Source organism: Monodelphis domestica, chromosome 3 (assembly GCF_027887165.1).
Source record: "Monodelphis domestica isolate mMonDom1 chromosome 3, mMonDom1.pri, whole genome shotgun sequence".
Taxonomy (NCBI): Eukaryota; Metazoa; Chordata; class Mammalia; order Didelphimorphia; family Didelphidae; genus Monodelphis; species Monodelphis domestica.
The window spans coordinates 300,094,029-300,166,117 of NC_077229.1; positions in this window are offsets into that span (position 1 = coordinate 300,094,029).

Below are 72,089 nucleotides of genomic sequence, written 5' to 3' on the forward strand. Positions count from 1 at the left end.
AATTTTTAATTTGCTTCTCCATGTATTCTTACTAATTATTATTTTCATTGCATTGTGATCTGAGAAGGTTGAATTTATTATTTCTGCTCTTTTGCACTTGTTTACAATATTTTTATGCCCTAATACATGGTCAATTTTGGTGAATGTACCATGTGCTGCTGAAAAGAAGGTGTATTCCTTTTTGCCCCTATTTATTTTTCTCCACATATCTACTAACTCTAATTTTTCTAAGATTTCATTCACTTCTCTTATCTCTTTCTTATTTATTTTTTTAGTTTGATTTATCTAGTTCAGATACAGGAAGGTTCAGGTGTCCAACTAGTATAGTTTTTCTATATATTTCATCCTTGAGCTCCACTAGTTTCTCTTTTAGAAATTTGGATGCTATGCCATTTGGTGCATACATGTTGAGTACTGATATTTCCTCATTGTTTATACTGCCTTTTATCAGGATGCAATTACCTTCCCTATCTCTTTTAATTCAATTTATTTTTACTTTGGCTTTGTCAGATATCATGATTGTGACTCCTGCCTTCTTTTTATCAGTTGATGCCCAATAGATTTGGCTCCATCCTCTTACTTTCACTTTATGAGTATCTACCTTCCTCCTGTGTGTTTCTTGTAGACAGCATATGATAGGGTTTTGGATTCTAATCCACTTTTTTATTCAATTGCGTTTTATGGATGAGTTCATCCCATTCACATTCAGAGTTATGATTACTAGCTGTGTATTTCCCAGCATTTTGATTTCTATTCCTGGTCCTGCCTTTTCTTCTTTCACTATTTCCTTCTACACTAATGTTTGTTTTTAATCATTCCCCCTAGTTCCCACCCTTATTTTACTTCCCTTTCTTCTCCCTCCCTTCTTATTCACCCCACCCTTATTTTCCCTGTAGTCTTTCTAAAACTACCCCCCCACCTTCTCCCTCCCTTGTACTGCTTCCCTCCCCACCAGTATGTTTGTTACCCTTTTACTTCCCTTTGGGGTGCAAATCTATTCTCTACACCAATGGATTGGATTGTTCTTCCCTCTTTGGTTCAATTTCAATGCACGTAAGAGTTGAGTATTTCCTGTCTCCAAACTCTTTACCCTTCCAGTGTATTGATTTTCTCAATCTCCCACCATGAGCTTCTTTGTGACATATAAATTTACCCCCATTTGTTTCTTTTCCCATTTCTTTTAGTATTAACCTCTTTTTTATCTCTAATTTTATATATATATGTATATATACACATGTATATGTATTTATGCATGCATATATCTATATACCTATTTATGTTTTGTCCTTGCATCCTATACAGTTTGGCATGATTCCCTCTGAGTGTAATTATTCTAGCTGCCCAGGTGATAACAAAAGTTTTTAAGAGTTACCAATGACCCCTTTTCTTATAGGGATACATAACATTTTAACTAATTGAGTCTCTTTTAAAAAGGGTTTTTTTGTTTGTTTTGTTTTTCTTTTTTCCCTCTTTTTAAATTACCTTTTGATGATTCTCTTGAGTTCTGTGCTTAGGCATCAACTTTTCTGTTCAGGTCTGGTCTTTTCTTTACAAATGCTTGGAATTCTTCTATTTTGTTGAATGACCATACTTTCCCCTGTAAGAATATAGGCAGTTTTGCTGGGTAGTTGCTTCTTGGTTGTAGACCTAGTTTCCTTGCTTTCCGGAATATCATATTCTATGCCTTTTGGTCCTTCAGTGTGTATGCAGCCAGATCCTGCATTATCCTCACTGTAGTTCCATGGTATCTGAATGACTTCTTGGCAGCTAGTGATATCTTTTCTTTAGTCTGATAGTTCTTTAATTTGGCTATAACATTCCTGGGTGTTGTCAGTTGGGGATTAAGTACAGGAGGCAATCTGTGGATTCCCTCAATATCCACTCTTCCATCTTGTTCTAGAATATCAGGGAAGTTTTCTTGAATGATTTTCTGTAGTATTATGTCCAAGATTTTTCTTTTGTCATGGTCTTTTGGTAGACCAATGATTCTTAAATTGTCTCTCTTTAAATGATTTTCTAAATCCTCTGTTTTGTAAATGAGATGCTTCATGTTTTCCTCAATTTTTTCATTCTTTGCTTTTGTTTTATAGTGTCCTGCAGCCTTGTGAAATCACTTAATTCTAATTGTTTTATTCTGGTTCTTAAAGACTGGATTTAATACCTGGCATTTTGGTCATTCTTCTCCTTCTGTTCTAATTTTCTTTGGAGGTCATCTTTCATCCTCTTTACCTCATCTTTCATCTCCTTTGTTTCATCTTTCATCTTCTTTGTCTCATCTTTCATCCCCTTTGCCTCATTTTCCAGCTGGTTGTTTTTAACTTTCAAGATACTATTTTCTCGTTTTAGTTCAAGTGCCTCTGTTTCCAGATGACTTATCTTAGTTTTTAAGTTCTTTTCCCAATTGTCTTCAGCCTCTCTTAATTGTGTTTTGTATTGCATTTTGAATTCTTCCAAAACCTGTATCCAATTTGCTGTGATTTCTGATTTACCCTTTGCTGATCCCTCCTCCTCTGTTTCGTTTGCTGAATAGAAGCTATATGTTGTAATTTCTTTCTTCTTTTTCTGTTGTTGGCTCATATTTACCCCTTCTTTGCTCCCTGTATTTGTCTGTGCTCTTGATCCTCTAATTTCTTTGGTTTTGGGGGCTTCTGTCAGTCTCCCCTCTTGTAGCTTTGACAGAGGATCTTTCCGTGCAGTCTGTGGGGAAGGGTTGTTGGAGTTTGAGCTTCCCTACCCTCTGGAGGCCTTTGATTGGATTTAAGCCCAGCAGTCTCTGAGGGAGGGGTGTTGGAGCCTGGGCTTCCCTGAGTTCTGAAGACTTTTGATGGGATTAAGTTCAGCTGGGTTGGGCTGGGTGTGCTCTGAGGCCAAAACCTCTGGGAAGGCTGGAGTAATATGGAGGATCTCCACAGCTCTGACTAGGCTGCCAGCTCTATTCTCCCTCTCCAGCTCCTTCCCCACCATCTGTGTTTGATGCTCTGAGCTTGGTACAGCCCTGCCCACAAAGTACACCCTCCAGACCATTGCCTTTGCCTGGCCTGAGGTTCCCGCTGCCACTGGGGCTTAGTGCTCTAGGTGGGGTGTGGGGTGGGTCCTGGGACCTTCCTTCTGCCTTCCCCTTATACCCAAGTGTTCTTGGATTCTGGCTTTTGGGGGGTATACCTTTTGAATTCAGGCCAGCCAGAGCATTCCTTGGCTCTGTCTTGTTGTTAGGTTTGATTTTCAGTCCCCTAGGAACATTCATTTTTTGATCAATAAGGAAGGGTATTCAGAGTTCTGAACTTCTGCTCCTTCTAGGCCACCATCTTAACTCCACCTGGAGTCTTGCATTTTTGCCAATGTTACCCATCCCAATCCCCAGGAATTCACCTCAAACCCCTCAAAATAAAGTAACCAATGAAGTGAAGCAGAGCTATGTGTTTGCTCCCATGGCTTATTAGCATGATGCTTTCATCAATGTTGTCAGATGCCTTCAATAAGGATGAAAACTGCATTAAGGTCAGCTACTCCATTGATGGTTAATTATTTAACTTGAAGGGGCTATAAGTCAAGACCAAACTGGAGGGACAGTTGGTACATGGCTTTCTGTTCAGATGATTGTATTGTAGGGGGGCTTGAGGTAAACCACTGGAATTTGGGATACGTACCCTTTGCAAGAATGAAAGATTCCATAACTTAGCTTAGAAATAAAAAGAGAAAGTTATTAATTTAAAAATCATGTTGAATTGGCTGGGAGGACAATGTGCAGGTGGTGATACTGCCTTCCCCAGGACATGTACTCTGGGTCTTTTATATCTTTTGACAACAGGGGCTTGGTGGCCAGAAATGAGGGAATTGAATGAGGTTAGGCAGGAGAGGAGGATGTTTGTTTTCTGACTTGGGTTTGTGTCTTCAAGACATAAGGAGTTCTTGGCATAGTTTAGGGGAGAAGTAGATGTCCTAGATTACAACCTGATTGTATCAGAATATAACCAGAAGATGTATATCTGTGCCCATCTCAAAATCTAGGGGAGAATCCAAGGAGAAGATTCCTCTCAGGGGGTCTTGCCTTATCATGAGTCTCTGATTCCCAAAGTCACCTTTTCCTCAGTATTACAAGAATGCAAGGAAGAAAAGGGTTTTCCATTTGTGGAGTTTGAGAAACCCAGAGTCCCATGCCAATTGTACACTTAATACAGCCTCTGAGACTGAACTGTAACAGAGTATGAATCAGTTTTCTGCCACTTGTGCTAATTTTGACCTTTTGGGAAGAGATATAGTTGAGTTTTTTGAGGTTCCCCAAACAAGAAAACAGAGGTTTCTGACCAGCCAAACTTCCATGTAATCAATCTGTGGGTTTCCTTTCTTAATTCTTAATTCCCCAGAGTGTATATTAAGGCCCCAGGTTCTTCAGTTCATTGGAAAATCTCCTTCTGAGGTGCATTTTACCAGAGACAATGTTTCCAGGGTCCCTGAGCTTTTCTTGATTCATGACTCTGTTGGTTGTTAATAGGGCTTTGTCTCCCTTGTCCTGATGAAGGAATTATTCTTCCTAACTGCCTTGGTGGATTTGTGTTTTTCAAAGTTGATAACATGTATTAAAATTATAACTGTAAAATTATAACACTCTATAAAATAATTCCAAATATTCTATGTGGGGCCTTTTGTGAGAATTAAAAGAAGTAAAAAAGCAAGAAGTTGGTTAAGATCATCTTAAATATCCTTATTTTTAGACATGTTGAATATACATAACATCTTAATCTAAAAAACATAAAATTTAAAAATAATTCATTATCATTTGTAATTGCAATATTATAATTAATGTAAAATAAAACAATTACATTTACATTTAATGGAAAAATAATTTAAACAACATCAAAGATGTTTAATATAATATAAAATCATATATAAATTTAATTTCCATGACAGACTTTTTATTTTTGAATAAGGATTTATATTTCACTCCAAACCAAACAGTCTTAAGTTGGATTATGTATTAAGTTTATTTCTGAATTTTTATTTCATACAATAATTAAAGTGAAAATGCTTGATTGAACAAACATATGTTTCAAAATGGTAACTTCAAACTCTTATCAAAAAGATAATAAAATGACAATGACCTACAAGTTAGCCTCTTTTTCCCTGGAGCAGCTAGGGAAGTACAATGATTCTAATGTGTGCTAATTTGTAAAAAGTACAAAATCTAAAAGCCCTATTATGGAATCTGATTTCAAAGCACTTCTAGAACTCCAAAGCACCATTTCTCATTCTCCCCCATTGCACAACCCTCATCACCATGATAAGTTTTAAATAGCTTATAATGTGCTTGCCTAGTGATTTTGGTTTTCATATTGCCTTACTTTTGACTGCAAAATGCAAACATCCATCTTGATCACATCATTATACAGCTGATTAGGTATGATCATGGAGTAATACAAATGAATTTAGCAACTACTTGTACAGGGGACAAATGGCTGTATGCACGTGTGCCTGACTATGCTAGAAACTGGTTCATGCTAGAATGTCAGACTATTGTGGGGTTTTGAAAACAATTTGATATTATCTTAAGAAAATGCAATAAGTGTTCAGAGTTGGTGAAATCATTACATGTGGACTAACATCACCTTGCTCATGATATGGTTTCTTGTAATGTGAATCTCAAAAATTCTCAGACCCTACTTCATAAGATTTGGTTAAGACCATTCCCCATTTTAAACAATGAAGGGACTTAGTCAGGAATGTGAGAACTCTACTCCACCCCTACTTAAGTATACTTTAGGGGAAGATAAAGTTGCAAACTCCTTGCTGAACAATGAAAAGTACTTAAACCCATACTTATAGTAAGGCAAAAGCACTTAAACTGTGCTTATTTTTAGATCTAATACAAAAGGGTGCTAAGTTCCTATAAAGGTCAGGCAACTTGTGAACTCTGAAAGGGCAAAGAGGTGTGAACTTAATAAAAAGTTTAGTCTACTCAGGTGTGAATTAAGAATGGCCAGTCCATTCAAAATTACCTTAGACAAAATAAAATACTTAGGAATCTATCTCCCGAGACAAACACAGGATCTATATGAACACAACTACAAAACACTTTACACACAACTAAAAATAGACTTGAACAATTGGAAGAACATTAATTGCTCATGGGTAGGACGAGCCAATATAATAAAAATGATCATCCTACCCAAACTCATCTATCTATTTAGTGCCATACCCATGGAACTTCCAAAAATTTTTTTTACTGATTTAGAAAAAACCATAACAAAGTTCATTTGGAAGAACAAAAGATCAAGGATATCCAGGGAAATAATGAAAAAAAATACAAAGGAAGGGGGTCTTGCAGTCCCAGATCTCAGACTATATTACAAAGCAGCAGTCATCAAAACAATTTGGTACTGGCTAAGAGACAGAAAGGAGGATCAGTGGAATAGACTGGGGGCAAGCAACCTCAGCAAGACAGTATATGACAAACCCAAAGATCCCAGCTTTTGGGACAAAAATCCACTATTTCATAAAAACTGCTGGGAAAATTGGAGGACAGTGTGGGAAAGATTAGGTTTAGATCAACACCTCACACCCTACACCAAGATGAATTCAAAATGGGTGAATGACTTGAACATGAAGAAGGAAACTATAAGAAAATTAGGCGAACACAGAATAGTATACATGTCAGACCTTTGGGAAGGGAAATACTTCAAAGACAAGCAAGAATTAGAAAGAGTTACAAAATGCAAAATAAATAATCTGGATTACATCAAATTAAAAAGTTTTTGTACAAACAAAACCAATGTAACCAAAGTCAGAAGGGTAGCAACAAATTGGGAAACAATCTTCATAAAAACCTCTGACAAAGGTTTAATTACTCAAATTTATAAAGAACTAAATCAATTGTACAAAAAATCAAGCCATTCTCCAATTGACAAATGGGCAAGGGACATGAACAGGCAGTTCTCAGCCAAAGAAATCAAAACTATTAATAAGCACATGAAAAAGTGCTCTACATCTCTTATAATCAGAGAGACGCAAATCAAAACAACTCTGAGGTATCACCTCACACCTAGCAGATTGGCTAACATGACAGCTATGGAAAGTAATGAATGCTGGAGGGGATGTGGCAAAGTGGGGACATTAATTCATTGCTGGTGGAGTTGTGAATTGATCCAACCATTCTGGAGGGCAATTTGGAACTATGCCCAAAGGGCAATAAAAGAATGTCTGCCCTTTGATCCAGCCATAGCACTGCTGGGTCTGTACCCCAAAGAGATAATGGACAAAAAGACTTGAACAAAATTATTCATAGCTGCGCTCTTTGTGGTGGCCAAAAATTGGAAAATGATGCCCTTCAATTGGAGAATGGCTGAACAAATTGTGGTATATGTTGGTGATGGAATACTATTGTGCCAAAAGGAATAATAAAGTGGAGGAATTCCATGGAGACTGGAACAACCTCCAGGAAGTGATGCAGAGCGAAAGGAGCAGAACCAGGAGAACATTGTACACAGAGACTGATACATTGTGGTACAATCGAAGGTGATGGATGTCTCCATTAGTGTCAATGCAATGTCCCTGAACAATCTGCAGGGATCTAAAGAATACTACCCACAAGCAGAGGATAAACTGTGGGAGTAAAAACACCGATGAAAAGCAACTGCTTGACTACAGGGTTGGAGGAGATAAGACTGAGGAGAGACTCTAAATGAACACTATAATGCAAATTCCAACAACAGGGAAATGGGTTCGGGTCAAGAACACATGTGATAACCAGTGGAATCATGCGTCGGCTATGGGAGAGGGAAAGTCGGGGGGGGCGGGGGAGGGGAGGAAAAGAAAATGATCTTTGTTTCCAGTGAATAATGTATGAAAACGACCAAATAAAATAATGTTTAAAAATTAAAAAAAAAAAAGAATGGCCAGTCCTTTGGAAAACATCTACTGTGATTGGTAGATGTGAGAACTTACAGGAGTTGACATAGGAGAAAATTACCTTTAAAAGGAGGTCAAAAAGAGGTCTCTGGAGATTCAGCTGGGAAAAGCTGAATTGGAGGAGGCAGCTGGCCAAAGCTGCCTTGAAGGGCTTGATGGCTGAACTTGATTGAGCTAGCTGAAGTGGAACTGGTGTCTCTCTGAACACTAAAATCTTGCTTGGGACAAATCTTGTGGTGAGTGGATAAAAGACTGACTGATCTCTCTCTTAAGGCTTAAAAGCCTAGGCTGGCCCAGGCTGGCCTATCTCTTTTCTCATTGTTTCCTCTTACTCTCTCTCTTTCATTAATTCCTTAATTGTATTAATTAAAATCTCCATAAAAATCCAGATGACTTGGGTATATTTCATATTTGGAAATTTTTCCCTGGTGACCATTTTATTTTTAATATAAAAAATATCTTTGCAGTCATAGTTTAAGGCAACCACTCTTTTATCTGTAACAGTTTATGCCAAACACTCTTTTTAATTGCCACAGTTTATGGCTTCCACTATTTTAACTGTTACAGTAACCAATGAAACAGACATATAATTCTTTAAACATACAAATGCTTATTTTCTCAGTGGACATATATTTGTTACATATCTGGGCAATTATTTCCTAGTTAAAACACCCATTAAATAATTTTTAGCATAAACACCTTGGATCATTGTCTTGAGTTCCCAAAGACTTACAAAGAATTCAATGGAAACTATTGTTTTACAATATCCCCATTAGGTTATTCAATCTGTGAACTTGAAATATGGAGACCCCACGTTTAGTCCCTTTTACAACAGGGGTTACTGAATAAGAAAGGGGGATTATGAATGAGGTAATTTCATTGAGGTTGGGGGTTTAGGGGATGGTCAATAGAATTTAAAGGAAGATTTTATTAGGTACCATCCAATGTTTTATCAGAGTAGAGCCCAGAGGTACATATCAATATTAGTTGAAATCTAGGGGATAGTACAAAGAGGGTTGGATGCTTTTTTTAGAAGTAGGAAGGAATTTCATAAGTCTTCTTTGACAGAGAATATTTCTGGAGTTTTGGGGTGTCTAGAGGAAAACCCTGGGTTCCATGCCAAATTCACTTCTTTGTATATGTTTCCTGATAGTTGGGGAATATTTGTACCATTTACTTAATATAATTTTGGTGAAGCTCCTTTGTAAAAACTTAAATTATTATAGAAATATGAGCAATTGTTATTTTTGCAATTTAGAGAAAGATATATCAATTCTCAGGTTTATTCACTTTGGGAATTGTCAACCTTAAAAAACACAGAACAACCAAAATTGTTGGAAAGATTGCAAGTCTTTAATTAGGACAAGGGAGACAATGTTCTAATGGCCTCCACACAGTGTCTTGCACAAAATACCACACAGAGACAAGCCCTGGACTCTGGGAACACTGTCTCCTGGGAAAATGAACCTCCAGAGAGGATTTGTCAATGAACTGAAGAACTTGGGGTATTATAAATCTTTTAGAGAATAAAGGACAGGAAGAATAATTGATTGGCTTCCAATGAAGACAAGGGAAGGAAGATTCCTGCCAGAGGCTGGACTACCTGAAAGAGGCCTAGATATACAATGGGACAGTTTTTCCTCATCCTGAAGCAACCTACAATACTGAAGAGGAATTTTAAAGGATTAGTTTTGAGATAGCATCATTTCTATTATTTTTCATTGAAAGTGATCCTTCAGGTATATTTGGGGTAAATTATTTTTTAAGATTTTTTTCTGGGGACATAGTAGTCATAATTTTTTATCTCTCAGGAAATTGCTTTCTGAGTTTTAAATTAGTGACTCATAAGGAAATGGGCTTTTTATTTAAAGTTGGGGACTTCCTGAATTATATCAAGGAAAAAAAATCCTGAGCTTTCTTATTTAAGAAACCCAACCTAATTCAAGGTGTTTGAATATTTTTTTTCTCAGATTCAATAGTGAGTGTTCTAAAACTTCCTAGAACATCTTGTTTCTTAAGTTGCCTATTATTATCTCAGTTAAGTATCTATATATAGGACCACAGGATTTCATGAGACTGATAAAATGTCAGTTCCTTCATAATGAATTTTGGATAATCTATATGGTGATGGATTTTTTTAAATTTATTTTTTCAATTACATGTACAATTTTTAACAATTGTTATCTGACATTTTATGATTCAAATTGCCTCCATCCTTCCTTCCCCTCTCTCTATGCCAAGGGAGTAAATAGCCTGACATCAGTTATGTAAGTACTGTCATGCAATACATATTTCAATATTCCTCATACTGTGAAAGAAAACAACACACATATAAGGAAAAAAATATCATGAGTAAAATAAAATGAAAAATGTCATGCTTTGGTCTGCAATCAGATTCCAATAGTTCCTTCTTTGACTATGGATAGCATTTTTTACCATGAGTTCTTTAGGGTTATCTTGGAACCTTGTACTGCTGATAACAGTTTAGTTCTTCACAGTTGATCATTGTACAATATTTCTATTACTGTACATAGTGTTCTTCTGGTTCTGCTCATTTGTTTTTACATCACTTCATATAAGTGTTTCCAGCTTTTTCTGTACTCATCCTATCAGTCATTTCTTATGGCACAATAATATTCAGTTACAATTACACAGAACTTGTTCAGCCATTCTACAGGTGAATGTACATCTCCTAAGTTTCAAATTGTTTGTCACAAAAAAAAGAGCTGCTAAAAACATTTTTGTACAAATAGGAACTTTCCCTCTATCTCTGATCTCTTTGAGATGCATATCCAGTAGTGATATCATTGGATTAAAATGTATGCATAGTTTTTTGACTCTTTGGTCATGGTTCCATATTACTCTCCAGAATAGTTATATCAGTTCACAATGCCACCAACAATGTATTAGTGTATTGGAGAAAAAGTTTGGGGATGGTAAAGGAAACAGGATATAGGAGAGAACAGATGATGTTTGGGGTTGACTCAGAGAGAGGAGAGGGGGTTTTTCCCCTTCACCCTTCATTCCTTAGCTATGTCTGCTCTCCCATATTTGCTCTTGTCCATCTTGTCCTCCCTCCACTACTAGAGACCAAAGGGTTTCTTCTTAGGAAGATGTCTCTCCTCTTGATCTGTTTACTCACACTTGATTCACAGCTTGGGGAAAAGATAACTACTTTAATGTCAATTAACTCAATCAGGGTAATACAAAGGGAAAGAATGGGAAAGGAAAGTAGGGAAAGGGAGTCCCTTTCTCTAGCTAAAACCTTTTTCCCTCCCTCCTCAGAGTTTGGGGGGAACTCAGGCCTTGACATCCTAAGCCCCCTGAGAGAAAGTCGGGAATTGGCCCCTTGGCCACAGTTCCGACCCAAGGCAACAGGAGCTGAGGTAAAGTCTGACAGATTCAAATGACTTTTCTCAGGTTTCTCTTCACTAAGTCTCTTCAATTGGGAAATGTTGGGGGCAAAGGATTTCCATTCACAGGAAAAGGTGGGTAACATTCAGGAGAAAGTCTTATTCAGCCTTCTCTCTCCAGCTTCTCCAAACTGAGAGACCAACTGCTCTTCCCAAGGGAATCTTCTGCTCCTTGAGATACCAATCTCCTTGGGCCCCTCCCCTGATGAGGAGAAAACTCTTCTGGTAGTGCCAGCCTCTGTCACATTAGTGCCCTAATTTTATGACAACCCCTCCAAAATTTATAATTTCCTTTTTATACTAGCCAATCTGACTTGTGAGGTTGTATCTGAATTGTTTTCATTTGCATTCCTCTAATCAATAATGACTATAGATAGTTTTAATTTCTTCATCTGGGAACTGCCTGTTCATATCTTTGACCATTTGTCAATTGGGAAATGCTTTTCATTCTTATAAATTTGAGTCAGTTCTCTATATATTTGAGATATGAGACCTTTGAGATAATTGCTATATATTTTTTTCTAATTTTTGTTGCCCATCTTGGTTGCATTGATTTTGTTTGTACAATTTAAAGAAATTAATGTAATCAAAATTATTCTTTTTGTTTTTCATGGTGTTCTATACCTTGTTAAGTCATAAATTCTTTCCTTATCCATAGGTCTTACTAATTATTCCATCTTCCCTTAGTTTGTTTACGGTATCACTTTATTTCTAGATCAAATTCCATTTTGATTTCATCTTGGTATATGTTGTGAGCTATTATTCTGTGAATAGTTGCTGCCACACTGATTTCCAATAGTGATAATTTGAGAAGAAAAAAAAATTATGAGATTGTGAAGTGGAAGATGAGAGAATAAACAATGGCCTATTTTAACTATATTGTTTTGATGATTGGCAGATTCTCAGTAGAAGACATTAGAAGCACTTTTAATTTTGAAGGTTATTTCTTATCTCTGCAGTTGTAATTAGTATTGATAGATTTCTAAACATTTGATTTAAATTTAGTTAATGTCTCTTAAAATAGATGGTCTTCCAATAAGTGTTGTTTGAATTTAGAAATTTCCTCATTTTCTTAGTAATTCCTTCCCATTACATTGAAGTGCTTTAATGTGTTTTTTCTTTAACATATTGCTTAAACATTATCAAGGAAAAATTAAAATAGCACTAAGATCACTGAATTGGGAATAAGAAGGCCTATCTGTATAAACTTTGTCAAATCATTAATTTTTCTGTGCCTCAGTTTCCTCATTTATATAATAGGAAGATTGGACAAAATGACCTCTTATGTTTCTTAAAATTTTAATATTTTGAGAGCTAAAGTCTTTAGTTATAATTTGTGGGAAATTGCCCTCTTATGAAACAACTTCTTGGCAATCATTTTTCTCCCCAAAACTACTCTTAGAGGAAAGACCACCAATGACTTGTGTTAAGTTCTGAAATGTGTTTACTATTTCTCTCTTAAACATTATATGCTTCTTTATATGTGTTTACTTTCCAGGGTATACATTTCTTGGTACATTCGTTTCACAGAACATATACACATACATATACATATACATATATGTGTGTATACACATGTGAATACATATGTAAATAGAGAAAGAGAAATTGCTGTTTTCCCAAAAGGCACATTTAGAGAAATTAATGTGGATACACATAACCAACACAAGCAAAACAAAGTCCCCCAACCTCTCTCACTGTCTTTCTCTCTCTCTGTCTCCATCTCTCTGTTTTCTCTCTTTCCTCTCTCTCTTTCTCCATGCATACATGTATGTGTATATGTGTACATAATATGTGTATGTATACATATATTATATATGTATTGTGTATATATATGATACATGTGGGAATATAAACCAAACAATGCAGAGTAAATGAGCTAGATGGAAGCCAAAGATGATTCTGTAAGCAGGAAACAAGGTCAGCTACACAGGATATCAAAATCAGATTACAAACTGAGGTTAGGAACACAGGAAATAAGATTCAGCAATTGAAGTAGCATTCAGATTCAGGGATTGTGAAGGAAACACTTCAAATGATTTCATAATTCAATTCAATGAGTACCTACTAGGTGCAAAAATTGCATCAACTGTTGGAGACTTAAAAAACAAAACCCATAGTTCCTACCTTCATGGAGTATGCAATCTAATAGGGAGTAAATACCTAAATAAATGTCATTTGTATAATGTGACTGAAGCAGAAGAGGACTCCAAAGAATTTCCATTAGAAATTTAGAGAGAAAGATGACTTTGGTGAAAAATGAATGGGGACCAGAACATTGCATGGACAAGGCGATATGAGTTAGGTCTGGAAGGTATAGAAGGATGTTACTGTGGAGTAATGTAAAGGAAGTATATTCTAAATAGAAGGTTAGACTGGAAATATATAGACATATAGAGGAGAGGACAGAAAAAGACTAGTAATAACTAATAGTCCTATTTCACTGGAACATTGAGTTCATAGTAGGGACAGAGAGAAATAACGCTAGAAAGGTTAAATTGATACCAGACCACAGAAAGCCCATTTCTGCCAAGGATACCAACCTTATCTCCATATACCCAGGCTCCAGATTTAGGTGTCATTCTCAACTCTATACTCTCCCATGCACCTCCCTATATTCTGTCAAGTCCTATTGATTTTACCTTCATAATATTGCTAGCATATGCCTCATTCTTTTTTCTGACAAGACCATTACTATAATGTAGGCCACCATCATCTTATGACTGGAAAATGCTTTCTTTGCATCAAATTTCTCCTTACTCCACTCCATCCTCCCATGTCAAATTGATTGACAATGTTATCCATTGATATTCAGTAAACACTAATGGCTCCCTATAATTTCCAGGATCAAATATACAATCATCTGCTTGACATTTAAATCCTTTTATATCTTGGCCTCTTCCTACTGTAAAAATTAAATTATATCTCTAATAATAAAAATATTATATTTTATGAGGTTTATTAGGGATCATTAGAAATCAAGGAATAAAGAGGATACAAAATAAAAACCAGGTCGGTTCCGGTTAAGATGGCGGCTTAGAGAAAGCTGAAGTTCAGATCTCCGGAAAACCCTTCCCGACCGATCTCAAACTAGAAGCTCCTAAGGCGCCGAAATTCAAAACGATCAACAGCACAGACCCTGGGAACCCTCCTCCTGGACCTGGACCCGGTTCAAAAGGTACGGCTCCCCTTAAAAGCCAGAACCCGAGATCCCTCGGACCTCAGGGGTAGGAGCGCAGAGTCCAAGGCTCCCGGAAGCGGCAGCCGCGCCGGGCTCAGAGAGCAGGGTCTGAGGAACAACAACCCTCAGGGTCTTCTACCCAAGTCCCAGTCCGGGTGAAAGTTACTGCCTGGGGCTTCCGCTGCAAAGAGCCAGTCGGTCAAAGAGCCGGTCAGTCTGGGTGAAAGTTACTGCCTGGGGCCTCCGCTGCAGAGAGCTGGTCAAAACAACAGCAACCCTCAGGGCGGGCAAGACAGCCTCACGGGCTGGATCCTGCTATCCAAGTCTCAGTGAAAGTCTGTGCTCTCGGAGCTTGGGGAAGCGGCAGCCCATCCCCCCGCAGGCCGACGAAACAGCCTCACGGCCAGGGATTCTGAAGGCAACTTCCGGAAATCGAGCCAGGGGGAGAGTGTGGCCTCGTGGTCCGACCCTTCCATTCCAGTTCCAGTGAGGCATATTCAGTTTAACCCAGGGAACGCTCATAGAACCAACATCTGCCCAGGACTAAAGCCTCTGATCACCAGACAAAGACAAGAAAAGCCAATCCTCCACGTTCAGAGATGACAAACTCCACAGAAGCACAGAAGCCCCAAAATACCAAGAAAAATAAGAAGAAAGGGGCGACTCTGGACACATTCTATGGAGCCAAAATACAAAATACAGAGCAGATAGAAGAAGATATACAAGAAAATTCTCCAAAATCTTCCAAAGGAAATAGAAACTCTCCACAAACACATGAAGAATTTGAATCAGAAAGGACCAAAAAGATGGAAGCCCTCTGGGAGGAAAAGTGGGAAATGATGCAAAAGAAATTCACGCATCTACAAAACCAGTTTGACCAAACTGTAAAAGAAAACCAGGCTTTAAAGCAAGAACTAGTAAAGCAAAGCCAAAACACCAAGAAATTAGAAGAGAACATAAAATATCTCACCGACAAGGTGATAGATCTGGAAAACAGGGGGAGAAGAGAAAATTTAAGAATAATTGGACTCCCAGAAAAGCCAGAAATAAACACCAAACTGGACATGGTGATACAAGATATAATCAAAGAAAATTGCCCAGAGATTCTAGAACAAGGGGGCAATACATCCACTGACAGAGCTCACAGAACACCTTCTACACTAAACCCCCAAAAGACAACTCCCAGGAATGTAATTGCCAAATTCCAAAGCTATCAAACAAAAGAAAAAATCCTACAGGAAGCCAGAAAAAGACAATTTAGATATAAAGGAATGCCAATCAGGGTCACACAAGACCTTGCAAGTTCTACGCTGAATGATCGTAAGGCATGGAACCTGATCTTCAGAAAGGCAAGAGAGCTGGGTCTCCAACCAAGAATCAGCTACCCAGCAAAACTGACTATATACTTCCAAGGGAAAGTATGGGCATTCAACAAAATAGAAGACTTCCAACTTTTTGCAAAGAAAAGACCAGAGCTCTGTGGAAAGTTTGATACCGAAAATCAAAGAGCAAGGAATACCTGAAAAGGTAAATATTAAGGAAAGGGGTAAAATGTTATCTTCTTTTACTCAAACTCTCTTCTATAAGGACTACATTTATATCAACCTATGTATACTAATATGTGGGGAAAATGTAATGTATAAATAGGGGGTAAAGAAAGACCAAATAGAATAATGGTTCTCACACAAAGATTCACAGGGGAAGGGGAGGGGAAGAAAACTCCTATAAGAAGGAGAGGAAGAGAGGGGGGGGGTTTACTTAAACCTCAATCTCAGGGAAATCAACTCTGAGAGGGAAAAACATCCAGATCCATTGGGATCTTGAATTCTATCTTACCCAACAAGGGTAAGGAGAAGGGAAAACCAAGGGGGGGAGGGGGAGAGGGAGAACAAAAAGGGAGGGAAAGAGAGGGGGGAGGGGGAGGGAACAAAAGGGAGGGACTAAAAAGGGAAACATCAAGGGAGGGGACAAGGGGGACTGATTCAAAGTAAATCACTGGACTAAAAGGTAGAGCCGAAGAAGAAAAGGTTAGAATTAGGGAAGGCAATCAAAATGCCAGGGAGTCCACAAATGACAATCATAACTTTGAACGTGAATGGGATGAACTCACCCATAAAACGTAGACGAATAGCTGAATGGATTAGAATCCAAAACCCTACCATATGTTGTCTTCAAGAAACACACATGAGGCGGGTTGACACCCACAAGGTCAGAATTAAAGGATGGAGTAAGACCTTCTGGGCCTCAACTGATAGAAAGAAGGCAGGAGTGGTAATCATGATATCTGATAAAGCCAATGCAAAAATAGACCTGATCAAAAGGGATAGGGAAGGTAATTATATTTTGTTAAAAGGGACTCTAGACAATGAGGAAATATCATTAATCAACATGTATGCACCAAATAATATAGCACCCAAATTTCTAATGGAGAAACTAGGAGAATTGAAGGAAGAAATAGACAATAAAACCATACTAGTGGGAGACTTAAACCAACCATTATCAAATTTAGATAAATCAAATCAAAAAATAAATAAGAAAGAGGTAAAAGAAGTGAATGAAATCTTAGAAAAATTAGAATTAATAGACATATGGAGAAAAATAAATAGGGATAAAAAGGAATACACCTTCTTCTCAGCACCACATGGCACATTCACAAAAATTGACCATACATTAGGTCACAGAAACATAGCACACAAATGCAAAAAAGCAGAAATAATGAATGCAGCCTTCTCAGATCACAAGGCAATAAAAATAATGATTAGTAATGGTACATGGAAAACCAAATCTAAAACCAATTGGAAATTAAACAATATGATACTCCAAAACCGTTTAGCTAAAGAAGAAATCATAGAAACAATTAATAATTTCATCAAGGAAAATGACAATGGCGAAACATCCTTTCAAACCTTTTGGGATGCAGCCAAAGCGGTAATCAGAGGCAAATTCATATCCCTGAAAGCTCATATTAACAAACAAGGGAGAGCAGAGATCAATCAATTGGAAATGCAATTGAAAAAACTCGAAAGCGATCAAATTAAAAACCCCCAGCAGAAAACCAAATTAGAAATCCTAAAAATTAAGGGAGAAATTAATAAAATCGAAAGTGATAGAACTATTGATTTAATAAATAAGACAAGAAGCTGGTACTTTGAAAAAACAAACAAAATAGACAAAGTACTGGTCAATCTAATTAAAAAAAGGAAGGAAGAAAAGCAAATTCACAGCATTAAAGATGAAAAGGGGGACAGCACCTCCAATGAGGAGGAAATTAAGGCAATCATTAGAAATTACTTTGCCCAATTATATGGCAACAAATACACCAATTTAGGAGAAATGGATGAATATATACAAAAATACAAACTGCCTAGACTAACAGAAGAGGAAATAGAATTCTTAAATAATCCCATATCAGAAATTGAAATCCATCAAGCCATCAAAGAACTTCCTAAGAAAAAATCCCCAGGGCCTGATGGATTCACCTGTGAATTCTATCAAACATTCAGAGAACAGTTAACCCCAATACTATACAAACTATTTGACATAATAAGCAAAGAGGGAGTTCTACCAAACTCCTTTTACGACACAAACATGGTACTGATTCCAAAACCAGGCAGGTCAAAAACAGAGAAAGAAAACTATAGACCAATCTCCCTAATGAATATAGATGCAAAAATTTTAAATAGGATACTAGCAAAAAGACTCCAGCAAGTGATCAGAAGGATCATTCACCATGATCAAGTAGGATTCATACCAGGGATGCAGGGCTGGTTCAACATTAGGAAAACCATCCACATAATTAACCACATCAACAAGCAAACTAGCAAGAACCACATGATTATCTCAATAGATGCAGAAAAAGCCTTTGATAAAATACAACATCCATTCCTATTAAAAACACTAGAAAGCATAGGAATAGAAGGGTCATTCCTAAAAATAATAAACAGTATATATCTAAAACCAACAGCTAATATCATCTGCAATGGGGATAAACTAGATGCATTCCCAATAAGATCAGGAGTGAAACAAGGATGCCCATTATCACCTCTACTATTTGACATTGTACTAGAAACACTAGCAGTAGCAATTAGAGAAGATAAAGAAATTGAAGGCATCAGAATAGGCAAGGAGGAGACCAAGTTATCACTCTTTGCGGATGACATGATGGTCTACTTAAAGAATCCTAGAGATTCAACCAAAAAGCTAATTGAAATAATCAACAACTTTAGCAAAGTTGCAGGATACAAAATAAACCCACATAAATCATCAGCTTTTCTATATATCTCCAACACAGCTCAGCAGCAAGAACTAGAAAGAGAAATCCCATTCAAAATCACCTTAGACAAAATAAAATACCTAGGAATCTATCTCCCAAGACAAACACAGGAACTATATGAACACAACTACAAAACACTCGCCACACAACTAAAACTAGACTTGAACAATTGGAAAAACATTAACTGCTCATGGATAGGACGAGCCAATATAATAAAAATGACCATCCTACCCAAACTTATTTATCTATTTAGTGCCATACCCATTGAACTACCAAAATACTTCTTCACTGATTTAGAAAAAACCATAACAAAGTTCATTTGGAAGAACAAAAGATCAAGGATATCCAGGGAAATAATGAAAAAAAACACATATGATGGGGGCCTTGCAGTCCCAGACCTCAAACTATATTACAAAGCAGCAGTCATCAAAACAATTTGGTACTGGCTAAGAAACAGAAAGGAAGATCAGTGGAATAGACTGGGGGAAAACGACCTCAGCAAGACAGTATACGATAAACCCAAAGATCCCAGCTTTTGGGACAAAAATCCACTATTCGATAAAAACTGCTGGGAAAATTGGAAGACAGTGTGGGAGAGACTAGGAATAGATCAACACCTCACACCCTACACCAAGATAAATTCAAAATGGGTGAGTGACTTAAACATAAAGAAGGAAACCATAAGTAAATTGGGTAAACACAGAATAGTATACATGTCAGACCTTTGGGAGGGGAAAGGCTTTAAAACCAAGCAAGATATAGAAAGAATCACAAAATGTAAAATAAATAATTTTGACTACATCAAACTAAAAAGCTTTTGTACAAACAAAACCAATATAACTAAAATCAGAAGGGAAACAACAAATTGGGAAAAAATCTTCATAGAAACCTCTGACAAAGGTTTAATTACTCATATTTATAATGAGCTAAATCAATTGTACAAAAAATCAAGCCATTCTCCAATTGATAAATGGGCAAGGGAAATGGATAGGCAGTTCTCAGATAAAGAAATCAAAACTATTAACAAGCACATGAAGAAGTGTTCTACATCTCTTATAATCAGAGAGATGCAAATCAAAACAACTCTGAGGTATCACCTCACACCTAGCAGATTGGCTAACATAACAGCAAAGGAAAGTAATGAATGCTGGAGGGGATGTGGCAAAGTAGGGACATTAATTCATTGCTGGTGGAGTTGTGAACTGATCCAACCATTCTGGAGGGCAATTTGGAACTATGCCCAAAGGGCGACAAAAGAATATCTACCCTTTGACCCAGCCATAGCACTGCTGGGTCTGTACCCCAAAGAGATAATGGACACAAAGACTTGTACAAAAATATTCATAGCTGCGCTCTTTGTGGTGGCCCAAAACTGGAAAACGAGGGGATGCCCATCAATTGGGGAATGGCTGAACAAACTGTGGTATATGTTGGTGATGGAATACTATTGTGCTCAAAGGAATAATAAAGTGGAGAAGTTCCATGGAGACTGGAACAACCTCCAGGAAGTGATGCAGAGCGAGAGGAGCAGAACCAGGAGAACATTGTACACAGAGACTAATACACTGTGGTATAATCGAACGTAATGGACTTCTCCATTAGGGGCGGTGTAATGTCCCTGAACAACTTTCAGGGATCCAGGAGAAAAAAAAACACCATTCATAAGCAAAGGATAAACTATGGGAGTGGAAACACCGAGAAAAAGCAACTGCCTGAATACAGAGGTTGAGGGGACATGACAGAGGACAGACTTTAAATGAACACTCTAATGCAAATACTATCAACAAAGCAATGGGTTCAAATCAAGAAAACATCTAATGCCCAGTGGACTTACGCGTCGGCTATGGGGGGTGGGGGGGAGGAAAAGAAAATGATCTATGTCTTTAACGAATAATGCTTGGAAATGATCAAATAAAATATATATTTAAAAAAAAAAAAGAAACAAGAAAAAAAAAATAAAAACCATGTGCCCGTGGCTGATTAGCCCCTTTTAAATTCCCACACTTAGCTTACAATTATACTTGCTGCATTATTGCAAAGAAAGAGAAAGTGGGAGGCATTACTGCCAGTTAAATACCAATAATGTGATCTTGTCAATGTGGATACTCAGGAGAGATTAAAGAGAATTCTGGGAAATACCAAGGACTTCTGGGGATTGAAGTCTAGGTTTCAAAATCTCCATTTATACACTACCCTTCTAGTCCTCTTATATCTTATTATCTGTATACCATATATTTTGCCATTCAGTGATTCTGACTTCTTTACTCTTTTTCATACATCTCCCAACTCTGTGTTTTCACTGGCTGACCCCCATTTTTCCTCTTTCTCAATAGAACTATTCTTTAGTTATGCCCTTCACTGCACTGGCCATACTTAAAGAGAAAAATATAGAGGAAGACCATATGGTTCATAAATGTCTAATCCTCTCACTTGACTACTATGAATACCTTATTTGTGACTTTTATCTTGAAGGACAGAAGACAAATTCCAGTTCCCATTTTCATTCTGATTTTGGAAAGGTTATCAAAGGTTATATTAATTATATAATTCATAAGTTTCAATAGGATTCCCTATTAGAACTCAGAATCTTTAAGCTAGGATAAAGGGAAAAAATCTTAGCTCTTTTAGAAAGGGAAGACCAGATCTGTTTTCCCTTTTTTTCTTTTTTATGAATCTTAATTCTGTTCACTAACCTGCTCAATTGCAACATCCACCCACTTCCCATTAGCAAGAGCAAACACAGATAATATAATGGTTATGACTAGTCATAATTTTATGTTTAAAAATCAAGAATTAGAACAATTTAAGCAAATAGATAAATTTGGGAGCAAATTTCTGCCACCTTCTGGAAAAGGTAGCAAGGAGGGAATATTGTAACTAGTTTGACTTTTATATATGTTCAGAATTGGCTATGAATTCAGCAAGCCTCTCTTTGGCCACTTGAGCCAAACCTGCAATGCCCAAGGTCTATTATTTGGATATGAATTGTAAAAAAGGATCCTCTAAGGACAGATAGGTGATACATTGAATAGAGTACCCAGCCTAGAGTCAGGAAGATTTGAATTCAATCCTGGACTCACATATTTATTAGTTGTGTGACAGGCAAGAAACTTAATCTGTTTGCCTCAATTTCATCATCTGTAAAATGGGGGTATTAATATCACTTACAGTTGCTGTGAGGATCAAATGAGACAGTAATTTTTAAGTGTTTGCCACAGCACCTGGCTATATAAGTATCAGCTTATTATTATCAAAGTTATGATCTTTTTCTTTCTCCATCTCTCTCTTTATCTCTACATGCTTCTCTCTGTCTCTGTGCATCTCTCTTTTACTTCTCAACCTCTTTTATTAGGCTCAACCTCAAATCTCTCATTTCATATCCAGTCATATTTTCATCTTCTACTACCAAGATCCCGCTATTCATTTTCAATATCATTGTCCAAAATGTTCTCTTCGAACCCCAAGACCTTTAATTATCACTATTCATTTGAGTGTGTGTGTCTCAGAGGCCCACAATTTACATCAGCATGCCTTATGCAGGTTTGTGACATCTGTTTTGCTCTAACAAGCCCCTTTTCTGATTAAAAAAAATCTGAGCTGAATTTATTTCTCTTTTTTGGGAGGTGTGAAAGAGGAACTGGGAAAGCATGCAGCAAGACAAGAAGCAGTGGTGAGTGGTGACCTGTCAATAAAAACAAGGTTCCATTTGGAATGTTACCAGGAAAGGCAATTTGGAGCAAAAGCCAACTGTGGCTGAACTCTGGACCTGACTTCTGCTGGTTCCTCATATACCAGGGAAGGAGGACCTCATTCATCTCTTGGACTTGAAATAATCTCTCTGACTTGCACTGTTGGTGATAGTGACTGAAAGTCAGACCTATCAATCATTCCTCTCAATTTGAACTATATCCCAATATCCTCCAACTTAAGACCAATCTGTAGTCTAGGGAAATCCTTAACCCTCTTACCTCCATTCTCCATCTTTTCCTGTCTTCCCCAAATAAACCCTTACTTAAGATAAAAGAAGATAAAGTATTTTCATTTGAGACAACACAAACTTACCTTGAGTGATTTAGTAGGCAGAAGAAGAAGATAAAAGGGGAAGCTGAACAGGCTGAAGAGGGAGGAGAGGAGAGAGGGAGGAAATGGGAGGAAGGGAAGTATAGTATAGAGGGAGGAGGGGAAGACAGAAGAAATAGGATAACTGCCTGATCTGTTAGCTCTCAATTACTCATCAGATACACCCCCAACATTATCATCTTGCTTATCTTACCCCTAACCACCATTTGTAAAATAAAAGTTGTCAGTTATCTTAAATTGACTTCCTTGGCATATTGGAAGAGGGAGATAGATGATTCTTCTCTTTCCCCAAGTGAAGAGGTTCACCCATTAAAATCAGTTATTAGAGGAGAGTAAAGGCAGGGTTAGTGAGGAGACATATTTTGGGGAAGACTGAAGGTGGGAATCCATCTCTCTCTCCTTCTATCTTCTGGACATTTATCATCTACTTTTCCTCCATTATACCCAAACCAACCCTCTAATACACCTGTACTGCTCTAAGTGCTGTTTTCTGTGTGCTTTGTGCTCTCTGTGTATGTGTGTTCTGTGTGGGGTGTATGTGTGTATGTGTGTGTGTGTGTGTGTGTGTGTGTGTGTGTAAACTTTAGTATTAGGGTGATAGGTGATCAATGACTGGATCTGAGGACCATTTCAGTGTAAGGGGGAAATAAGGGATTATTAAAAGGTTGGACTGGATTATATTTAAAATAGGATTGCCAGGCCCTCAGATGCACAACACAACAGCCAGCAAGAATCAGTTTACTAAGGAGACCAGATTTTTTTTTAATTTTATACATTATTTTATTTGGTCATTTTCTAAGATTATTCCTTGGAAACAAAGATCATTTTCCTTTCCTCCCCCCTCCACCACCCCTCCCAATGCCGACATGCTATTCCACTGGGTATCACATGTGTCCTTGATTCAAACCCATTTCCATGTTGTTGATATTTGCCTTAGGATGTTCATTTAGAGTCTCTCCTCATTCATGTCCCTTCCACACCTATAGTAAAGCAATTGCTTTTCTCCAGTGTTTTTACTCCCACAATTTGTCCTCTGCTTGTGGATAGTGTTTTTTCTCCTAGATCCTGTAGAATGTTCAGGGACATTGTATTGACACTAATGGAGAAGTCCATTATGTTCGATTGTACCACAGTGTATCAGTCTCTGTGTACAGTGTTTTCCTGATTCTGCTCCTCTCACTCTGCATCACTTCCTGGAGGTTGTTCCAGTACCCATGGAATTTCTCCACTTTAGTATTCCTTTTTGCACAATAGTATTCCATCACCAACATATACCACAATTTGTTCAGCAATGGCTGAACAAAGCAATGGCCCCAATTGAAGGGCATCCCCTCATTTTCCAATTTTTTGTCACCACAAAGAGCGCAGCTCTGAATATTCTTGTACAAGTCTTTTTCCTTATTATCTCTTTGGGGTACAAACCCAGCAGTGCTATGGCTGAATCAAAGGGCAGGCACTCTTTTGTCACTCTTTGGGCATAGTTCCAAATTGCCCTCCAGAATGGTTGGATCAATTCACAACTCCACCAGCAATGAATTAATGTCCCTACTTTGCCACATCCCCTCCAGCATTCATTACTTTCCTTTGCTGTCATGTTAGCCAATCTGCTAGGTGTGAGGTGATACCCCAGAGTTGTTTTGATTTGCATCTCTCTGATTATAAGAGATTTAGTGCACTTTTTCATGTACTTATTAATAGTTTTGATTTCTTTGGCTGAAAACTGCCTGTTCATGTTCCTTGCCCATATATCAATTGGAAAATGGCTTGATTTTTGGTACAATTGATTTAGCTCTTTATAAATTTAAGTAATTACACCTTTGTCAGAGGTTTTTGTTATGAAAATTTTTCCCACTTTGTTGCTTCCCTTCTCATTTTGGTTTCATTGGTTTTGTTTGTACAAAAATTTTTTAATTTGATGTAATCAAAATTTTTTATTTTACATTTTGTGACTTTCTATGTTTTGCTTGGTTTTAAAGTCTTTCCCTTCCCAAAGGTCTGACATGTATACTATTCTGTGTTCATCTAATTTACTTATAGTTTCCTTCATTATATTCAAGTCATTCACCCATTCTGAATTTATCTTGGTGTAGGGTGTGAGGTGTTGATCCAAACCTAATCTCTCCCATACTGTCTTCCAGTTTTCCCAGCAATTTTTGTCAAATAGTGGGTTTTTATCCCAGAAGCTGGGGTCTTTGGGTTTGTCATATACTGTCTTGCTGAGGTCACTTACCCCGAGTCTATTCCACTGATCCTCCCTTCTGTCTCTTAGCCAGTACCAAATTGTTTTGATGAGTGCTGCTTTATAATATAGTTTGATATCTGGGATGGCAAGGCCACCTTCCTTTGTATTTTTTTTTCATTATTTCCCTGGATATCCTTGATCCTTTGTTATTTCAAATGAACTTTGTTATGGTTTTTTCTAGATCAGTAAAAAAAATTTTTTTAGAAATTCAATGGGTATGGCACAAAATAGATAAATAAGTTTGGGTTGGATAGTCATTTTTATTATATTGGCTCGTCCTACCCATGAGCAGTTAATGTTTTTCTAATTGCTCAAGTCTAGCTTTAGTTGTGTGGAGAGTGTTTTGTAGTTGTGTTCATATAGTTCCTGTGTTTGTCTTGGGAGATAGATTCCTAAGTATTTTATTTTGTCTATGGTGATTTTGAATGGAATTTCTCTTTCTAATTCTTGCTGCTAAAATGGGTTGGAGATATATAGAAATGCTGATGACTTATGTGGGTTTATTTTGTATCCTGCAACTTTGCTATAATTGTTGATTATTTCAACTAGCTTTTTGGTTGATTCTCTAGGATTCTTTAAGTAGACCATCATATCATCCGCAAAGAGCAATAACTTGTTCTCCTCCTTGCCAATTTTAATGCCTTCAATTTTTTTCTTCTCTAATTGCTATTGATAGGGTTTCTAGTACAATGTTAAATAATAGAGGTGATAATGGGCATCCTTGTTTCACTCCTGATCTTATTGGGAATGCATCTAGTTTGTCCCCATTGCAGATGATGTTTGCTGATGATTTTAGATATATACTGATTATTATTTTTAGGAAAGACCCTTCTATTCCTATACTTTCTAGTGTTTTTCATAGGAACGGGTGTTGTATTTTATCAAAGACTTTTTCTGCATCTATTGAAAGAATCATATAATTTTTATTGGTTTACTTGTTGATATGGTCAATTATGTGGATGGTTTTCCTAATATTGAACCCTCCCTGCATTCCTGGTATGAATCCTACTTGAACATAGTGAATGACCCTCCTGATCACTTGCTGGAGTCTTTTTGCCAGTATCCTATTTAGGATTTTTGCATCTATATTCATTAGGGAGATTGATCTATAGTTTTCTTTCTCAGTTTTTAACCTGCCTGGCTTTGGAATTAATACCATGTTTGTGTCATAAAAGGAATTTGGTAGAACTCCCTCTTTTCTTATTATGTCAAATAGTTTGTATAGTATTGGAATTAGCTTTTCTTTGAATGTTTGATAGAATTCATTTGTGAATCCATCAGGCCCTGGGGATTTTTTCTTAGGGAGTTCTTTGATGACTTATTGGATTTCTTTTTCTAATATGGGATTATTCAAGAATTCTATTTCTTCTTCTGTTAGTCTAGGTAGTTTATATTTTTGTAAATATTCATCCACATAGCCTAGATTGGTATATTTATTGCTGTATAATTGGGCAAAGTAGTTTTTAATGATTGCCTTAATTTCTTCTTCATTGGAGGTGAGTTCCCCTTTTCATCTTTGATGCTGTTAATTTGCCTTTCTTCTTTCCTTTTTTATATTAGATTGACCAGTAATTTGTCTATTTTGTTTGTTTTCTCAAAGTACCAGCTTCTAGTCTTATTTATTAGTTCAATAGTTCTATCACTTTCGATTTTATTAATTTCTCCCTTAGTTTTTAGGATCTCTAGTTTGATTTTCTTTTGGGGGGTTTAATTTCTTCACTTTCAATTTTTTTAAATTTGCATTTCCAATTCATTGATCTCTGCCCTCCCTAGTTTGTTAATATATGCACTCAGGGATATGAATTTTCCTCTGAGTACTGCTTTGGCTGCATCCCATAAGGTTTGAAAGGATGTCTCACCATTGTCATTTTCCTCGATGAAATTATTTATTGTTTCTATGATTTGTTCTCTAACTAACCGATTTTGGAGTATCATATTATTTAATTTCCAATTAATTTTTGATTTGACTCCCCATGTACCCTTACTGATCATTACTTTTATTGCCTTATGATTTGAAAAGGCTGCATTTATTATTTCTGCTTTTCTGCATTTGTATGCCATGTTTCTGTGACCTCGTGTATGGTCAATCTTTGTGAATGTGCCATGTGGAGCTGAAAAGAAGATGTATTCCTTTTTGTCCCTATTTATTTTTCTCCATATGTCTATTAACTCTAATTTTTCTAAGATTTCATTCACTTCTTTTACCTCTTTCTTATTTATTTTTTTTATTTGATTTATCTAAATTTGGTAGTGGTTGATTCAGATCTCCCACTAATATGGTTTTACTGTCTATTTCTTCCTTCAATTCTCCTAGTTTCTCCATTATAGATTTGGGTGCTATACCATTTGGTGCATACATGTTGATTAGTGATATTTCCTCATTGTCTATAGTCCCTTTTAACAAAATATATTTTCTTTCCCTATTCCTTTTAATTAGGTCTTTTTTTGCTTTGGCTTTGTCAGATATCATGATTGCAATTCCTGCCTTCTTTCTATCAGTTGATGCCCAAAAGGTCTTACTCCATCCTTTGATTCTGACCTTGTGAGTGTCTACCCACTTCATTTGTGTTTCTTGAAGACAACATATAGTAGGGTTTTGGATTCTAATCCATTCTGCTATTTGTCTACATTTTATGGGTGAGTTCATCCCATTCACATTCAAAGTTATAATTGTCACTTGTGGATTCCCTGGAATTTTAATATATTCCTCTAATTCTGACCTTTATTCGTTAGCTATAACCTTTTAAGCCAGTGATTTACTTTAAATAAGTCCCCCTAGTCCCCTCCCTTGACATGTTTCCCTTTCGAGCCCCTCCCTTTTTGTTCCCTTCCCCTCCCCACTCTCCTTCCCTCCTTTTTTGTGTTCCCTCCCCCCCCCTTGGTTTTCCCTTCTCCCTTACCCTGTTGGATAAGATAGAATTCAAGATCCCAATGGTTCTAGATGCTCTTCCCTCTCAGAGTTGATTTCACGGAGAGTAAGGTTTAAGTAAAAACTCTCTTCGTCTCCTTCTTATAGGAGAATTCTTCCCCTCCCCTTCACATGTGTATCTTTGTGTGAGAAAGATTATTCTATTTAGTTTCCCTCCCCCTCTATTCCTTGAAGTAAATCTTAGTACCATCAAAGATTCCCCTCCTCCATTTTTCTTTCTTTCCCCCTTTCTCCATATCATCATTATGCCCCAAACTTTCCCTATGCCTGATTCTTCTGATTCTTCTTACTACTCTGATGATGCATACAATTTTTGAGAGTTACACATTACATTTTCCCCACATATTAATATATATAATTTGATTTAAATGTAGTCCTTATAGAAGAGAGTTTGAATAAAAGAAAAAGAAAACATTTTTCTCCTTTTCCCTTTCCTTCATATTTACCTTTTCAAGTTTCTCTTGCTCTTTGTGTTTGGATGTCAAACTTTTCACAGAGTTCTGGTCTTTTCTTTAAAAATACTTGGAAATCTTGTATTTTGTTGAATTCCCATAATTTCCCCCGGAAGTATATTCAGTTTTGATGGATAGCTGATTCTTGGGAAGATCCACCTCTCTTGCTTTTCTGAATATCATATTCCATACCTTATGGTTGTTCAGGGTGGAAATTGCTAGGTCCTGTGTGACCCTGATTGGTGTTCTTTTATATCTAAATTGTCTTTTTCTAGTTTCTTGTAAGATTTTTTCTTTTGCTTGGAAGCTTTGGAACTTGGCAATTACATTCCTGGGAGTTGTCTTTTGGGGATTTAGTGTAGAAGATGTTCTGTGAACTCTTTCAATGCATATTTTGTCCCCTTGTTCTAGAATCTCTGGGCAGTTTTCTTTGATGATATCATGTATTATGATACCAAGATTACTGTTTATTTCTGGCTTTTCTGGTAGACCAATGATTCTCAGATTGTCTCTCCTTCCTCTATTTTCCAGGTCTGTCAGCTTGTCAGTGAGATATTTTGTTATCTTCTTTTTTTTTTTTGCTTTATTAATTTTTGCTCTTTTGCAAGATCATTATCTTCCAGTTGCCTAATTCTGACCTTTAAAGACTGGTTTTCCTTTTCAGTTTGGTCTGACCTATTTTTTGAGGCTTTGAGCTGTTTCTGCCTTTGCATATTTTGGTCCCTCAGATTGCTGAGTTCCTTTTGCATTGTTTACCATTTTTCCTGCCAGAAGGTTTCCATCTTTTTGATAATTTCCAATTTAAATTCTTCAAGAGCTTGTGGAGAATTTCCATTTCTTTTGGAAGGTTTTAGAGCATTTGTTTGTGTTTCTTCTTCTATCTCCTCTGTATTTTGTATTTTTGGTCCATAAAATGTGTCCAAAGTCTCCCCCTCCTTCTTGCTTTTCTTGGCATTTGGAGGTGGTTGCACCTCTGCACTCTTTGCCATCTCTATGGTTTTTCCTCCCTTTTCAGTCAGAAATTTGAGTGGGGAGGGCTGGCTCTCAGTGTATGGGTTTGATGATCTGAGGCTTTAGCCCCAGGCAAATTATCCATTATCCGCAGCTGCGTTTTCCTCCCCTGACTGCCGGTGTTTCGGGTGTTACTGCTCTCAGTTCTCCCCAGCTGCTTCTCCACTGCCCTACTTCCACTCTCTGAGCCTGACACAGCAATGTCCACAAGGTACCCCAGTGCCTTTGCCCACCCCTTGGTTCTTCTCCTTCCTGGAGGCCCTGCACTGTAGTGGGGAGGGGTCCTGGCCTCCCTGAGCTCTGAGGACTCCTGATGGGATTACATTCAACTGGGTTGGTCTGGATGTGCCCAGAGGAAAAAGCTTTTGGTGAGACTCCGATGGATGGACCCAGCCACTGGGCTGCAGGCTCCCTCTGACTCTCTCCCTGGTGTCTGTGTTGGATGCCCTGAGCCTGGCCCATGTTGCTTTCTAGGTGCACCCTTCAGAACAGCACCTTTGCCGGCCCAGAGGTTCCTGTCCTTTCGGGAGGCCCTGCACTCTAGGGGGTGAGGAGTCCTGGCCTCCCTGAGCTCTGAGGACTCCTGATGGGATTTTGTTTAACTAGGTTGGTCTGGATGTGCCCCGAGGCAAAAGCCTCCAGTGAGACTTTGATGGAAGCACTCAACCATGTATCCCCCCATGTCTCTGGCTTTTTCCCTGCCATCTGTGTTGGATGCCCTGAGCCTGGCCTAGGTTGCTTTCAAGGTGAACCCTTCAGAACAGCACCTTTGCTGGCCCAGAGGTTCCCACTGCTGCTGGGGGCTCAGCACTCTGGGTTGGGGGGGAGGGGTCCTGGGACCTTCCTTCTGCCTTCCCCTTAGACCAGAGTGTTCTTGGATTCTGGCTTTTGGGGGGTGTATCTTTTGATTTGAGTCCAGGAGGAGGGTTCCCTGCCTCTGTCCTGTTGTTAAGTTTGAATTGCAGTCCCCTAGGAGCATTCAGTTTGTGATTGGTAAGGAAGAGTTTTCAGAGGTCTGAACTTTTGTTGCTTTTAAGCTGCCATCTTGACTGGAAGTCCAGGAGACCAGATCTTAAAGAGAAAAGTGAAATAAAAAGGAAGGTAGGAAGTACAGATTGGGGCCAGCATGCATGAGAAGGACCAAGTGGAACAAGGGATATACCACAAGTTCAAATTTTAATGGGAATCAATTCATATATATGTGTATATATGTTTTCTTTAACAACTAAATGGAGCATTATTACATAATTGACCAATCTTAAACTCTTTTTTATTTTTTGGAAAATGTCAGTTAATTAGTTAATTTAGAATATTTTTTTCATGGTTACAAGATTCATGTTCTTTCCCTCCCCCCCTCAACTCCCTCCCATAGCTGATGCACAATTCTACTGGGTTTTACGTGTGTCTTTGAACAAGACCCATTTCCATATTATTGATATTTGCTTTAGGGTGATCATTTAGGGTTTATAATCCCAATCATATCCCCATCAACCCATGTGATCAAGTACTTGGTTTTTTTTTTCTGTGTTTCTATTCCCATAGTTCTTTCTCAGTATGTGGATAGTGTTCCTTCTCATAAATCCCTCCAAATTGTTCTGGACCATTGTATTGCTGCTAATAAAGAAGTTCATTACATTCCAATCATAAGCTCTTAAGCATTACATCATTCTTATTAGTGTAACTTTCTCACAGAAAATTGATTATGAAAAGACTACTAATAATATTTTTAAAGCATTTCTAGAAAACCAAACAACTGAGGAATATTGACAATAATTTGAGTGTTTATAGGGATTAGGTGATAAGAAAGTCTGGGTCATTTGGTCATGACTTTACAGAAGCTTCTTTGGTCAGGAAAATAATGAACAACTAGAATATTATTATGAAGGTAGCCTTTCAGGAGATGTCTTATTTTGGTTATAGCTAGACAATACTTTTTGAGCTGCTATTTTGAGATCTTGGCCCTGCCGTGAAATCATAGGCAAACAAATAAGCATATCTTTTATGGCTATTTTTCCTCAATGGATCCAATTTGTCTTTAGGTTTATCCACATATCCTCTCACTCTAGACCCTTGATATTAGAAGTGTTTCTGGATTGAGCTTTGAGTCATCCTCTTATGTACCAAAAAGTTGCTGTCTACTCAATAACTGGTTTAATCAGACTCTTTTGGCAAGGTATTCTAGTCATAATCAAGTTAGCAAACTTCATCTAATGCAGGTATACACAGTTAGCAAGCTTTCCTATTCACAGTGCCATTTTTAATCAATAAAAGAGATTGGAGTCTAAGACACCAGCTGATTCATTGAAGAAAAGTTCCATCTCTGATTTGGTGCCTATGAATCTGTCTACCAAGAGTAAACCAATTCAAGGTCAGGAACCCAGAGGTCTGTGATCTCTCCTTGAAGTACAAATCTTACCAGATGCCCATAGCACAATCTATGCTTGCTCATGTGAGTGAAGGGCTGAGGAGACACACACTTAAATTCTGGGAGTTATAAACTTCGTAAGTTGTTTTTAAAAAATGGAATGAATTGAAAAATGTTCTTTGTGGTCAATTCTAATGCCAAGATGATACAATTACATGTGAAACACATTTTTCTTGAATGCTGATTTTATTGTCAACTGTTTAGAATATTCATTATGCAAAATTCAATATTATATTCTTCTTCCTGAGTAATGGTTGAGAGATAAGGATTGCATTGTGTTCTTCCATTTGTAATAAAGGGGTTCTTGATCCACATTCAATGTGAAAAGAATGAGTGGCAATAGTTCTCAATAGCTCAAAAGACTGTTCTCAGAGAGTGATTGTCTTATAAGAAAGAACTTAAAAATGAATGTTGTAAAATAAACTTTCCTAACCAATAATTGCACCTAGATAAGGATTTTATACTGCATGTCAGTTAAAATGGAAAATACATATTTATAAATGTTATAATTTTCTCAACCTGCTTGTTTTATGCTTGGTTAGACTTACTGCCTAAATACCAATACTACTGATAGAATTCTATAAAAGTTATTTGTCTGTAAAATTATATTATTTAAACCTACCAGTTATATCTTACATTTCTAATAATACATGATGTGGCTCAACCATGTAAAGTGAGGTCTTTTTTTTTATTCACTAGATCTACTGTTAGTTTCCAATACTGAGTCTGGAATTCCTCCCTTTAATTTCTCTTCTGAAATGATATGGTACAGATGAGGTGGAAGCAATGGAAAAAAACAAACCAAACAGATGGGCTGTAGGAAGCATCAAGCCTTACACAAGGGTAAATAGAAGCAAGTGGAATAAGGATCAGTGATAAGACTGCCCCATCCCAAAATACCTCTCTTTTGAGCCTTCCACTGAGCTTGAAATTCAACCCTAGACATCAGACACTTATCAAAGATATAAAGTAAAGATTTTTTTATAAACCTGGCTTCTCTTTTTAAACTACCTACATTGATTTTATTCATGCCAAAGCCTTTTCATTAATATTATTTTAAGTCTATATTATCTATTTTGATTTCCACTGCAGCATAGATGGTTTTTTATTTATAGAAATTCTTACTGTGTATTTATTGATACAATCAGGTGATTTTTATATAATTTTGTTCATTGTTTACCTATTATTGGATTATAACAGTTTCTCTGAATCTAGCTAAGCCATACTGCATCATTTTTGAGTAATATTGGTGTGATCTTCCTAATAGGATTTTACCAAAATTTTTTATTCAGGACTGATATTGGTTTACTTGTATCATATTTGTCCCATAAAAAGAAATTGATATTTTTATCAATTCTTGAGAATTATTTCTATTTATATTAATGGGTGATAGTATACATGAAAGGTAATGAGAATGAATTAAATTGATGACTGTCTGACTAGAGATTGGGATAAATGTTCTGGAAGAAGGAATGACATCGAATATACAATAAATGAGTCAGAGTGAGAAGTAGAGATGGCTCCAAGGGTTTCAAAACTGAGACATAGTCTTATAGAGACAAGGTTTTGATTTAGAACAATAATGATAACCTTGATAGAAATAAGAAAGTTTAGACCTTCTTATGAGATATTTAGCCTTAAATGGCTAATAAACAATTTTTGATTCTGAACAAGAACTCAGGAGAGTTTGAAGCTGAACATAAAGATCTGGGAGTTATAGAAATAGAGATAATTATTCAACTCATGAGACAAAGAGCTATTAGGAAAGAGAATGTAGGGTAAGAAGGGAAGAAGACCTAAGACAGCTTTTAAACAGAGATGAGATTATATGTCTGTGTATGTATGTTTGTGTTTATGTATATACACTTGCCTTATAGATACATGCACACATATGGGAGTATGTTTTTGTGTATATGTCTATGAGTCTGTCTATATATGTGAATGTATGTATGTTTCAAAGATATTTTGAGAAGAAAAGACACATACAAACATGGATAGATGTCTGCATATGTTTGTATATATGTACACACACATAAATGCATGCACACATATGTCAACACACATATACATACATACAAATATGTATGCACAACTAAAATGTAATACTAGATGATGGAAACTATTAAGGAACACCAGCAAAAGCCCTCCAAAACTCTCCAAGCAAAGTCTTTGTGGCTATAGTTATTAGAGAAGAGTGTCAGTGTCTTGAAACAAGGAAAAACAACAAAAGTAAAGTTCATAATATATATACACATATATACAGGCAAACACATATGCTCTATGCATATGTGTATATATTGCATATTTTCTTTCCTAGAGATTTTATTTTAGTATTATGTCCTATATTCAGGGTTAGTTTTATATTCAGAATAGTATAGCCATGTATAATGTTAAATTTATTTATATATATGCTATATGCTCACTATATAAGAACATATTAGACTCACAACTTTCCCAATATAAAGGAAGCAAACTTCAATCATGTTTATGAAATTATATTGAATATACATTTAAATTTGTCTTCATAATCAACTTCCTTTTATAGTATTCTTTTATCCCTTCTCTAAAAGCTCTCAAATCAATGCAATATCTGCTCTCCCATTTTGACTTTAATATTCTGAAAAGTGGATGAAGTTTTGAATTCCTATGGTTTATTTCCTCAAAGCTAACCCTATGATTTTTTCCTATTGAAGGAGCTTCCCTTGTAGCTCAAATCACAAATAATATATTTTTAAAGTTGGAAGTGCAGTCCTTTACCCAATATAGGAATATTGAGAACCCTGAAAGGTGGTTATAGTTTTTCTAGTTGAACACTTCCAATAACAAGTAAATCAATACAAGGCATTTTAATCTACTTTCAAATAGCTCAAAAGATCAAGCAATACTTTTTCTAAAAGAGATGGAATCTATTTCCCTATAGCTTTCAGGCGTTAGCTTTAGTTCTGTTCTTCAAGGCACAGACAATAGGACTAAATTATTTTTTCCAAATGATTTAGAAAATTGCATCCAAAGACTATGGGTTTTAGCTTAAATAACTACTTGACTCTAGTGGATTCATGTCTGGAGAAAACTTACAAACTAAACATTATTTTTTCAAAGTGAAGGGCATTTAACAATAATTGATGCATTGGACTCATCTGGAGAAAGCCTACAAATTAAACACAGCCATTTTGAAATGAAGGGCCTTTAAGAATGACTCACTGAGGGGGGCAGCTGGGTAGCTCAGTGGATTGAGAACCAGGCCTATAAATGGGAGGTCCTAGGTTCAAATCTGGCCTCAGCCACTTCCTAGCTCTGTGACCCTGGGCAAGTCACTTGACCCCCATTGCCTAGCCCTTACCACTCCCAAAGGAAATGACCCTCAATCTTTTAATTAATTCTCACTCAAACTATTATTAAGTCCCCTCACAGTTCCCCTCACTTTACTCTTGAAGTTTATCAGTCAAGAAACAGTGTTAGCAGAAGCATGAGCTTGACTTTCACTTTTGATGGTCTTTTATTTTTCTGATTTTTTTCCAAGGGAGTGGGCATGGAAGCTCTTGTTCAAGAATGTCTGAGCAGTTGTTATGTGAACTCCTTTCCCATATGGATAGTAAGAATCCTTGGGGGTTAGAGCTGGTAGGGAGGAAATCTGAGTCTACCATTATTATCTTACTTCAAGAAATCTGCTTTATTCCCCAGTAGTATAGACATTAGGATTTTCATTGGCATTAGTTGATAGATGCCTTCACTCAGTATTAGGTTTATCTCCTCATTAAGGCAAAAGTACTTGTGATCCTATACAGGCACAATTAAAAAAGAATTCTGAGCAGTAATTATCCATGAATCTCAATGCTAGACTTTTAGTGCCATACAGAGACAAGTTAATGCCATCTCAGGGTACATAGAAAAAATTTAGAGTTCTCCATTACATCATAAGTCACATTGCCTCTCTGGTTTCTAAATTATGGTCTATGAGCTAATGTGAGTGCTACAAATGAGTTATTTATAAATTTTGGACAGAGGAAATATCAAATGATGAAGCAAAAAGCTTGAGGCTCCCACATACATGCTCCAGGTTCTGAAGGCCTTATTTTTCCAACATATCTATTCATGAAAGCCCTCATATGCCATTTGTTCCTGTGGAAACTCATCTTTGCTATACATTATGTCCCAATAACTACTGCCAATGATATAACATTCAATAGTCCCATATAACTATGTCATTCTTATTGAAGCTTATCACACTGATAGAATTTAGCCTAGATTTTGACTTTTTTGAGATGACTAACATAAGAAAAACACATCTATTTTGAAGACTTAATTTCTTCCATGATTTTTGATCCTTTTTCCATTTGGTCCATTCTAATGTTTATGGTACTCATTTCTTCATTCAATTTTTTTGCCTCTTTTTTCAAGTAAGACAATGGGGGCTATACCAGCAAAAGAGTACCTCATATCCACCCCTTGAAAACCCAGACCTTGGCTCCAACCTGAAGTGAGGACCAGAAGTCAATCTGGCTTGGCATGCTCAAGTCTCAGTGTTTGGTTGCATTGAAGACTTAACCCTAGGGAAAATTAACTCATTCTGCCTAATCCTACAAACCAGAAGAAGAAAGGGAATCACCAGGCAGATTTCAGAATCCCTACTCCCTAGGGGAAAAATATCCAAAAAGCTGGGAAAATGAGCAAACAACAGAAAAAAATGTAACTCTCAAAATCTTCTATGGGGAGAAAGAGAAAAGAGTAATACCAACAGAGGATGAGGAGATCTAAGAAATTACAAGAAAAACTTTTTTAAATATGTCCCAAATAGAAATTGGTCTCATGGCTCTGGAAGAACTAAAAAAGGTAATTAAAAATCCAATAAGACACATGGAAAAGAAAAGGGAAAAAATGACAACTTAAAAAGTAAAATTAGTCAACTAGAAAAGGAGATACAGTAGTCCAATGAAGAAAAATGTTTCTAAAAAAACACAGTTGACATACTGGTAAAAAGGCAAAAAATCCAATGAAGAAAAAAGCATCATGAAAAGCATAATGGATCAAATGGAAAAGGAGGATCAAAAGGTCATGGGAGAGATTCAGCCTTTAGAAATTAGGTTTCGACAAATAGAAGTTAATGACTTCATGAGGTGTCAAGAAACAATAAAACAAAATCAAAAGAATGATAAAAGAGAAGAAAATATGAAATATCTCATTTTTAAAAAACAACTGACCTTGAAAACAGGTCCAGGAGAGACAATTTAAGAATTATTGGACTACCTGAAAGTCATGACCAAAAAAAGAAAAAAAGCCTAGACATCATATTACAAGTAATTTCAACGAAAACTGCCCTAATATTCTTGAACCAAAGGGTAAGATAGACATGGAAAGAATACACAAATCACCTACTACAATAAATCCCCAAATTACTACTCCAAGGAATGTTATAGCCAAGTTTAAGAGCTACCAGGCCAACTGAAAACAGCCAAAAAGAAACAATATCATGGGGCCCCAGTTAGGATTAAAAAGGATCTAAAAGCTTTCAATTTGAAGGACTGGAAGGTTTGGAATATGATATTACAGGAGGCAACAGAACTGCATTTATAATGAAAAATCACCTATATATCAACACTGGCTATGTTCTTTCAGGGGAAAGTATGGTAATTTAATAAAATGGAAGATTTCTAAGTATTTCTGAAGGAAAAAAAAGAATTAAATAGAACATTTGATATCCAAGTACAAAATTCAAGAGAAACATAAAAAGATAAGAAAGAGAAAAAAATTAAGTACTTGAATAAGATCAAATTGTTTATATTCTTATATGGAAAGATGATATCTGTAATTCTTTAAAATCATTATCATAGTACTTAGAAGTATATATAAAGGGTATAGTAGCAAGCTATTTAAGTTGATATGACAAAAAAAGTAAGAGTGAAAAAGAGAATTGTACTAAGAAAAGTGGGAAGAGAGAAGTAAAATGGGGTAAATTATATCACATAAAGAGGTGGGGGGGATTCTATTACAACTGTGAAGATTAAATTTAACTCTCCTCTGATTGTAAAAATGAAATTAATTAACTCTCCCCTGATTGTGAAGATTAAATTTTAACCCCTGCCTATTTTTAGACTTAATCACCAAAGGTGTAAGCACCCCATTCACACTTAAGTGGGGGAGGTCTGTGACCCACATGTGTAATAGTGGGTGATGAATCAGAATTAAACTGATTGTGCCTGGGCAGACCTAAAGCAAAGCTTCAATTGTGATTGGTAGATGTAAAATTAGGAGAAGGCACAGGAAGTGACACAAAATAAAATGTCTTTAAAAGGGAGTTACAACTTTCTGAGTGAGTTTTTACTTGGAGTTATGAGTTTGAGCTGAGAATGAAGAAGAATCTGCTGACTGGACATGAGAACCTGTTTCTGGTGATGCTGTTCTTAAATCTCTTCCTTTTGGACAGACATGTGGTGAGTGAAAAGGCTGACTCCTTTTGTGGATATTTTCTGAAGAAACTAGCCTCAGGAGAGACCTACCTCTTGAGAGAGACTTCTCCAGGTCCTCAGCTAAATTAAGTCTCCCTACCTGGGTGGAGCTAAGGACTAGGAGTAAATTACTTAGTACTTAGGCGAGGTATCTTACCCTATCTTCTCTCTGGTTTTCTTACTTTATTCTTTCTATATTTTGTAAACGCGTTGTAAATAAATCTCTTTGGAATTAATATAAATTCTTAGTGATCCTATTTTAAATGTAATCCAGTCCAACCTTTTTATATAATTAACCTCCTTTTCCCCTTACACAATGAAGGGAAAGATGAGGGTGGTGTTGGATAACACTTAAATGTTAATTTCATTGGAACTGGGTCAGCAAGGGAAGAATAGCCAGATTCATTGGGGTATAGATATAAAATATCCTATTTTACCCTATAGAAAAGTAGGGGAGGAATAAGAAGAGTAGTGGTCAAAAGGGGAATAATACAAGGGAAGGGGAAAGGGGAAGTGATTAAAGCAAAACACTGGAATGGAGGGGAAGAGTGAAAGGAGAACGGTTAGGATTAAAAGAGGAAACTATAGGGGTTTAAGGAGGAAATAAATAGTAAAATTAAACTAGTAGGAGGTCCTCAACGTTTCCCTATCAGAACTAGATAGATCAGACCGAAAATTAGAAAGGAATAAAGGAAGCAAATGAAATTTTAGAAAAGTTAGAGTTACTAAATATTTGGGTGAAATTGAATAGAGATAGAAAAGAATGTGCCTTCTTTTCATTGGCAAATGGTAAATATCCAAAGATTAACCATGTACTTGGATGTAAAAATATCAGTCAAATATAGAAAAGGAGAAATAATAAATGTTACCATTTCAGATCATAATACAAATTATAATCAATAAGAATTCATTGAGTTGAATTAAAATCTAATTGGAAACTAAATAATTGAATTCTCCAAAACCAGTGGTTCAAAGAACAAATCATAGAAACAATCACTGATTTCATTGAAGAAAAGGAAAATGAGGAGATAACATATCATAACTTATGGGACACAGCCAAAGCAGTACTCAGGGGAAAATTTCTCTCCCTGAGTTCTTATATCAACAAAATAGAGAAAAAGCAGATCAATGAATTGGTCACAGAACAAAAAAACTAGAAAAAGACCAAATTAAAAATCTCCATTAAAGATTAATTTGGAAATCCTAAAAAACAAAGGAGAAATGAATAAAATTGAAACTAAAAGAACTATTGAACTAATAATTAAGACTAGGAGCTGGTTCTATTGAAAAAAAACAAATAAATTAATGTATTGGTTAATTTGATTTAAAAAAAGAAGAGACTAAATTACTAACATCAAAAGAAAGTACTAAATTCTTTGATCTTTCCTTTTCCTAGAGAATCCTTGGCCTGAGTTCCTTGGGCTTGAAGTTTCCTAGACCGTGTCAGCTCAGAATGTATACCTTTTACCTTGAGATAGGATTTGCTTTTTCATAGTACTTGTGGTAAATGAAGAAATTTATTATTTTATTCATTATATGGCTATACAGCATTTATCTTCATATTTTTCATAAATATTTGATCTCATGCCCTTTTAAGTCTTTGCTGAGCATATATGGGAGTCACTATTTTAATCAGAAGTTCTGTAATAGTTTATATAGAAGTTTAACCTAAGTAAATCAACAGGCATAATATAAAAACTAGTAATACCTCAACCAGAAAATAATGGATCTTCTTTCCAATTAAAGAAATATGGTAGCCAAGGACAACTGCCATGTAAAACATAAAATACATTTTAAAGTCTTACAAAAAAAAGTGAAAAATTGTAAGTATGATCACAACATAAAGCAGACACATTTGAAGAAAACTTGGCCAAAGACCTAACTAAATAAAGACATTTCAAGGCTATTTAATGTCATAACATGATGTAATTAGAGGAAGGATAAAAGACATAAAAGTATTTGTTAAGGGTATTTAAACAAACTTTTTTTTTACTATCAAAGAGAATGGAACCACCATATTTGTATTCTAACAACACATTCCTGAAGTGGATGCCTGTCAAAGTAGAAACTGCACTGAAGAAAGCACATAGGAAATGCAGCTGGCTTTGACCAATTATAACCAGAGCTTTCTAATGGAACAGCATAACTGGGAGAATATTGAATAATCACTTTTTAAGGTATCTTATCTGAAAGACCTAAGGATACCAGAAGATTGCAGACTTTCAGACATTATTATTTCCACAAGAAAACATTTATAAATTCTGATCTCTATGACTATTTCTACATCTCAACAAAGATTTTATGGCAATGATCTAGATAAACATCAAAGGCATCCTTGATAAAGAAAAGGGACGAACAAGAAGAAAAAAAGCTTTTGAAAGTGATGTTCTAATATAGATCACATACTTTCAATTACATAATTGACCAAAAGATAAAATTCCATGGTGGTTGTTATTTATTGATAAAAGTATATTTGATTGGCCAGAAGTGGCTAGGTACTTCAGAAAATCTGTATTCAGGAAGATCTGTGTCCAAATCTGACTTCAGACATTTATTAGCTATGTGAGCATAGTAAAGTCACTTAACCTTTGATTGCTTCAGTTCCTTCATCTGTAAAATGAAGATAATAATAGCACTTATCCTAGGGTTGTTGTGAGGATTGAAGGAATTAATATTTACAAAGTAGTCTGCAAATATGAAAATGTAATACAAATACTTTGAAGCAAAATGTTACTGATAGCAGGCTGCTTAACCTGGGTTCTATGAACTAGTTAAAAAACATTCTTATAAATATACTTAAAGATAATTTATTTCCTTTGTACTATTATGTATTTTACTTAATTGATTTTAAACATTACCCTGAGAAGAGAGGAATACATATATGTCAACAAATGAAAAAAGGGATCCATGATAGAAAAAGCTACTTGTAATAGATCAAATCTGAAATAACTGGAAAAAAAGATTCAAGTTTTAGAGGTTATTGATTTATTAAGGAACATGCCAACTGTATAACAAATTGGGAACAAGTTGCCCCAACTTTCCACCGGATCCCTAATACAATATGAGACAGATTTTTATTTATTAAAAGAAAATTACAGAATACAAACTAAGATACAAGACAAGATAATCTGATCTGAGAGTCCTAAGGAAGTAGCAAAGAAAGCAGGTAGACTTTTCCAGATGTGAAACAAGATGTCACTCAATTCCCATGATTAGCAAGCAAGAGGAATTTATAGGAAAATGCAACTTAGAGTCTCAAAATATAGGCAGTGTTACAAGATAGTTTCATTCACACATTTACCAAAATTATCTCACTCTCTTCCAATAAAGTGTTCACTGTGTGTATGTTAAAATTATAAGATTTCAGGAAAGTTGTACCAAGAAAGATAACTTTGTTATACAGCCCTCCAATCTCAGTAGCCAAGTGTAAATCTTGAAATCTCTCAGACTTGTGAATGTTAAAAATTTCCCCATCGGGGAATTCTTAATTGGAACAAATTCCCTACTGAGAAACATTCCCCATTTTGATGTGAGAACTTGCCAGGATCAGAAATGGGAGGACCTCTACTCCACCCGTACTTAAGACTGCTTTGGGGGAGAAAACTCCTTGCTAAACAAAGAAAGTACTTCGATCCATACTTATGGTGGGGCAAGGAGTTCTTTGAGCCAGGCCTGTTTTTAGAATTAATACAATGAGATGCTAGGTACCTAAAAGGGTCCTGCAAGTTTTCTCTTGATGAGATTAGTTGACTCAGCTGTGTTTTCTCTTCTTCAGACTTACTTGAGGAGATTTGGTCGACACAGCAGCATTTTTTCTGATTCAGACTTACTGAGGAGATTGGTCAACTTAGCAGGAATTTAGATGGGCAGTCCTTTGGAAAGCATCTACAGTGATTGGTAGATGTAGGGACTTAGGGGAGGTGACATGGGAGAAAAACCCCTATATAAGAAAAAGCAGAATCTCTTGATAGAGATATCCTTTTGGAGAAATCCTTTTGGAGGATCTCTGATGAGGATCGCTTGGGAAGAATCTCTTGAGAGAGGCTCTGGAGAAGGGAAGCTCTTGGAGGACAATCTCTAAGGAGGTCTCGCTGGAGCTCTCTCTGGTGAAGTCTTCCACCATTTTAACTCACTACTGTTTAAGACATCAACCATTTTAAATCTCACACAAGTGAGGCATAAAACAGAGGCATGTTAGGTCATAAAATATGGGCACCATTGTTATGAAAGAAGCCCATAAGATAGTCCAAATTAAAAAGGGTCTTCCAATATAGGGTAAAATCCTTCTCAGGAATTTTCTTATAAATAAAAATGTTTTGATTATTTGAAGTTCTTTAACATTAAAGACAAAGAGTCAGATAAGACTGATACTGCTGAACAACAACAATGGAAGGCTCCTAAATGATATGCCTTGTTATTCATTGTTGTTCAGTCATTTCCAACTCTTCACAATCCCATTTGGGGTTTTCTTGGCAGAGATTCTGGAGTTGTTTGCCATTGTCTTCTCCATTTTGTTTTACAGAGGAAGAAAATGAGGCTAACAGGGTTAAGTGATTTGTTGAGGGTTACATAGCTGGTAAATGCTGAGGTCAGATTTGATCTTAGACCTTCTGGATTCCAAGTCTGGCAATCTATCCATTGTGCCAGCTTGCTGCTCTAAATGAGATTCATAATCACTCACAAAAGTTGTTATATTTATTGTTACAGAGGAAAAATTCCAGACATTGCTCCTTGTTCAATATATGCAGTTAGTTAGACAGCACATAGAACTCATTCATCAGTACTTTTTCTTGACAGACACAAGTAGAAAAACCATTCAGACCAGAATTAAATAGTATGAGAAAGCAGGCTGGATTTGAGAAATAGTAGTGACTTAAAACTTTTTCTCTGAATAAAGGCCCCTCTTTTTAACATCAATATTTTTTTCTGGAAAAGTAAAAAAGAAGACAATTTTCTCTGGATATAATTTTGACTACTATTGATATCCTTTGATATCCAACAATAGAATACAATGCCAGAACAATAGTTAGGTCATTCAGTGAGAATATGAAGTACCTAAGATTAGTGTTTCCTGTTTATAAAATGTAATAGGAAAGGAGGGATTGAAGGCTTCAAAGGAAAAGCAGTCAGTCCCACTCTTCCTAATTTGTTTGAAAAAAAAAAACAAAACAAAACAATGAAACCCCAAGGTTAAGAATTTAGTTGCATTAGTCAATTGCTACAGAATTCAATGACTAGATGGGACCTTGAGAGCTTTTTCTCTTCTATTTTTGCACTTAAGTATCAGAAGATAAAAGGCAATTCAGCCAAAATAGATTCACTGTCTAGGTACCAAATTCAAACTGTTCCTAAGTCTTATTTTTTTTTGCTTCTCATACACAAAAAATAGATTACAATAATTCTGTGCAGTTAATGAATTATATTCAAAGGGAACAGAGAAAGAGGAAAGAAAGGAAAGTAAGTAGTTGCAGCTGGAGTTCCACTATTTCTCCTTGATTTGTTTCCTTTGATTTTAGCCTTTGTCAATCTTCTCTATCTTTTGCTTGATGTGAACTCTTGCTTTTTGCTATTGTTATTGTTGTTGTTGTTCCTACAGCTATTGAGCATAATGTTCATAGATGAATCACCAAAGCAGGAGCCTAAGTCTTTATATTTCTACATTTAATAAACCGTATCCTCTCTTCCTTTTTTAGATTCACCTTTATATAAAAGGAATTTTAAAACAAAAATCTGGAAGAAATGGTCACCTAGAATGCCTCTCTCTCTCTCTCTCTCTCTCTCTCTCTCTCTCTCTCTCTCTCTCTCTCTCTGCCTCCTTCCCTCTGTTTGTCCTTCCCTCCTTCCCTCCCTCTGTCCCTCTCCCTCCCCCCTCTCACTCTCCTCCCTTCCCTCTCTTAGGTCCTTTTTTCTTCTCCTTCCCCCAATGGCCCCACTACCTCTCTTCTGCTCTCCTCTCTGTTATGGGCAGGAAGGGATACCTTTTGGGGTTTGGGAAGGATGCCTTTTGCAAGCATGCAATGACTCCATAACTTAGCTTAAAAGCAAAAAGAGATTTATTAATTTAGAAAGTAATGTTGAGAGTGGCCAGGAGAATAGCAAGGTAGAACAGCAAGATGGGGAGCAGTTCCCTGGGAGGACAGCATGAAAGGAAAGGCTGTTCCCCCATGGGGACAGCGTAGATGGAGAGGCTGTCCCCCAGACCACATCAGTTCTGGGGATTTTATACATTTTTTCAAGAGAGTTAGTCACTCAGGCATGAGGTGGGGTGATCATACTGGGGTCTGCCTGGGGACATAAAGATCCCTTAGTTTTAGGAGACAAACAGATGTCTGATAGGATCGAGGTGTGGTCTGAAGGTGCATCTTTCTGTCCATCTAGAGGACAATCAAAGGAAGATAGTCATCTCAGGACCCTAGAGGGGTCATTGGATGTTTTTAGGCTCAGAGTCAGGAAAAACAAGGGAGTTCCCCTGACAATAGTTCGCCTGGGTTTCTGGGAGTACAGTGCCCATGTTACTCCCCATCATATATACTTCTCCTTTCCACCTCCCTGCTCCTCCAAGAAGACTTGGGACACATGATAGCAAAGGACTCTACAGGTCATGTGGGAGAGAGCTGTCTTCTTTCATCCTATATATCAGAAGATTGAAGTTCTGAAGAAACACATTTAAACTTGGTGAAAGGGTTAATAATCTAATAAAATGAGACTTTCTAAAATGGAATTAGAAGCCTCTGTGTGCACAAGTCCTTCTACACTGGATTTCTTTTAGCCAAAGCTATATTAGCACTTTTCAGGGTTGTTATAGAAAGGAATCTTGCTACTGTGGTCTCTTCTAATTTTAAAATTCTGTGATTCTTTGATCCTATCTATTTGACTTGCAAGAACAGAACTTGGAATAATTGGTGTAAGTAAAATGTCTTGGGATGATTTGGGAGGTCATGGATTCCTCTTCACTAGATGTTTTCAAAGTTGAAAGGAGTTTTGTTTGGTTATAGGTTGGACTAGCTGACTTCTAAGATATCTTCTCCTTATTCTCAGTTATAGTAATTCTATTCCTTTCATCTTTAAAATTCTATGACTATAATTCTAATCTAGAATTAAACTCAAAGTATTATAAAATTGCATATACCCTTTGACCCATAAATACCTCTATTCAACTTACTTTCTAAGGTTATCATGGAAAAAGGATAACAAACTATACATTCTAAAGTATTATTAATGACTCTTCTTATGGTGGCAAAGAACTGGGAACAGAAAAGATGTCCATCAATTGTGGAAAAGCTTAACAAGTTGTCGTATTTTATTTTAATGGAGTACTATAGTATCATCAGAAATGACAAACAAGATGATCACAAAAAACTGGAAAGGCATATAAAATGATACAAAGTAAAATGAGCAGAACCAGGAGAACATTATATAAAGTAACAATAATATATGATCAGGGTTTTGCTAAGGGACTCATGGTTAAAAAGGATATCCACCATCATAGAAGGAACAAATCGAGTCTCAACACAGCTTGAAACATACCATTCTTCATTTTCTTTTCTTCATGAACTTTCCCTTTATTGTTAGCAATATGTGACTTGTTTCACAACATAACAGGGAAATATATATTATAAGATAATATATGTACAACCTATATCATATCACATTTTTGTGGGAGATGTGGAAAGGAGGTGGGAATTAAAAAATAAAACAAATCCTGTGCTCACATGAATCAGTGGGGAAAATACAAAAGAATCTATGATTCTGACTATTCATAAATTTTCACTAACTTTTGGTAATGATAATTTTTAGTTAGGCACACATATAATTACTTGTAGACTTCTGAATTTGGCTTAATTCATTTTTTCTCTATAGGAAAATCTCAGAAGCTGTACTTTTCTTTCCTTTAAAAAAAGTAACAAGGTTTTAAGAGGTGAACTAAATAAAATCTTTAGTGAACCTCAAATCATAAGGGTCTTGAGGAAGTAAAAAATTACAAGGGGTTGGAAGTCAGAGCAGCAAAGAGGGTGAAAACTAAAATAACAGAGGATAGTGACTGCTGCTCTGAAATACATTCATTTAGAACTGTTCTCAGCATGGGTCATTTGTATTCAGATGGAATTTATTTCCTTTTCTTCTCAACTCATAGAAATTCTCCCAATCAGCAATCATTCCTACATCCCATGAAGCATTATCTTTGCTTACCACTTTCAGTAACCTGTTTCTCCCCCCTTTCCCTTTTAGAATGAAAATTTCCTGACATGATGAAAACTTTATTTTAGCATATCCTCAAGTATATGTCAGCCCATATTTCCCTTTATACATTCCTAGAAGCAGCATCAAAAGTTAAATGGATATATGATGGAATAATATTATAATCTTTGCCTTATTGAACAGGAATGCTTAAATATCTGTTTGCAACATTATGTTGTAAAAATAGTCATAATAGTTATAATGCTTGATAACATTTTTAATTGGGAAAAACTATGCTCCAGGTTTTACAAAATGATCATAAATGCACTGTGCCTACTGATTATATGTAGGACTCAATATCAAATATATCTACCTCAATACTTCAAATGTTAAATGATGCTATATCTGCAGAGGAACTCTTCTCTTTGACTCTGCATTATCCTTTCAATCTCACATCCCAGGGATTCCAGATATAACTCTTCTCTTTTTCTCTGTTCTTGGAACCATTTTCATTCATTCTGGTGTCCAGATCCTTCTACTATCTAATTAGTTAACTTGTATGACATAGATAAAGATATGAATATGGATGTAGATAATGGCACAAGTTCAATTAATAGGCATTTATTAAGTGTTTACCATGGGCCCTGCAGGAGAGGTAGCTAGGTTGTTCAGTGGATAGAGCACTGGTCCAAAAGTCAGGAAGATCCAAATTAAAATCTGACTTCAGACACTTACCAACTATGTGACTCTGGGCAATACACTTAATCTTTGTTTACCATAGTCCATTGTGAAAGGAAATGGCAAAGCACTATAGTATTTTTGCCAAGAAAATCCCATGTATAACAATGATGTGCTATGGATCACAGGGAAATGAAGAGTTGGACAGATTGGCTGAACAACAATGGTGTGCCAGGTACTGTTTGAAGTATTAAGATTATAAGAAGTTTTGTATACTCAATAATATGTTTATTCATCTTTCACAGGTTATAAAAAGGGAGGGAACTTTTCACTACAGTTTACACAAAACAAATAAAAAATATGAAACTAATGCATTCAATAAAATTAATATCTGAAAGATCAAAGACAATTTTTCTTAATAAAATTTTCCCTTTTGTTGCTACACCTATTTTATTTTGAGAGAAACTGAAGCTTAGTGAGTCTAAAAATAGAAGAAAATTTTTCTCCATTTCACAATTTAAATAAGAATTCTAAAAATATAAAATATTTCATATAATAAAGATACAAGTAATGCACCATTCCACCAATAAGTACAAAGAAAGGCAAATAGTCCCTAGATCCAAGGAACTTACTTTCTATTGAAGGAAGAGAAAAAATAAAGGAAGCTGAAAAGGGAAGATGATTCTTGTGTATTGGCATTTTGGAGAAAGTCCAGAGTGGGGAATGAAGCCTATGTTGGCCTCATCATTTTCCTTAAAATGGAGCTTCTGAAAGGAATCAACCCAGCAGAAAAAGTGAAATAAGTGATAAGATATACTTCTAGGAGTAAGGTAATATTCAAGGTGAGGAAGCTATAGTGGAATAGAAGAATAAACTTCCAGGGAAAAAAGTTTACTGTGGCATGGTAAAGAATCAGCAGAAACAAGAGAGGAATGGAAACATGGATGACCTGGATACTTTACTTAAAAAGGAGGAATTCTGAGATAGAGGATAGAGAGCTGGCTCTGGTTCAGAAAGAGCTAAACTTTCAACCTTGTTACAATCCTCAACTCTTCATTATCTATCACTCATCTTACATATCTAATTCTTTACTGTATATCTTCATTTTTATCTTCAAAATATCTCTGGAATACATATCCTTTCCTCCACTTACTCAGTCACCACTTAAGACCTTATTGTCTCTCACCTGGACTATTTTTTTAAACCTTTACCTTCCTTCTTAGAGTAAACATGTATTGGTTCTAAGGCAGAAGAGTGGTAAGGGCTAGGCAATGGGGGTTAAGTGACTAGCCCAAGATCACACAGCTAGGAAGTTTCTCTTTTTTTCTCATCTAAAATTAGAGGTTTGAAATAGAGATCATGAAATAAGGATGCTAGTTTGACCTAGTAGGTGTCAATAAGACTTGGTATTATAGAACCCATGATTAGAATATGTCTATGGAAAGGTACATCTATTGAAATGGAGTTGAAGAGATTAAGAGATCCATAAAATAGTATTATGTATTGAGAAGATATGCCCAAAATTTCAATATGTCAAAGTAGTTGCAATTTACTGAAGTGGATACTTTCCTCTCCACATCATCCTTTTCAAATCCTGGATTGTTCTTCTATACACCTTCCATTGAAAAACTGTCCAAAGAGTAAGGGGAATGTCTGTACATTGTTTTAAAGGACACACACATTTTATTGATAACAGTGAAATATGTTGACAGTCAGTTCTAATCTCTTGCTTTACAATGAACCCAGATCCTTTTCTCCTTATGCATATACTTTGGGTTATCTTTGGTTCCAGGGGAGGCAATGTGATCTGGTGGAAAGGGAGCTAGATTTGAAGTCAAAGGACTAGGTACAAATCCTGGCTTCCCCATTTATTTCCTGATCATTGATACAGCCATGGCCAAATCCTTACACTTCCTTACTCTGGTTTCTCAACCTGAAAATTAAGAGAATGAACTAGATGATCTTGAAAGCTCATCAATCTATAAAGCTTTTTATTCTATATACTTAATGGTTGAAAATGTACTCCTTACACACAACATATATTTCTGAGCTGTCTCCTGGATTATTCATTTTTTTATATTTTGAATATTGTGGTCCCTTATGATTAATAGTAAAATCACTGAGAGAATAATGAAATTTTAAAGGTACCTCTTTTATGTCAGAGTGCTCCTTAAAATTGAGAATACTACTCACCTTAAATATAATCTAATCCATTCTTTGAAACCAAACATCTTTCAGAGTTGTTTACAATATCTCCATGCCCTAATACGTGACCAGTTTTTGTCAAAGTTTCACTTGGTGCTGAGTAATAAGGATATTCTTTTGCTAATCCATTTAGAAGGTGCTATGTATCTCTTTAAGTCATTTTCAGCAGTTTGTTCAGTTTCATATTTTCCCTTTTATTTATCTTTCTATTAGACTTATCTAAAGAAGAGGGAACATACTGCAAAAAAAAAAAGTAATTGGTTCAGGGACCATAAAGAAAAGACACAGACAGGGTACTTCCATTAGTAAATTACAAGAGCATCAAGTAATCTACCTGTAAGATCTATGGATAAGGAAAGAATTTATGACCAAATGAAATAGAAACCATTATAGGATATAAAATGGATAACTTTGATTATATTCAACCAAAATGGTTTTGGACGAACAAACCAATATAACCAAAATTGAAAGAAAAGAGGAAACCTGGGGAAAATTTTTGCAATAAGTATCTCTGATAAAAGCCTTATTTCTCAAATATATAGGAAACTGAGTCAAATTTAGAGGAATACAAATCATTTTACAACTGATGAATTGTTAAAGAATAGCAGTTTTCAGATGAAAAATTATGGCTATATATAATCACATGATAAAATGTTCTATATTACTCTTGATTAGAGAAATGAAAATGATCAATGGGTATGAACAGCTTTACAGCTCTTAATGTGATGACTGAATTCATTTACTAGATTTGGAGGCCATATTTTCTTTCATTCTTAATATTTTCCCATTTGCTTTATCTGTCTAAGCTCAAGATCTTTAAGAGATTTTTTTCCCCTTGCTGACATCTTTTGTAATTTCAGTCTTTTTTCTACTATATTTCTCCTCTAATGCTCACTTCTACAGTCTGACATCTAGGTCTTTATAGCATGGTAACGGTAGTATAGAGATGAATTTTGTTATAAGACTGACATGCCATTTGGTCTCAGCCTCTGACAATGAGAGATTATTTAGGGATACTGATTGAGCTTATTAGGGTTAGTTTACAATTTTTATCTTTTATCTTTCTATTTTGTGTCTAAATAATGGTGACAGACTAAATTATTTTGTTTTTGGCAAATAATTTCTGTTTTGGAGAGGTTTAAAAAAATGTAGGAATATGAGAAAATATCTTGTCCTCCAACTTGTTGCTAATGTAACCTGAAAATCCTATCTATTTTTTTTTAATTTCAGTTTTTTGACGTATAATTGGATAAGTTAATTTCTAACAGTTTCTTTAAATTCCTATTTTGTTTTTTTCCACTTTTTTGGAGATTTTGTTTCCCTTGATGATATCAGGTTTCATGGGTCTAGTTAATTACCATCTTTGTGCAGATAATTATTAGGTCTATATAGTCCTCCTGTTTTTCTCTCTTGATTTCTAGTCCTGCATCAACTGCCTTTTGTAATTGTGTCCTACTGACAACTCAAACTCATCATCTCCAACACACAGCATTATCTTTCCTTCAAAACCTTTCCCTTGGGGGCAGCTGGGTAGCTCAGTGGATTGAGAGCCAGCCCTAGAGACGGGAGGTCCTAGGTTCAAATCTGGCCTCAGACACTTCCCAGCTGTGTGACCCTGGGCAAGTCATTTGACCCCTATTGCCTAGCCCTTACCACTCTTCTGCCTTGGAGCCAATACACAGTATTGACTCCAAGATGGAAGGTAAGGGTTTAAAAAAAAAAACCCTTCCCCTCTTTCCAGCTTTCCTTTTACTGTTAGGGTCACCAGCAACTCCCAGTCCTCCAAATTTGTATCTTTGGTGTCAGATTGTAGGGGGCCTTAAAACCTAGATCTAAATTATGTATTCTTTTTTTTCACTACATAATTGGTCATGTGATAGTAGAATCATTGGATTTGGAACTGATTGAATGACTAAATATAAAGAATGATCATTAATAGTTCATTGTCAAATTGGAAAGACATTTTAGTTGCTCTATTCTGAGCTATTAAACATTTCTCTCAATGACTTAGATATAATTTTAGATGGCAAGCTTATGAAATTTACAGACCATATATAATTAATATTTTTTTGGAAATAAGAGAAAGATTCTAAAACATCTTGACAGTTAAGGGTTTATATTAAATAAAATACTATGAAATTTTATAGAGGCAAATGGTATACATTTATATTCATAAAATTTAGTCTAAATTTAAAGTGCTTACCACACTTTCCATTTCTATATATGTTCAATACTTCTTTGTCCACTTCAGTTGAATAAGGTCATGAGATACTTTGTACCCTTACTCTCATCTCAGTGTTTGTATTGTATTCTGATGGTGTACATCAAATATTATCATTTCTTCTCTTCTTACTACATTGAGGAGGTTACTGGTATTTCTCCTTGATTATACTGAGTCTTTGATTCACCTATGAACTTTTTCAGCTTTGCTGTTAAAATATATCACCTTTTTAAAAAAAATCATATTTGAAAGTCAAAGATTAGTGTCATGTTTTGTAATTCATCCAGAGGGACTATTAAAATAGAAAGTAAATATAAGCTAACAATATAACATGGCAGGGGGAAAAGCCAATTTGAAATATGTTGAGAAAAACTACCAAGAACTAAAAACAGTAATTTTGTAGTCCACTTCCATGATCAAAGCATATTTGGAGTAGGGCATTCAGTTTTGGGATATCACCTTTTAGGAAGGATATTAATAGCCTGTGAAGCATTCGGAGGCTAATGAGAATGGTGAAAAATGGTGAGATCATGTCATACAATGTTCATTTTATAATACTGGGAATTCTTAGTTTGTAGAAGAGAAAGCAGATATTTGAAGGACTGCCTTGTAGAAGAAGAAACTGTTTTGTTCTTTCTAGCTTCAGATTAGAACAATAGGTTAAAGTTACAAGGATGGGGGAGGTCCTCTCCAACAACCTTAAAATAAAATTTCAAAATAAATACTGGAATTTTAAAACTAACAAGGGGAAGGAGTAAGGTAGAAAGTAATTAACAATTTGAAAGATAGGCAGTGAGGATGTTTAACTGGGGTGGGAGTGAAGCACAACCTACATCAAGGCTATACCAAGAGGAGCACTAGTTGAAGCCAATAACAAACCCTTCCCTCAAACTCCCAATTACTGCTGGAGGTTCTGAACCTGGGGTCAAGCTAACTTTAAGACTCTGAGACTGCCTAAGCTAAAAGTGGAGCACCTGTACAATCACCCTTGAAGTTCTGAGCCCTAGTTAAAGCCTGCAATGAAATCCCAGCCCTCAAGGTAAGGCAGTCCACAGTGTACCTGGCCAGTGCAAGCCCAACAGAAGCCTGGGAGCCTTTCTATGTGAATTTTAGATTTAATCCACCCTGCTTAGTTTAACAAACAGGAATGTTTACACCCCTACTTAAGGATTAAGTGTTGAGAAGGATGACCTATGACAGACATGTGCTAGCAAATGACAAATCAGAAACAACTGACAGACCTTCTGGGCTGTCTTAAGTCAAGCTTAAGCTACCATTGGTACATGTGAGATGCAGAAAGTGATGTAAAAGATGATCTATATATATTTCACATCACTTCCTCTCTCTGGGCTCTTTTGGCAGAAAGGTGGCTCTCTTTTTTGCTGCAGAGAGGTGGCTGGTGGCAGCGTGCTGAGCATCTTGGTATCTTGGCATGGCTGCAGCTATTGTCCGGGTTTGGTGGTAAGCATTCCTAATGAGGTAACTGGGAGAAGCTTAGTAGCCTGGTTCAGGTGAGGCATCTTCCCTGAGCTCTCTCAGAGTTTAGGCTGATTCCTTTATTTTCTTTACCTTTCATAAAAACACCATCCTCCTAGGAGGACCCTTATATTGGAGGAGACCTTATGGTTGGAAGGTCTCTGAACTCCCTTTGATTCAGGCTAGTCTAGAAAAATCTTATACCTTTTTCCCTCTCTCTTCTTAATTCCTTCCCTCTATATTAATTAAACCACCATAAAATTCCCAAACTGACTTGAGTATTTTTATTGGGTTTTGAATTAATCTCTGGTGACCATAAGGATAATATATGCCCCTTATATCCATATGCCTGAAGTGAGGTCCAGAGTACCAGAAAATGGTATCTCATAGTGTCCTGGACCCTATAAGTCATTAGCAGCCTCAGTGGAAGAAGGAATGGGCAATGGGAGATGGCTATCAGAATTCTCAGCCCATAGGCCATAATATCACCTTGAAAGAACCAAAACCTGCATACCCCCAGACCTAGAGCTGAGGATAGTAGCTAGGGAAAACTGAAATTTAAGTTTCCTTTCTACCCTGAGAACAGAGCCCACCTTTGAGATAAAAATAAAGATCAAGAAAAAGGCTACAAAATTGAACAAACATCAAAATAAATAGCTACACATAGAAAATCATTATGGAGGCAAGAAAGAACAAGGCAGTTAAAATGAGTATTTATAGACAAAGTGTGGGAATAAATTGATAATGATGATATCTTACCACCCCCAAAAATAAAGGGGGTGAAAAACAGGATTGAAATGAAAGAAGAGGGAAAGGAGAGGTAGAGTGGGATAAATTATTTCACCTGAAAAGGTATGGGAAAAGCTATTAAAGTGGAGGAGAGGATTAGGGTGATGCCAGTCAATGGTTAAACCTTAATCTCATCAGATTTGACTCTGAAAGAATAACAACCATACTCAGCTTGCTATAAAAACCCATCTAGCCCAATTGAGAAATAGAGGAACAAGAAAGAGGGAATAATAGAAAGAATGATGAAGTGGGGGAAGTATTGGTTTAAAGGAAAATATTTTTGAGGAGCAACAGAGTGAAAGGAAAGAGAAGCAAAATTTAAAAAGGAGAAAATAAAATGAAGGGAAACACATAGTTAGCAATCATAACTGTGAATGTGAATGGAATTAACTCCTCCATAAAACAGAAGCAGATAGCAGAGTGAAAGATCCCTTTTGGGTCCATATGCACATTTGTAATTATAAACCTTCTTCCTTCTTTACTCTGAAGTGACAATTACGATTTCCTACTTGGCTAAACAGAAAATTTTATAACAAGACAAAGCAAAAGCAAAAATAGCTCTAGTTAAGGGATAAGGAAGGAAATTACATCTTGATGAAAGGTACCATAGACAATGAAATAATATCAATATGAAACATCAGTGCACCAAATGGTATTATCTACAAATTTTTTAAGGAGAAATTAAATGAGATACAAGACAAACTATATAGTAGAACTATATTAGTGGGGGACCTCAACATTCCCCTCTTAGAACTAGATAAATCTAACCAAAAAATAAAGAAGAATGACATTAAGGAGGTGAATAGAATTTTAGAAAAATTAGAATTTCCTCCCTGGAGGAAAACAAATGGTAATAGAAAGGAATATATCTTCCTCTCAGTTGTACTTAGCACCTCCACAAAAACTGACTATGTATTAGGGTTTAAAAACTTCACAACCAAATGCAGAATGCAGAAATAGTAAATGTATCCCTTTCAAATCATTATGGAATATGTATTTTCTTCAATAAGGGTCCATGGAACGACAAATTAAAATTAATTGAAAACTAATGGAATTAATTCTCATAACGGAGTAGTTTAAAGAATTTCATAGAAATAATCAATAATTTAATTAAAGAGAATTATAACTAGGAGATGATATGCCAAAATTTCAGGGATGTAGCCAAAGCAGTAGTTGTGGGTAAATGTATATCTTTAAACACATCAATAAAATAGAGAAAAGCAGATCAAAAAATTTAAGGCATGTAATAAAAAGAAAACCTAAAAAATCAACAAATTTTAAAACCTCAATTAAAGACCAAATTGAAAATCCTGAAAATCAAAGAGGAAATTAATAAATTTTAAAGTAAGAAAACTATTGAATTAATGAATAAGAGTAGGAGTTGGTTTTATTAAAATAAATAAATAAACTGATAGAGCATTAGTTAATTTGATTTAAAAAGGAAAGATGAAAATCAAATGACCAGTATCAAAAATGAAAAGGTTGAATTCAATGCCAGTAAAGGGGGATTTAAAGCTAGGAGCTATTTTGCTCAATTATATGCCAATCAGTCTGATAATCTAAGTGAATTAGATGAACATTTACAAAAAAATATAAATTACAGATATTAATAAACGAGAAAATAGAATTCTTAAACAATCCTATCTCAGAAAAACAAATTGAATAAGCCATCAATAAACTTCCAAAGAATCAAATTCCTAGGGCAAGTAGTCCTAAGAAATTCTTTCATGACACAAATATGTTGTTGATACCTAAAGCAGGACGAGGTAGGATTTGTATCAGGAATTTATGGCTGGTATAATATTAGGAAAACCAATCAGATTAATGGATCATATCAATAACAAAATGAACACAAATCATATGATTATCTAAATAGATTCAGAAAAAATTTCTGACAAAATACAACACCCATTCCCATTAAAAATCAATAGAAAACATAGAAATAAAAAGGCCTTTCCCTAAAATGATAAATAGTGTCTATCTGAAACCATCAGCACATATTACCTATAATGAGAATAAGCTATAAGTCTTCCCAATAAGATCAAGTATGAAGTAAGTATACCTATTATAGCTATTATAGTTTATTATTATTTATTATTAGTTTACTATTGAACTAGAAATGCTATCTTTACAACAAAAAAAGGAAATTAATGTAGACAATAAGAGACTAAACTATCACTCTTTGTAGATGAAATGATGATATAGTTAGAGAATCTTAGAGACTCAAATAAAAAACTAGTTGAAATAATTAACAACTTTAGGAAAGTTACAAGATATTATAATAATTAAAATTAAATTATGAGACTGTTTAGTAGTTTTAGTACCTTTATTACATCAAAGTAGTGATAGTAAAGAGAGGGAAATGTAGGAAAGAGGAAAGGAATTGCTTAGTTAAATACCCTAGTTACTGTTTGATAGAATGAAGCTCACCACCAACAGAGATTCCTTCAGGTTCCCATCTCCAGCCAGAAAAGCATGAGAGTTCATGACCAGAGCCTTTGCCTTGTCTTAATAAGCAGTTTCTCCACCCACTAGCTCTCCCACATTATTTCTCAGGCACCATTCATAGTTCCTTAATTTGCTTGACATGGCCCAGGGAGGCAGTGCTTATGGGATCAGTTTCCCATCTTGTTGGTTTCAACTTCCTTTCTCTGAAGGCCTATCTATTCCTGCACATCTCAATGGTAAATGCTGATTGATTACATCAAAGGTCACTGATTGATCACATCAAAACAAAGTGACATAATGGGAGGAGTTCCCTTCCCACAATACAAAATAAACCTACATCACACATCAGTACTTCTGTGTATTAACAACAAAGTAAAGCAGCAAGAGATCGAAAGAGATTTAAAATAAACACAGGAATAAATGAACACAATTTCAAAACAATTTTCACACAAATAAAGCAAGATCTAAACAATTGGAAAAATGGCTATTGCTTATGAGTAGATCAAGCTAATATAATAAAAATGACAATTCTACCTAAATTAATTTACTTATTTCATGCCACACCAATCAAACTACCAAAAATTATTTTGTAGAATGCAAAAAGATTTAAAAAATAGTCTAAAAGAGAAAAAGGTCCAGAATAGCAAGGAAATTAATGAAAAAAAGTAAAGGAAGATGACCTGACAGAATAAGATATAAAATAGTGCTATTAAACAGTAATCATGAAAATAATCTGGTACTGGTTAAGAAATGGAATACTGAACAAATGTAATAGATTAGATACACAATATACAGTAGTAAATGACCATAGGAATTTAATATTTGATAAACCCAAAGGTCTCATCTTTGGGGATAAAAATTGACTATTTGAAAAATCTGCAGGGGAAACTGGACAGCACCATGGAAGAAACTAGGTATAGAGTAATATTTCATTCCCTATGCCAAGATAAAGTCAAAATGGGTATATGATTTAGACATAAAGTGTAATACAATAAGCAAATTAGGGGAGCATAGAATAATTTACCTATCAGATCTATATATGACGGAAAATTTGTTTTATTACCAAACAAGGAATAAAGAACATTAAGAACTATGAAATGAATAATTTTGATTATGTTAAATTAAAGTGGTTTTATAAAAAATAAACATGACCAAGATTAAGAGGGAAAATAAATTTGGGGGAAATTTTTACAGCAAACTTTTCTCATAAAGACACAATTTCTCAACTATATAGAGAACTGAGTCAAATTAATAAGAATACAAGTCATTCCACAATGAAAAAATGATCAAACAGTATGATTAGGCAGTTTTCTGATGAAGAATTCAAAGCTATCAATAATCACATGAAAAAATGTTCCAAATTACTATCAACTTGAGAAATACAAATTTAAACCCCTCTGAGGGACCTCACACCTAGCAGTTGACCATTATGACACTAAAAAAAAGTGATCAGTGTTGGAGAGGATGTGGCAAAAATTAAGATTACTTATGCATTGTTAATGGAGTTGTGAATGATTTAACAATTCTGGAGGACAATTCAAAAATATGTCCAGAGGTCTGTAAAACTATGTGTGCCCTTTGACTCTATTAGGTCTGTAAACCAAAGAGACTTAAAAAGACCTATTTGAACAAAAAATATTTATAATAGCTCTTTTTGTGGTGGCAAGGAAGTGAAACTGAAATTTCCAACACTTGAGGAATGGATGAACAAATTGTGGCATATTATTGTGTTGGAATATTATTATGCTATAAGAAATGGTGATAAGGAGGATTTCAGAAGCATCTGGAAAGACCTACAGAAACTGATGTAGAGTAAAATAAGCAGAACCAGGAGAACATTGCATACATCATTAGCAATTTTGTAAGATGATCTACTGTGGAAAACTTTGCAATTATCATCAATACAATGATCCAGAAAAATTCTGAAAGAATTATGACAAAGAATGTTATTGACCTACAGAGAAGCAGCCATTGGAGTCTGAATGCAGATCAAAATACACTACTTTTCACTTTATTTTATTTGTATTTTTATGCTTGGTTTTTGTTTTATATGATTATTCTCTCACAACAATGGCCAATGTGTAAATATGTTTTGTATGATCATACAAGTAGAACCCAGTTCAAATTGCTTACTGTCTCAGGGACGGAGGAGGAAATTTAGAGAGGGCAACAATTCACTCTCAACCTGATTTAGCCTGCCTACTGAGACAGTTTATTTGGAAGTGACCACTGCCTATGCTACAGGTTCTTGGAGCCACAAGTGAGAGTGCCACCTGGGTGACAGGTAGACACCAAAGAAGGAGAGTCTTGAAAAAGGCTCGGCAAGCCCTCATAATAGAGATATGTTTCCCTTGAATAACCCCTGTATCTTAAGCATAAAGTAAATGCCTTACTAAGGAAGTACTAGTCAATCATTATATATAATGAAAGAGATTATAATTCATGAAGTATATTATTAATTTTTCTGATTATATTTTATAAATACACTGTCATTTTTTAATATTTTTAAAAACTACTCTTTTCTAGTAATAAAAGAATACTTTATCTCATGAACTCTTTGGAGCTGGATTGATTTTCCTAATGAAATTTTAGAGGAAAATAAAAACTAGAGGCATGAATATTGTTCCATGGCAAAACTTTCAAATGAACACTCACTGATGTTTTCATGAGACAATTACTCTATGAAAACAGAAAGTAGAGGTCAAAGTTTGATTTGTTGCTCTCTTTTTTAGTGTAAAGTCATACATAAAGTTATTTAAGTAAGTACATTTTTGCTATAGTTTATATGTTTAAGGCATACCAATAGAACCAAAAATGAAACCTTTCTTTTACCCCTCTCAACATTCTTATTAAGTTAAAAACCAAAGTGATTCAGGAAGCTGAGAGGAATAGTGCCTTTAAGGAACAGAACATTTTTTTTTCTTTTTATATGCCATTTAGCCATCTCTAATAGTTTTTATTTCACAAGTTTATTTTCCTTAGAATTCAATTTTAAAAGGAACAGATTTTTCTTTTTAAAATTAAAAAATCCTATTTACTTCATTTCTGGGTACCTCAAAAGTTTTTAAGTATTATTAATTTAATGCACCTAATTTAAGTGTGTTGTTACAGATGTTAGTTTACCTATTGAATTTGCTCTTCAGAGTAGATGTTTTTCATCCCTTCATCTATATGACAAAATTGATTTAAAAAATAATAATGAAATGAAATTTAAAATTATGAGCAGAAATATCAAAGTGAAATTTTATTTTATTGATTTTCATACAATATAGTCATATGCTGTTTTTAAATGAAGCAATTATTATGATATAGAAAATGAAAAAGCCATGTTATAAATAATTTAAATTACATTAATATATTTTTTGAGAAAAAGAAAAAGAAAACCTATGCTTACATATTGATCTGCTGAAATCATTAATAATAACATTATAGTAATAGTTTCTTTTGCCAATCCTTAACACCAGTAAATTTGTTAATGACTTTAGAAAAATTGATCTTTTAATAGGCAGTATGGCCTGATTTGTTAATCAGTCTTTTCTTAGTTGATTAAATAATTAAAAAATTAATTTTGCCTTAGAAATGTTTCCTTTATATAAAATGATGGATATCCAACTGTTCAGTAATATTAAATATAAGGATTAGTTTGGACTTACCTATACATGAAAATCCTCTTTCATAAGTGAATTTTCATTATATCAAAATTTCAGTAAAAAGTACAAATTAGACAATGACCAAGTCATATTAGTGATGTTTTTTTTTCCTTTTTGTTTTAAAAAAAAGCAAGAAAAATATATTTCCATTTTAAAGATATCATCAAAATTCAGTATATTTCCTGCATAAACAAGAATTTTCACTTACAAAACAAAAATATTACACTTCCAAGTTCAAACTCTTATTGATTTTAAATTTTAATACCAAGAATGCAAATGGTCATATGGATCAAAGTATCTTTTGTTCCTTTTCCTTTAGCTATACAATTGTTGTGTTACCATTGTTTATTTAGAATCTGTTGTTTAAAAGCAAAAATATATAGTACCACAGGAGCTAAAGACACATACTTCATGAAAAGGAATCTCTTACAACTCCAAATAATTATTTATGACTCTCAAATCAAACATGGCTAGCCACATCTGAATATGTCTGGTGCCAACTGTGAATTTTAAAACTATTCCACCCTAATCAGACCATACTTTAGAAGATCTGATATAGCTATTTCCTGATCAATAACAATAGAGATACTTGGACTAACAGAATCAGGTCTTGGAAATCCTGCATTTCTCCACCCTCCTTAGTTTAACAAGATTAGGAAGGTCTGCACCAAACTCAAGATTTAATTAAATTAAAAGTGGACAGACCCCTGGGCTGTCCTAAGTCAAACTAAACTATCATTGGTACAGATGAGATGCAGGAAAGTGATGTAAAACCATCTATATAAGGCACGTCACTTCCTCTCTCTTCCTCTTTCCCTGGAGAGGCACCTCTGGAAGCGTGCTAGGCATTCCGACATCTTGGAGTGGTGGCAGTTATTTTGTCTGCATTTGGCGGTGAGTTTGCCCTTGAGCTAATTCAGATTCGGGCATCTTGGCTTAGCCCTTTCTTTTTGGAGTTCAAGCTGACTCCTTCCTCCTTCACACTCCAAAACCTTATCTCCTAATCTTCCCGCCTGGTGCTAGCCAGGCCGGGGGTGGGGGGGTGGTGGTATGGGGGGGATAGAAAATCTATTCCTTTCCTTCTTCCTTCTCCTTAATCTCCTCCACTATCAATTAAATCACCATAAAATTTCCAGCTGACTTTGGTGTTTCATTTAGGATTTTATAAATAAAATCCTTGGCGACCAAAATAATTATTATATTTAGTCTCACCCACAATTTTAACCTTTACACAACTATATAACAAGGAGTTTTTTTTTTTTTAAACCAGCTTCATTGCAAAATTCGGTGCTTATTTGTTTAACATAGCTAACAATTTTTCTTCCCCTTATTTTTTGTTCTTATCAATGCACCAGAGTTTCTTTTGGGGGAAACTTCTGTTATTTTCTCTTGCAAGTGTCATATAATTCAGTCATAGAAAATGTTATTTCTTACATGTTTCAAAAACATTTCTAAAGATTATAATATGGATTTAATATAGACAAAGTGTGGTTATTGTAACTGTTAAGGTTTTCTTAAAGTTATACAGTCAAGTCAATTATGGCATAGTTATTTTATTTAGACTCTAAATGTGAAATATGTTAAGTTGTAAGACCATGTACAAGGCAAGATATATTTTGTTTTTAGACTCATTGAATAATTTTGTTCCAGATAGTACCTTAAACATCATATAGTACAACTTTCTCATTTTATATCTAGTAGTGATTTAAGTAAAATTATAGTAATATAAGATAAAGGTCACCAGTTACTTCTCCAGTTTTGCCAAATCCAGTATTGCAACTCCACTCCAGGTAATCTTCATGACCTGTGCTTGCTTCTAGGTCAATGAATGGAGTTAGGATTAATATAATCCAAATGGAAGGTAAGGCTGGGGGACTGGCCACTGAGAAGGGGAAAAAGAAAATAAAGGCCTGAGAGATTTCCTGTCATCGTGTGTAATTGTATGTATGATTCACACACCAAAAAGGTTTAGAATACCATTAGATTATGGCTTCTCTCTGAGTAGCAAGGTAGACAGAGCAACAGGAAGGCCTTAGTTCAAATATGGCTTCAGAAACTTACTAGCTATGTGACCTTGGGCAAACTATATAACCATGTTTGTCTCACTTTCTTCATATGTAAAATGAACTGGAGAAGGAAATCATAAACCATTTCTGTGTTTTTGCAAAGAAAACCTCAAATAGTGTCACAAAGAATTGGTCACAACTGAAAGGACTAGACAACAACATGACCTCTCTCCCAAGAGATTTCTAACAATTCCCTTGTGGTCAAAGGTCCACACACCAAATTTAATCCAGCAGGAAAATAATAGATGACAACACAGTTGAGAAGATAGCTCACATGTTGAAACCAATAGCTCACAGCTTTATAGGTAATTATAGAAAGCAGTCTTGCAGATGAAAGCACCAAACAAATGCATGATATCAGCACATCTGTAAAGGATCAGAAGCCACAGTACCCTTCCAGAAAGTATTCCATCTGACATTAGACCCTAGCAGCATGAACTGTATGATATTACAGATTTCCCTTTCCAACTACTAGCTGGTATTAGATTGTTCCTCTACTTGTAAGGATATGTTTTCCTCATTTAACTTGCTATTCTTTTCGAATTAAACATCTTTTGTTCTGTCCTAATGCATACTTGGTTTTGGTCTAGCACAAGTGATGTATCATTAGAAGTGTGTGAGCTCTGATTTTGAATATATGATGACATAAAGCATGCCTTTTACCTAGGTATAACTTTCAGGGAACTATATTTTATGAAGAGCATTGGTTTACATATTCAAAATATGAGAAACTGAAGACTGGTGAAGTGATCAATGGAATTATATAGTAAAATTTTAACACTCAGTACTAGAAATGAAATCTATTCATCTTCAACCTCATGACCAAGGGGCATAGGTATGGAGCAGTAGGTAGAGGGCCAAGCCTTAAGTCAAGAAGTTCTACATTCATATCTGACTTTAGAGTCTTACTAGTTGTGGGATTCTGGGAAAGTTGTTTAACTTCTGTGTGACTCAAAGTCTTTGTATGTAAAACAGGAATAATAATAGCACCTACCTCCTAGGATTGTTGAGAAAATTGAATGAGATAACTTTAAAATATTTAGCATGGTGCTTCACAATAGAAAGCCCTATATAAGTGTTAGTTATTATGATACTGTTTTAATTGTTAGGACATTTCTCTTTATAATTAAAGTCACAATTCAAGAAAAGTTACTTCCTTTGGCTAATTGCTTCCTTAAAAGTAAAATAAAATATTCTTACATTTTGTAAACCTAATTCTTTCAGAAAGTCTGTTCTCTTATTTTCTGTTTTATGTAAACAAGCATTGAGAAAACATGGATGGTATTCAGTTAAGATGGTCAAACTAACTGGCCCTGTTCCAGTAATTTTATTTGCTCATTATTTCAGCTGCCATGATGATTGAGTCAAGTGGACAGCCCAAATTTGATAATTGAAATATAAATAGATCTCTTATGATTGGGAAAACTAAACCAATCATAAACCAGTTGATCTAGCATGTGTATTTGTATAGAAAATTTTAAAGAAAAGGATAAGCAAGAGAAGATAAAGAAACAATAACTTAAATTTGCAGTTCATAAAGCACTGTCATGTGATTTTTACATGAAATCTACAATGTAGGTCATGGGAGCAATTTTATCTCTCTTTTACAGACCAGGAAACTAAGGGTTAGTGTATTTATCATCAAACATATAATAAATTGTAAAACCAAGGCTTGAATATTTGACTACAGGTGAAGGTCATTTTCTACTGCTTCCTGAAGAAGTAGATCAAAAAGCTCTTGCTATCAGCAAAACCACGTAGTCCAAGTAATAAACTTTAGGAGAAAACAAAGCTTAAAATAAATATTGATGTGGTTGACATCTGTAGTGAATTTCAACAAATAATAAACAATGAAAGCTTTACCCCTAAGTTAAAAAAATATCTGGAAGATCTTTTATATAAACTTTAAATAATTTCTACATTTCATCCTAATTACTGATTTGTCATACTGAGCAATCTATTTGTTAACATCAGTTACATCATACGACATTGAGAAAAAAAATTATCATAGAAAGGAGATAGGGTTCCTCCCTCATAGAGATAATATATTACAATGTTTCAGAGAGTATAAATTCTAAAAAGTAATAGAACATCAATGGAACATGGGGTCTGTCAAAGACCAGGGACCTCCTCCCTCTTGAATGTATTTTCATGACATAAAGATTGTATGAATGAGCCTATTGACAGGCATAACTGTCTTGACCAGGTAATGAGCAAGGCTTGTATTGCTCATCAAGGCATTAAATGAATGAATGAGTGAAAAATAATCTAAGTGATTATTTTGTACCAGGTCCTGTGCTAAATGTTATGGATATGGACATAAAAACCAAAATGGACCATGACTTCAGAAAGTATACCTTCTAAAGGGGAAAACAACACATATAAAGTGCCATTGGCTTGGAGGTCTTTTGGATTGGGAAGTCTTTGGTATGGTGAGTGGAGATGATGTACAATTGATTGACACATACTTTGGCTTCTGTTCTTTTCAGTCTTCATAGCTTCTTCCTCCTCCTCCTCCTTAAATATTTTGTAAACTTACCATTAGAGTTTGCTCCTCCCACATTTCATGCCAGAGGTCTCTCATTCTTAAACAGAAGTCTCTGAATTTCCTGTACCTTTCTTCACAATATTTTAAGATCTCCAAATTCATCTTCTTTCTGTAACCCAGAGAGACTACTTCAAAGGGCCAGTATAAGTTATACTTATGTTACTCTCATTTAGAACAGGACACACAGTAGAGGTAAGAGGAGGGTCTTTTTATGATGAACATGGATTGTGAAAAGAGAAGATGCCATTTAAAAATGCTATTATATATGTCCATAAAACAAGAATGACTATGAAACATACATTTTGTTCCTTTAGTGTTATTCAAATAATACTTTTCTAAAGTCCTTGTGAAAAGATTTTTTTTAATTTTTGGAAATAGGAAGGATTCCTTAAAAATGATTTTTTAATTTATGAAAACAGGAAAAAATTATTTAAATATAAGAATTGTTAAAGCACTGGTCTTGAAGTCAGGAAGAACTGAATTCAAATCCTGACTCTAAACCTTAACAGTATCATCTTGGGCAAGTTACAACTTCTGTTTTTCTTATCTTCTTCTGTAAAATAGGATCCAACTCAAAGTTTTGTTGTGAGGACCAAATAATAAAGTACATGTCAATCAGTTTTTTTAAGTCTTAAAAGAACCACATAAGTATTGTTAATTTGCAAAGAAAAGTTTCCATGTTATTTTTAGAGGGAGAAGAACTGTTGTAGGGGTGAAGAGGTACACCCCTGGGGTTTGGGAAGGATACCTTTTGCAAGAATGCAAGACTCCAAAACTTAGCTTAAAAATAAAAAGAGAAATTTATTAATTTAGAGAGTAATGTTGAGAATGGCCAGAAGGATGGTACAGGTGGAACAGCAAGATGGAAGGCTGCTCCTTGGGAGGACAGCAAGGATGTTAAGGCTATCACCCTGGGAGGACAGCATGGATGGAAAAGCTGTCCCCCAGATGACATCAGTTCTGGGGATTTTATACTCTTTACAACAGATGCTATGTCATGGTGTGGACATGACTCTAGAGTGGTAGTCACTCAGGAATTTGGTGGGGTGGGGTGGTCATCTGACTAGGGCCTGCCTGGAGACATAAAGACTCCTTAGTTTTAGGAAACAGACAGATGTCTGAGATGTAGCCTGATACAATCGAAGTGTAGTCTGGAGGTGCATCTCTCTGTCCATCTTAAAAATAAAGGAGGATCAAAGGAGGACAATCATCTCAAGGACCTATGGGGGTCATCAGATGTTTTAGGCTAAGAGTCATGAGGATGAAGGGAGGAAAGGAATTTCCCTGTTGCCCAAGTTTCTGGGAGTACAATGCCCATGTTAGAACCATATCTGTAATTTCATTAGTTTAGGGAATTCCCAAGCAAGAAAACTCACTTTATCAATGTACTTTGGTGCCTTTTCCATATTTTATAGTCTTATAGACTTGCCAAAAGGTAGTAATTGAACATGTGCCTTCCTAGATTCATGACTGGATTCCTATCTACACATTGTCTCTTTTACCGTTAGAGACAAGACACAATAAATGAGATCACTGACATTTAGAGTTGGAAGTGAACTTATTATTTAGTTCAGGGGTTACTTTTGTTCCATAGACCCCTTTGGTGACATAATAAAATTTTTAGACACTTTTTCAGAATAATGTTTATTGCCTAAGTTCATAATTGAAAGAAATGACAACTTTTCTTAAGAGATTAGAGAAAAAATTTTTTTTTAATTTCCATCCAATTTATAACAAATTGGTTATGATTTGTAACAAATCCACAACACCCTTGTAGGTCTGACAACATGAGGTAAAGAATCCTTGATCTGATCTGACTCTCTTATTTTACAGGTGGAGAAAATGAGGAACAGAGATCTGAGAAACTTTACCCAAACTAATACAGTAAGTGATAGATTGAAGATTCTAACTCAATTACTTTACTAGTACTTCAAATGTGTTTGTCTATGTCATACTAAATGACTTATGGGTAATTTTTGTTTCATGTGGGAATGTTGCAATAATTACAAATGAGGGCAAATATAAGCCTGGAAAAAAAAATCCTTACAAAGCAACAGACTTCAAAGCAACTGTGTCAAATCCAAAATATATTTGAAGTTACAAAGAAGTCAGCCAGTATTTATAGTTGTCCCCACACCTCATGTTGCCAAATAGCAGGAAATGTAATGGTGGCATCTCAGCTGGCATTAAAAATGTATATCAGAATAGAATCTGAAAGAAATTCAGAAGAAGAAGAAGCTAAGAGAAGGCAAATGTCTAGTCATCTTAAATCAGCAAATAATTTATTCATTAACATATGAATATCTCTAGTATCTATAACTTTTTCCCTTACTAATTCCTACTAAAAACTCCTCAAGGTCCCAGAGTCCCAGAATCTTAGATCCAATTGAGAATTCAGAAGCCTTCTAGTCAAATCATTATCTAAAAGAGAATGCCTTCTGCATTATCCTTAATAGGTGGTCAGTCAGTTTTTCCTTGAAGACCAACAGGAAAAGGAAATGAGGAATTCTGAGACACTATTTTCACTTATGCATAGCCTTAATGATTAAAACGTTTTTCATTATATTGAGCTGAAATCAATTTCCCATTAGATTCCATTTATTTTTTCTCAGTCTAACCTCTAGGCCTTAGCAGAACATTTAATCTTTATTCCATTTGGCAGTCCTTCAGAAAAACAAAAGAACTATTCTGTTCCTTTTAAATCTTTTCCCTCAGAATTAACATGGTTGGTTCCTTCAATCGTTCCTCCGATATCAGTATTTTATCTGTTCATTGGCTTGACTTCCTTCCTCTTCTTCATCCTCTTTACCTTGGCCATGTCCTTCCTAAAATAAGGTATTGAGAATTGAACATAATTTTTTGGATGTGTTTTGAATAGCTGAACTATCACATTCTTATTTTGGCACCTAACATTTCCTTTAATGCAGTCTAATTTGTATAAAGACACTTACAAGCTATGTGACCTTAGGCAAGTCATTTATCCTTGTTTGCCAGTTTCTTCTTCCATAAAGTTAGCTAACAAAGACAATAGCACACCATTCCAGAATCTTTGTCCGAAAATTATTAATGGGGTCAGGAAGAGTTGGATACAACTGAAAACAAATGAACAATTTGTGTTAATTTTTTTAACTGCTACACCACATTGTAGATGTATATAGAAGCTTTAATACACATGCAAAACCTATGGCTTTTTAAGAATGAATTACTATTGAACTCTCCTCCTTCATAGTCTACTCATGATGTTGATTTTTTAAATCCAATTCTAGGAATTATTCTTTATCTGTATCAAATGGCTCATTCTCAGGGGCAGAGCCAAGATGTTGGCTTAGTAGCAGCAAAAGCAGGACAAACCACAGAACATGTCTGAATCTTACTTTCTACTTCTTTAAATAGGGTTAATTAGACTAGAATATTTATCTAACACTGTTGTTTTAAGGAAAGTCATTTGCAGACTTTGGATTGCTCTCCAAATGTGAATGACCTTCTTGATGTCATGAAGCTACAAAGTATTAGAACTGGAGCTTACACATAGTTAATATAAGTCAAGACCATTTCTTTCTCTACTATACAACTCAGCCTCTTAATTGGTGAGTATTCAAAAGGATCTTTCTCCCCACAACTTTTTGAAGAACTCAAATTTCCATAGCAGTGTGATCCCCTGATCCTTTAGTAACCTTAAGTATTCTTAGGACTCTTCATGAAGGCCTGTTGCTAAAGCACAAAAGACAAAAGAGTGTGAATTGGACAGATGTCAGTAAGTAGTATTCCAACATCTCTAGCAACTATGAAAACATGAGAAATCGCAACTACTAATTCCAGGAAATTGTCACATAAAGAAGCCTCAGGTAAGTTTGGAATAACTAAAAGGCTATATCTTAAAACTTAACCTTCCTCTATCACTGAGAGAAATCCAGTAAATACAGCTATAACTGGGAAGAGAAATCACACCATTTGGACAAATGATGACATCATTTTTTCCAATAATATCTACTCCTTTTCTGTACAGCTACAAGTAGAAGCTGTCAAAAGTTTCTGCTTTTTCTTATGCAAAAGCTTTGAAATAGTCATTAGCAGTCTCAGATCATAGTTTCCATATTTACTAACTCTGACTCAATAAAGTCAAGATGTTGATAATGTACAGCCCTAAGGTGCAACCTTTTGAGAGCTAATTTGGAAAGGAGTATCATTCTTAAGAACCCACCCTGATGAGTTTGGGAAGTCTTTTTTAGTTCAACAGTATATATTTCTATCTTTCATAAAACTATAAAGAAGTATTTTTGTCATTCCTTAGGAAATATTTTGGAAAATTTCAACTTAAAAAATGTTTTCTTTACAAACCTCATTTATCCAGGCAAACAGCAATGAATGGTAGACCTATACTTAATCTGATGTCATTCATGTTAATATAAATAATTATTATTTGATACATGTAAATGATGTTTCTAAATATGTACTTCAGGAATAAAGATTATTCCCACTTCCTTTTATTTTTTTAATCATACATAGAAACCTTTTTTACAATTATTTTCTAACATTTTATAATTTGGATTCTTTCCCTCTCTCCTTCTCCTTCATCCCCAAGTTGGTAAATGATTCATTATAGGTTATAGCAGTACTTCATGCAATACAAATGTGCACATATTCAATTCCATGACAGAAGAAATATTTCATATATGATTAAAAAAAAACTCCTGAAGGAAATAAAATGAAAGATGGCATATTTTTATTCAGCCATTCCTTTCTTGGCTTTTTTAAAATCATAAGTTCCTGGTGGTTATCTTGGGCTCTAGAGATCCCCAGTTTATTTAGTTTGAGAGTATAAACCCCAGGTTTTGACCTTGTCACAGGAGAGGTTTCCCCCTGAAGAAAGGTCCCTCTAGACGTCCACTTTAGGTGAAGAGGTAAATCCCATCCGAAGTCAAGTAGCTCTTTTGTCTCCAGAAGCTTCTCCCAGTATATCACACCCTCCTTTACTGAGGATCCAACTCAGGACCTTCAGCTTGCGAGATTGGAGCACTACCTACTGTGCCAAAGCTGAAGTGGATGTCTATTGTCTGGTGAAGAGGGACCTTCCCTCAGGGGGAAACCTCTCCTGTGACAAGGTCCAAACCTGGGGTTTATACCCTCAAACTAAATAAACTGGGGATCTCTAGATTTCCATGTTGACATACTAATAATTGTTTAGTCCCTCACAGCTGATTATCATATGATATTGCTGTTTCTGTATATACTGTTCTCCTGGTTCTGCTCACTTCACTTTGCATCAGTTTGCATATCTTTCTGGATTCTTCTGAACTCATTGTAATCATCATTTCTTCTGGAGCAATAGTATTTCATTACTATTGTATACCTCAACTTGCTCAGCCATTCACCAATTGATGGACACACATTCCATTTCCAGTTCTTTTCCACTACAAAGAGAGCTGCTAAAATTTTTTTGTATAAAGAGAACCATTTCTCCTGTTACTGATCTCTTTAGAATACAGACATCATGAGGTAAAGAATCCTTGATCTGATCTGACTCTCTTATTTTACAGGTGGAGAAAATGAGGAACAGAGATCTGAGAAACTTTACCCAAACTAATACAGTAAGTGATAGATTGAAGATTCTAACTCAATTACTTTACTAGTACTTCAAATATGTTTGTCTATGTCATACTAAATGACTTATGGGTAATTTTTGTTTCATGTGGAAATGTTGCAATAATTACCAACATCTACCAAGGAAGTTTAATTGATTTAAACTGAGAGTCCAAACCTGTTCTTATCCATCACTTTCCAAGCAGAAGGATATCACAGCCAAGGAGAACAATAATTTAAAATATAATTCCTTTTCCAGGATTTTATAAATTTCTAATATGAAAAGAATCATTTAATAAAACCACAAGAATACATGAAATGAGTTTTCAGAAACCTTAAAGATCCAAATAAACCAATTCATTATGGGAGTATTTAAGGATAAAACTGGAAAGAGGACCCCTAATATATTTTTTAAATGGAAACTTCTATAATTTTTTTGACAAAATTCTTTTGTCCATCATTGAGAGTGGAGCTATCAAGGTTAAATGATGCTACCATAGTCTCAACATATTACATGAGGAAATAGAAATAAGAATTATAAAAGTAGTTAGTTGCAATAGGTCAAATATGCACAAAGGAGGTTTAAAATGGAGCCAACAAAAATTAGATACAAGTTAGGGTCTGATTCTTAATATATTTGAATTGGGAAAAGATGACAAATAATGTGAAAAATTACAAATTTTATCTGATATTGATCCTTATTCTTGTTTCCTATCTCTGCCAAAACATTTAGAATAGTCGGTGGGACTACTGAAAGAATCCTTTTCAAGGAATGAGAAATGAGGAGTGCTTTTACAAATAGCAATTTTCTGCAAAGTATATTTTTACTATGACAATTGGTGGACATGTTCAGAGAATATAAATCTGGTTATATATGTGAATATGTATCACATATATATTTTTTCCATGAGAAATCATTCAATTAAATCAATGAACTGACCATTCTCTTATAAGGCATCTCTTGTGCATTTTTTAAAATCATGCAAATTTTCTAGAAATATGTTACAATAAATTTAACCTAATTCAGTGAATCTCTGATTATTAATATTAAGGCATAAAAGAGCCAGGTGTTTGCTTACCAGAGATATTTGCTACTATGTTGAAAGATTTATTATGGAAAATGAGATCCTCCAAAACTGATTGCTTTCATATAACACCATTCTCATTGGATCAAGTTCCAGAATGTTATAGAGCCTCATCAATGAGGTATAATGAGATATGCCACCGTTCAAAGACTGCAGCCTAACTACATGTCAATAATCAAGGGAAGGAAGAATACCAATTTTCTAGACTATGGTATACAGCTGGATGGACAGCTCATAGAGTTAGTCTATCATTATATCTATCTATCTATCTATCTATCTATCTATCTATCTATCTATCTATCTATCTATCTATCTATGTCTATCTATCTATCTATCTATCTATCTATCTATCTATCTATCTATCTATCTATCTATGTGTATGTGTGTGTTTATGTGTGTGTATATTTGGTATAGACTATGTAGAAAGACTATGATAATGGTGATGTATGCACTAGTATAAGGGGAAAAATAAGAATTGGGCCTCAAATGAAACAGGACAAGGAGATTTGACTAGATTACATATGAGAAATTTCATATTGCTTTTATGACTTCAGGTTTCTTTCAGAAGCCAAAGTTTATCTTTTAACATCAATATTCTACTGATTCAATTATGGAATAAAATAGTCTTTGTTTTTTAGTTGATAAAAAGTTATTTTTTTTAATTTCCACAAATGTTCTTAAACAACAACAACAACAACAACCCTCCCTACATCGCAGAAGGCATCATCTTGCAAACAGACATGTTAATACAAATTATATCTTTCCAGTTTCTACTTTTCAGTTCACTCTTTGGAGGTAATATTTAAAATTTATT